Source organism: Cupressus sempervirens, chromosome 6 (genome assembly GCF_028749045.1).
Source record: "Cupressus sempervirens isolate cs-2001-9-10 chromosome 6, ASM2874904v1, whole genome shotgun sequence".
Taxonomy (NCBI): Eukaryota; Viridiplantae; Streptophyta; class Pinopsida; order Cupressales; family Cupressaceae; genus Cupressus; species Cupressus sempervirens.
In genome coordinates this window covers 520,290,915-520,363,003 of record NC_143123.1, presented here as the reverse complement: position 1 = coordinate 520,363,003, position 72,089 = coordinate 520,290,915, and the positions used below count along the sequence as shown (strand labels likewise).

At 34.0% G+C, this 72,089-nt stretch overlaps 2 pseudogenes across 1 annotated transcript; both read right to left on the bottom strand.

Annotated features, from left to right (window-relative positions):
• Positions 1 to 49,390: 49,390 nt before the first annotated feature.
• Positions 49,391 to 53,262, bottom strand: LOC149553310 (UNC93-like protein 1; annotated as a pseudogene).
• Positions 53,263 to 54,222: 960 nt separating this feature from the next.
• Positions 54,223 to 56,240, bottom strand: LOC149553309 (UNC93-like protein 1 pseudogene; annotated as a pseudogene). Its single transcript, XR_016353069.1, has one exon. The product of XR_016353069.1 is annotated as an UNC93-like protein 1 pseudogene (transcript).
• Positions 56,241 to 72,089: the final 15,849 nt, after the last annotated feature.

Below are 72,089 nucleotides of genomic sequence, written 5' to 3'. Positions count from 1 at the left end.
TTACAATTTGTTCAAACCTTTTGTGACATATTTTAACAAAAAAAGGGGAAACAATTACAAAATGTGACAAGTGGCAAGTGATCATTAAGCCTGTCTTCCAGTTCTAACTGTAGCATTACCCACAGCGGATGTACCACAAAGGTAAGGTAATCTATTATGATGAACAGCTTCTCTTTGATATTCTACTACAACACTTGTCCTCCAATTGATTCCCGGGGCCACCATCTTTTGTGCTAATCATCTTCTACTGAAGGGATTGCTTTGATATCTGCTATAATGTTGAAACCTTTTGTGACATATTTTAACAGAAAAAGGGGAAATAATTACAAAATTTGACAAGTGGCAAGTGATCATTAAGCCTATCTTCTAGTTCTAACTATAGCATTACCCACAGTGGATGTACCACAAAGGTAAGGTAATCTGTTATAATGAACAGCTTCTCTTTGATATTATTCTACAACACTTGTCCTCCAATTGATTCCCCGGGGCCACCATCTTTTGTGCTAATCATCTTCTACTGAAGGGATTGCTTTGATATCTGTTATAACCTCCCAGATGGCAATATCTGTATCCACAACAAGCCATGCTGTATTTCTAACTGCCTCTAATTCACTGATGTTTTTAGTCCATTTTGCATCTATGATGGCTTTACCCTCTCCAGTAATTTTGTTCATATCTACTTCAATTTTGTATGTCATATCAATCATATCATATACAACTTGATCACTTGATTCACCTCTTGAAAATGCTATAAATCTTGGATGGTCTAATATTAGATCAAAAGATTCAAACCACTCTTGCTAAGATTTGATATACCCTTCATTGTTCAAAATTGTTGGAATGAAATCTGGGGTACCCAATGCTATGCTTTTCAATTTTCCCCTTACTGCTTCAATCTTACTAATGAAGAATGAATTCAATTCTTTAACTTGATGTATCATTTTCCTTATAGGAACAATGATCTCCTTAGGTAGTTCCTTTTTCTGTGTGAGTAAAGGAACTAACCTATCAAAGAATGGAATGTATGGCCCCCACTGGGCAAACAATGGAGATAACAGTGATAAAGCCTTAGAGCATTGGTATTCATTACTTTGCAGAGTAATGTACATATTATGTACATTTACAGAGGCTCTCTTTAAAGCAGTGATTCTATGAATCAAAAATTGTTTCATTGTCCTGATCTTTGCATCATTGCTAATCTCAAACTCATCCACATCCATATGTGTTACTGGATGTGGTTCTTCTACTATCTAGTCAGTTTGAATATTCTGGTCTTGTACCTCCCTTACTCTTAGTGACCTTTCTTCTCTTTTCAAATATTCATTCTCCTTTTTTGATTCCTCCAAAGTGTGTTGCAGAACATATGTTTTTTCTCATTTCCTCTTCATACTTCTTCCTCGCATCAAGGTACTTTTCATATGTCTGCACCAGTTGTTCTTGAAGAATATCAATCTTGTTCTTGCCTAGCATAGCAGCAGTGTTTTGGAGGTTGTAAATTTGATCTAAAGAAGTTGAATGTGCATTTCAAAAAATTGCATTACTTGTCGGTGTCTCTTTAATTTCCATCAGGGTAGGCTTCTGTGATTCTGGAGCTACACTCCAAATAGCCATTGTCTTAGTATCTATATTAAATCCTGGCCCCTGCAATTCACCAAATGGATTAATCTCCTCATAAGAGATTGATTTTTCTTGTCTCCTCATTTGATCAAGCAGGAATGATGAACTAATATCCCATCCTGGGAAAACTATCATACCACTCCTTTGTACCAATTCCCTAGCCTCCTCTACAGTGAGGCTTTCACTGTTACGATCATAGGCTTGGAGCTTTTGCACCATTTTAGTCACTTTTTCATCTGTGTCTCCAGGTTTTACATGCAAAGAAAGTTCATTATGTTTGAGTTTATACAAAAAAAAATTGAATTCTTCACTCTTGATAAAATCATCATCCTTCATGAATTCTTGAGCCTATATAATTATGTCATCCAGCATCATGGACTGCAATTCTAAACTATTGGGTCTCCTCTCCTCTTCAGTAGCTTGATCAATCAAGAACTTTTTTCTGGCATCATCAAAATACCTAGTTCCTTTTGGAAGCACTTGTAAGGCTTTCTCTCTAGCCTTTTCTAGAACCTCAATCAATTTTTGTTTCTTCTTTCCCCCTTTATCCCAGTTTGAAGGGCCAGGATGATCTTCTTTGTCACTAATTTCTAATACAACATCTGCCTCTGGAGAAGAATTAGGGTTTATCCTATCTCTAGAATTTTGAGGAACTTGAGCCATAATATTATCAAACTCCTCAATACACTTATAAATTTGTTTAAAATAGGGTAAATCAGAATAGAAGCCCTGGAAATTAGGATCTACTTTCTTCATTTCTTCCTCTATTGAGAGGATTTCTCTCCACTTTCGCATCCTATCAGCACATACATCTTCATACAATACATCCCTAATGACATCCTCTTCCCAAATTTTCCTTCCAATGATGACATTATAACCCCTCATTTGATTAAGAGCACTTGTAACAATGTTATATGGGTCATAAACCCTAGTGGGGGTAGTGGGGAAATTTAACTCTCTTAGGGAGGCATCAACTTCCTCAATGGCCTCTTTACCAATTTCAAAATCCCCTACTTTGAAATTTCTACACACAAAAGACACCTTTTTAATGGTTGGCCCTAGATATTCTCTATTCATGGATAACAATTGCCAAAAAATTTCCACTACACCCACCCTCTCTGGTACATATCTTGGCAAGAAATGAGGCGGTTGGGAACAACCAAAAATTCTAATCACTGTACAGTTTGCTAACAAAAAGGCACTGCCCCAATCATGATCAATTGGCCCCTCATCATCAAAATACAAAGTTGGTCTAACAATCTTCCTGATTAACCTAGGTAATCTTTCCAATTTTGAACCTAACATCCTATGAATAGTTGCAACAAAATCATTATAAAAAGAGAGGGAATTAGAAAAAGAGTAGAACCTCTGTCATAATCTTGTCCATCTTTGAACATGCAATGCCTCTCTGAAATTGTCCAAACCTTCAATGAAACTGGAATCCACATGGCCCATGTTGTAGAAGAGGATGAGATGCATAAGCACAGAGTAATGTAGAAATTTGAAATTGTCAAGATCACCTTGCTAAGCTGTCACCATCTGCTAATGAATACTATCAGGAATGAATGTTCCAAAATCATACCCCGCATTAGTAGGTGCATCTTGAATGTCTAGAGCTATCACATACAATGCTAGGGAGGCATCCATGGATCCATCTACTCCCAATAGTTTGTTCAATCTGAAAACTATTTTCTAAAAGTATGCACACAAATATGACAAGGGTATAAAATTAGTAACCATTTTCAGGAATTCTCCTTTCATCTTGTTTTGATTTTTCCTCGAGATATGTCACAACATTACATGTGTTTTATAGAAATCTCTCTGTTTCTCAAATGATGCTTCCAATTTTTCCAGTTTAATAGGAACTGACATGGGACCCTAAAAATCAAATGCTTCAACAAAAGCATCCTTACTTAACGTACAGAGAACACTCATATCCTTTCTATGAAAGGACCAAGTAGTTGGATTATATGCATTTACCAGTGCCTTGATAAGGTCAAAATCCATGTATACCTCTGGCATTATCAACTTTCTCAGGTTCCTCATCCATGGATTTGAGATGGGAACCTTCTGCACCCTATTCTTGTAAAAGTACCAGAACAATTCAGTTCCATTGGTGTAGGGCACTTGAGCATCTCTACAGAAGCTGTAAGCGTCTCTAAACGCATGGACATTAGCACTTTGAGAATTGAAAGATTTAGGGAGAATCTTCAACCATTCTTCTGAAAATTTGGCAGACAATGAAACCTTGCTGCCCTCTCCAGTGCCCTTCTTTACTGATGATTCTGCTTCTGCCATTCTGATCTTACTGTAAATTCTTGAATCTTTTTGCTCTGTTAGCTGTAGATACCTGAGAATTCTAGTTTTTTGCAACTTTGTGATGGGCCACGACATTAAATTGTTAAATTTTAATGGCTTTAAAGTTTAAAAGCTTGCACGTGCATGGATATCTATTATCTATCACTACCAGTAGTAACTACTGCCTTTATTTCATTTTCCTTAGAATGTCAACTCATCAGCTGTTCGAAATCAGATAATAGATTTGAAAACCTATTCTTTTGTACTTTCAAAGTTTCAAGCTTTAAAAATACATTATCATTGTACAATCTTATGAGTTGCGAAACCCTTCGTTCTATGCTCTGTCACAATCGATTCAACTTAACCTTGAAATCTTTTCGTGAAACTGTGAAACCCTTCTTTTTCTTTTCTTGGGCTATTGCAACCATTAAATAAAATATTCACTTTATCCTTATGACCCTACGATAAGCCTTATATCCTCTTCTAATGAGATTCCCCTTTTGTCGTAGCTTTAGAACTTAAACATTTCACATCGCGTTGTCATAGTTGTGAAAACCCATTTCCTTCTAACTGGTGCAAAGTGGTGAACACTGCTTCATCTTAACCTTCCATGACTTCGCAGGATGACATATCTTTCCCCTTTCACCGCTGCGAACATGCGAAAACTACTTGAATTAACATTTTGTGGTCTCACAACCAACAGACTAACTACCTGCATAAAACCTCTGATGATGCGATCTCCCTTTTCGCGACTGCCAAAAGTCATTTCCCTTTAACCACTGCAAACATGCGAAAACTGTCTGAATTAACATTTTGTGGTGTCGCAACCAACAGACTAACTACCTAAATAAAACCTCCGATGATGCGATCTCCTTTTTGCGACTTCGTAACATAAAAGTTCAAACTGATGAAACCCTTTGCGAACCTTCGATGCCATCAACTTCGCATATGTTTTTTTTAACCTTGAATACAATGAAATGATTCACCCAAAAAATTAAAATTTTACTATGATTATTATTATTTTTTCACCAATGTATAAATTTTTTGTGGTTTTAAAATAACACAATTCGCCCAGATTTTACACATTGTTTGAGAGACAATGAATGATTCGCCAATGGAGATTATTATTTTTTCTTTGTAAACTATTTTTTTTGCCACAAAAAATAAATTTTTTTGTCAGGTGTTTTACACCTTTCGCCAATTTTTTACAACTTTTCTAAAGGAGGGGTTTCTTAAAGTATACCCTGAAGTATAGAGAAGGCATGCCTTGCTATAGTATTTGCTTCCCAAAAACTCTAACATTATATGTTGGCACATACAGTTCACTTGATTGCTAAGATAGATCCTTTGAAATATCTATTAAGTAAAGATGCACTCACTAGTCGTCTTGCTAAATGGATGATGATTCTTTCTGAATTTGACATTCAGTATGTCGAACATAAAGCAATCAAAGGGCAGGCCATAGCTAACCAGTTGGCTAACTTTCCACTTGCAGATACAACACCTATGAAAATTGGGTTTCCAGATGCCTCAATCATGTACATCACTGAGAGAACATGGAAAATGTTTTTTGATGGGTCTCATACTCAAAATGGAGCTAGAGTAGGTATCTTGTTTGTTTCCATTCATGGATATACGATTCCCAAATCTTACAAACTCTTGTTCCCTTGTACAAACAACATGGTAGAATATGAAGCTTTAACAAATGGGATCAAAATGGCTCTTGAATGGTGGATAACTAAACTACACATCTATGGTGATTCTCAACTTGTTGTGAACCAAGTGAACAATGAATATTAGACAAAAGATGAAAAGTTGATCCCTTATAAAAAATTTATAGATGTTCTAAGGAATTATTTTACCTTTGTAACATTCCAACAGATTCCTAGAGCAGAAAATAAGGCTACTGATGCTATGGCCACCTTAGCATCTATCCTCCAACTACAAGAACATGAATTGTGATTTGAGTTCCTAGTGGAAGAACTATGTCATCTCGTTTATGATTCCTTGGATACCCAGGTGATCTGCACTATTGTATGTCATGATTCCTCTTGCTACGCGGCTATCTTCTCCTACCTGCATGATCAAGTTATCCCTAAAACCCTCACATGCAACCAAAAATGCCAACTCCTCTGTAATGCTTCACATTACACTCTAGTCTCTGGTGACTTGTATAGAAAGGGTCTAGATGGAACATTGCTTAGGTGTTTAGACCTAGAAGAGTCTGAAAAGGCACTTGCAAAAGTCCATGAAGGCATTTGTGGGGCACATTCTAATGGCCTTCCACTTGCCCAAAAATTTCTTAGGACAGGTTATTACTGGCCCACCATGCAAGCTGATGTTGTTCGCTATGTGAAGTCCTATCAAAAAAGTCAACTCCATGGAAACTTGATACATGCTCCTGGGCAAGAATTAATCCCTTCTGTGACATATTGGCCATTTCAGCAATGGCCCTTTGACTTGGTAGGAAAGATTCATCCAAATTCATCCAGCGGTCATAAATTCATCATCACAGCAACAAAGTATTTCACTAAATGGGTTGAAGTTGTACCATTATTTGCTGCTACAGGAAAACATGTTGCACTGTTTATACTAAATCACATCATTTTTCGATATGGTATCCCATCCTCTATTTTTACGGACAATGGAGGGTAGTTCAAGAATAAGTACCTAAGGTAGTTGTGCAAAAATTTTCAAATCAAATAACACTGGTCCTCTATTTACTATCCCCAAGGGAATGGCCAAGCTGAGGCCTCCAACAAAACATTGCTGAAAATCTTGCATTGTACAGTTCATAAGTCTAGGAGAGATCGGCATCTACAAATAAATCCAGCACTTTGGGCCTATAGAACTACCATCTATACTCCTACAGGGGCCACACCTTTTTCTTTTGTCTATGGCTCTGAGTCTGTTCTCCCATTAGAAGTAGAGATCCCCTCCTTGCGAGTCTCTTTACATGGGTTGATAACTGATAAAGACCATAGAGCTATGCAAATACATGATTAGAAACTCTTCATGAGCATCATAAGGTGGCTTTTGATCACATGAGAGATTATCAGAAGCGCATGTTTTCTTAGTAGAACAAGAAGGTTCATCCACATGAGTTTCAAGTTGGTGACCTCGTGCTTAGAGAAAATCCAAAAAATCAACAACATAGGGAGCAGAAAGGAAAGTTTGAACCTAATTGGTTAGGCCCATACATTATTACAGCAACATTTGGGTCTGGGGCTTATCAGTTGTCTACTCCTGAAGGTGAAGAACTAGCAGAACCTATCAATTTTCTACACTTAAAGAAGTTCTATGCTTAAAGGCTTATTGCTCAACTATCTTGTACATATCTATGATCCTGAAAAAATCCTAAAAATTGCATAAGGTATTAAATTTTTATTTTTTTTTAAATGGTACAAAAGAAGTAAGAACGCCACCTTTGGTTCAAAAAGGGGCAAGAGATAGCACTTTTGGACTTCTCTAAAAAACACAAGGCCTTAAATGCTAAAAAGGGCTATAGTTGAATGGTTGATTTTCCATCTCTGAGACAAATTTTGGTTCTTTGTGGCTTTCCATTGCAATTAATAGAAGATAGGAATAAGTGAAAGGAGTAGCATTTACAGTTGAATTATTCAGAGGTATTTGGTGCAAAAGTATTTGTTTATCTGTGGCTAAGAAGCTTATAACCTAGACTAGAGTAGTCTATAGGCTGGTATTTGATCTAGAATTAATTTCACAGATACCCAATTGACAAACACTTTGGGTTTTAAGTTCTACTCTGCCAATCAGTGGTTTCTCAGCATTAGAAATGGATGGAAGTAGGGGTAGCTAGAGAGAAGGAAGGTTGTGGCTTAGAGGAAACATGGATTCTGATTATGTATTGAGATACCATAGACATGAATTGCAGGAAAATCAATGCACATCTACGCTATCCAATTTGGCCAATGATCTCCAATGTTTATTTTAGCCCTCAATCAACCCACTTGGCGTCATAAATTCCCTCCATTGCCTCTTTAGGTACCTCATGTGGTCCTAATTACCCTGTATTCCACCAAATCTCACTCACATCCTCCATTTAACCCCTAAAAATGCCAAAAAAATTCAAAAATTGCCCAAAAATATCAAAAAAATTCTACAAAAAGCCCAATACATTCAAAAGGGGGTAAAAATTGCCAAACATGGTCGTAAAAGATCGAAACATTTAACACCACCCAAAAATTCGTCTCAATTTTTGATATTAAGAAATTGATATTAAGAAGAAGTATGGTAATGTCCTAAAACATAATTTTGGGTTTAGGAAAATTTAGCACAACTTGGATAGCGGAAGAGATGCCACAAAGCCGACCATCGCCTTCCTTCCATGCAGCCATTATTAATGTGAATCAAGAAGGATTTTTAGTCTTATTTAAGTTGCAATAGCCACGATTAGTCTAACCACCTTCAACAAATATATCAATGCTATCTTGAAAGCCTCAATATCCATCGGATTCTTTCATCTTCATATAGCTGGGGGCATAGAATAAGTAGGCACAAGCGTAAGAGCTTGGCTACCCTTTTAGCGCCTTTTTCAAGGCCCAAGTGTCCTTTTTGGACCCCTCAAGTGCCTTTTTAGGCCCAAGTGCCTTTTCCAAGGCCCATAATTTTCCTTTTTAGGCCCAAGCACCTTTTTCAAGGCCCATCAATTGCCTTTTTAGGCCCAAGCACCTTTTTCAAGGCCCATCAAGTACCTTTTTAGGTCCAAGCGCCTTTTTCAAGGCCCATCAATTGCCTTTTTAGGCCCAAGTGCCTTTTTCAAGGATCATCAAAAGCCTTTTTAGGCTCAAGCACCTTTTTCAAGGCTCATCTGGGTCAAAGTACCTTTTCCAAGGCCCTATTTCATCTTTCTAAAGGCCTTAGGCATCATTTTTGGATCAAAGCACCTTTTTCAAGACCTTACTTTGACTTTTTCAAGGCCCTAGGCATCCCTTTTGGATCCAAGCATCTTCTTCAAGACCTTATTTTTCCTTTTTCAAGGCCCAAGGTGTCCCTTTTAGGCCTCCAAAACATCTTTTTTGTGTCAAAATACCTTTTCAAGGGCCTATTTTGTCTTTCTCGAGGCCCAAGTGTCCTTTTGGGCCCCCAAAATGCCTTTTCATAGACCTTGAGAATGTTTGTCTCAATGCACACTCAGAGAAACATCCCAATTCTGGCCTTGTAATCATTTGTAAGGGCTATTAGTACACACAGAATTATGCTTTACACACTACAACTCTCCAAATGTTATGCAAATCTATAAACATTCAGTTCCTCGCATACAAGTAAAGGTTTTCCCTACTCTATGGATTGTATTATTCACACTTTTACGAAAATTACTTTTACAATAGTCTTCAAAAATTCCAAAAACATTCACATAGTCTTCAAAAATTCCAAAAATATTCACATATTCTTCAAAAATTCCAAAAACATTCACATATTCTTCAAAAATTCCAAAAACATCCATATATTCATAAAAAAGCTTACAAAACATTTAAAACATTTTTCAATTAAATCACAAGAACGTCCACCTACAACATCATATCGCCACAATCCACTTGAACAAATACTTCCTACCACACAATACACAAAGTCACAACATCAGTACAATGCTCGTCAATGTCCTCCTTGTGGAGGTGGGGCATTTGGGTTTCCAGTTGGGGGTACTCCTATTTGTGCAGTCCTAGATGATGAAGCTCTTGGTGTCATTCTTGCACCTTCCCAGATTGTATCCATCGGAATCGGGATATGGCCGCATCTCAAAAAAGTATTCATCTAAGTAATAAACATCCTATCTGAGAAGGATATTCCTCTTCTATGCTTTGGAGGGACTTCCTAATGGTACAATCCCATGTAGTACTTTGCCTCTCATGCTAGCTTCTCCGACTTCTCCCACACTTTATTCATGTCTGCTCGCAATTTTGCTACCCCAACTACTATCATTTCCTATTGAGCAATATCTCGCTCTGTCTTATATGTATTCGTAGTCATCTTCCATGATTCCCTCTCATGCTTTACTTCATGCATTCGGTTCATGAAGTGGGTGATCCTTGCATTAGCAGCATTTAATTGATCTTGTGATTGGTATGCTATGGCATTAGTCTTTGCCATTGTTTCTCTAAATGCTTCCACCTGAGCTTGTAACAACACCATCTCATTGTGAATCTATTCCACCACCACCCACTTTGCTGCCAGACATGTCTTTGCAGTTTCTGCCCACGCTCATTCTGCTAACAGCGCTGCTTCTACTCACTTCGCTTCCTCCTGTGCTCCATCTTCTCAAGCTCTTTCAATCAAACCTTGAAAGAACTCTGCATCTTTCTCTGTGTTATCAGCCCGCTTCATCTTCACCACCAACACTTTCTTTAGCTCCAATTCCATTGCCTTGGCTACATCATTAAATGGATGAAAAGAAGACCTTAGAGCCCCACTTGTGTTCTCCTTGGGGATGTTGATTATACCCCCTAGGATGCTTTTTTCTTGCCTCCATGGTGATGCAATAGGCTTTAGCACTAGTCCTTGCTCCATATCTTAAGAAGGCTCCTCCATCAACATTTTCTCCTCTGCTTGGCTATCTGTGAAACTGATATGCACATCTGCAGTATCACTAAGTCTCTCCAAGCTTGGTGATCTTGTTTCCTCTATTGGTTTCTCTTCCTCCACAAGTCGTGTCACACTCTTTGCTAACAACTAAAGCAAGGTGGGGTCCTCTGTGTTGTCCTCCGTTGGACCCTAGACTCGTAGCTCCACTTGACTTGCTCCAGCCACTTCTGGGTTGGATCTCCCAACCCTTTGATGAGATGAAGCTCGTCTTGGTTCTGACTGCTTGCGCTTTTCTCTTCTCTGTCCCCTCACCCCATTCCATCCACCAAGCTATCACTTCCCTCATCAATCCATCCCCCCTTTCCAATATCTACCATCTTTGGTTCTTGTTGCACTTTATCTTGAGCGTTGGCCATGACTATAATAATTTACAAACTTTTTTTACTTCACTCCAATTTCTCAAGACTACTACTAATCTTGCAGACTTGTGAATTCGTTTAGTCAATGTAGCTGCTCATTTATAGAAAAACTTTCACATACATTGTTGCCTCTCCATGTCATTTCACTTGTCTTGTCATTACAAAGTGTCATGTCAAAGTAATAATGGGAGTAGGTGAAGTTGTCCATTGATTTGTCAATATTAACTTGGCTAGTTGTGGACAGGTGTCACATATCCTTTGTTATTATACTTTTCGCTCAATTTGTCCATTGGATACTAAACTTTTCATGATACGACATGATTTTTTGATTTCCACTATCCTTTAATGGTCCAAACTAACTCCCACTTTTGTTTTATTCAATAGGATAAGAACAAATTGTATGTTATTCAATACTATCACACACTATTTTGCAATAAACAAAGACTATGTGAAGTTTTGTTTTCTTCAGTCCCATGTCTCTTGCCACTCAATGATGTTCAAAACTAGAGGAGGAAAGACTATGGGATATGATCTTTTATTTGTTTTTTGATGGTTTAGTTCCAATGATCTGACGAATCCATGTAAAAGGGGTGTCTACTATAAGAGCCTCTATCTCGTGTTGGATTGTCGTGTATACCTCGACTCATTTTGTATGGATGCTTTAGTGAGGTTGGTTCTTCTCCTTGCTTGTTGGAGTGAACTCTTCATGCTATAGTACATATTGATACTCATCCTATTAAGTGAACATATGGGTCACTATGAGTATCTTTCACAAACTTTTGTCTCTAGTTACAAATGCAATGGTTGTTGTGGATAGAAAACTTCCTGATTACTTAGCATAAGAAGGATCTCTCACGTGTCTAGTGTGCTTGTCTGCAAGAAACATTTTGGTCATCCTAGCTTTTATTCTTTGATGCTTATGTTCCCTTGCTAAATTAAAAGAGATAGGTGTTCTAGTCATTTCAACTTCTTGTGCCTTAATGCTTACCCCTCATCCCAACATCTGGATAAGGTCATATTCATATCTTCATAGCTCATGCTAGTGCTGATTGTATGATCTTATAAAAGCTCGATGATGAAATTAGAGTCTAAATGTTTTGTACTCCTTGCTAGTAAACCAATTTGCATATTCATTTGCATAGTCTTACATTCCTTCATATGGGGAGAGCTCTCTCTTTATCTTTTTTTCAGACATCTCAACTAACTGCTTTCATCTCATCTTTTACTTTCTTCTTGATCATGTATTTTCACTCTCTTGATCTTTCACTTCACCTCTTTGATATTCTGTCATCAAAAGGGTTAACGCTATCATCACATCTATCTACCCTTTTGTATCTCTTATTATTTTTGACCCTAGCTACTTTTTCCATTTTGGATACGTTGTTGGGATCAAAATTGAAATTTGAGTTTATCTTTCAGGTCAAAATCACATTTTCACATTCTACCTTCTTCTCTGCAGTTAGCTGGCTGTTGGAGGTCTAGTCCTTGAATCTCCACTGGGACATCTTCATCCCTCCATGAATTCACCATTACCATGCTTCATGTCTACTTCAATTTACAACTTTCACCTCTACATCATTCTTTTCAATTTGGATATGTTGTCGGGATCAAAATTGAAATTTGAGTTTATCTTTCAGGTCAAAATCACATTTTCACATTCTACCTTCTTCTCTGCAGTTAGCTGACTATTGGAGGTCTAGTCCTTGAATCTCCACTGGGGAATCTTCATTCCTCCATGAATTCACCATTACCATGCTTCATGTCTACTTCAATTTACAACTTTCACCTCTACATCATTCTTTTCAATTGATTTGACCTCATTTTCATATTTCATCATTCATGGTCAACTCTTGTTAACTTGGGGCATTCCATCACTTCTTTATGGTCAACCTTTGGTTCTAATCACCTATCTGTCATTATGGACTTTTCTATATCTCAATTTGCTCATATATTGCTAGTTCCTGCACTTCCTCTCTACCATTTCCATTTCGATCTTGAGGGGGCAGACATAATCTATCATTATTATGGTTGACAACATTTTCTTTTTCAGGGGCATATGCTTGACCATCTCCATTTTCTCTTGATCTATCTACTAGTGTTCTAGACTATCACTATCAGTCTGGTCACTCAATGCTTGCTACATCCATCGCTATTATAGTCTCTTTATTGTTTGAGTACATGTGTTCCCATATTGATCACACATTAGTTAGAGAATGGCTTCATTCTTTGAAGTTAGAGCTATCATGGTGTCTTCATTTGATGTGTTCCCATATTGATCACATATTAGATGAATAATTTTAAGCTTTTTTCTATTCTTTGACCACATGTGTTCCCACATCGATCACACATTAGCCAAAGAGGGACAAATGTAATCACATAAAAATGGTTACCTAGACCATAAACCCCCTTCTAGCATTTATTGCTAATGTTGTCAAGTGTTTGATCAAAAAAATAAAGTAAAATTAATTTATTTGATTTTAACCTATAATTTGACCATCATATTCTAAAAAAATATTTGATTAAAAGAATTTGCTCCCTTTTATTTCAAATATAATTCTCAAAAATCCATCCACACATTTCTTATTTCATAAATAAAAGAAATGCATTTTTGTCTACAAATTAGCCTCCTATTTTGACAGAATATTTTGTCTACACATGAAGGTGTAATTTTCCATGTGTAGAGCCTTCTATTTTGACAAAATATTTTGTCTACACATGAAAGTGTAATTTTCCATGTGTAGAGCCTTCTATTTTGACAAAATATTTTGTCTACGCATGAAAGTGTAATTTTCCATGTGTTAAGAAGCCTCCCATTTTGACAAAACAAAATCATATTCTACAAAAATGCATAATTTTCTATGAGTGGAGTCTTTTATTTTGACTAAGGAAATTTTAATGTCAAAAATTAGTCAAGGATTATTCTCTAGCCTTGATTAACCATTTCTTGTCTTTTGATCTCAACCATCCAATTTTATTTAAAAAGAGGGCTTTCTCCTAATATGAGGACACACTCTTGAATATTTTTATGCTGCAAGTTTTCTAATAGGTTTTCTTGGAGCTTTTGGAGAACTTCTCATTTCTTGTCTCATTCTTTTATCCACTTCATATTAGTTTTAAGATCATATTGCATGTTAGTGTAGTTTCTTTACAAATAGTTAGATCACATAGCTTAATAGTTGGATTTGTAACATTCCCATCTCATTTTAGCATAGCTTGCATTGTGCATCTCATCCTAATGTAGTTTAATTTTTGCATTGCATGATCCAAGAGTTCTTTGACACTAGCACTCTTGCTCTTGTCTAAAGAATCTCCCATTTTGTGGTTTACTAGCAAGGGCTACATTTCTAAGGCTCATCTAAGAGCTCTTATATGCTCATTTGTATGCCCCTTGCACTCCATGACTAGGGAGCTCTAAGTCGGCATTCGAGTTTTCCAATCTATGGAGAACCTCGAATAGAATGGTTCAGAGAAGTGCACCTTTTCTAGTGTACACTCCTTACTTAACAATGGTTAACCCATAAATGAGTTTCCATATTTGAGTTGATTCCTTGACAACATCTTCAATATTATTTTGGAGAATGTTGAAGGATTTTTATTTAGGTGTAAACCTAACTGCATATTTCTTGACAACCTTAGCAATTTGTCCCTTTGTCAACTCTAGCATTACTTTTGCTAATGTTGTTTCCCTAATTTGTCTTTCCACATTCAGGCAATGGTGCCAGTTTTGCTCAACAATATCATATAGGCTTTTAGGTATTGAGTTGGAAAATTCTAGTGGAGTGTTTTTAAACTTTAACATCATGACATATAATGCCTCTTTCGCTTGGTTTTTCTCTTCTTTTCCTAGTTTATCAAAATCAATGTCTAAAACTAGATAAAGCAACATTACTCTTGACATTTTCTCATAAGTTTTCAAGATCTAAGAGAGGATTGTGATTTACCACCTTGAATTGGTTGTTATCATTGTATTATGTCCTTTCTTCATCAGAATCTAGTTGTGCCACATATTTTCTTCTTGGTTTCTTTTGTTCTTGGCCTCCTTGTTCTATTTTCTTTGTCCTTTCCTTGGCCTTTTGGATAGTTTCTTGTGTACTAGCTCTGGTGGTAGGTATAGTAGGCTTTGGCTGACTAGGTTTTACAATTTTCTTTTCTTTTCCCACTAGCTATGCCTTTGCATTTCTCTTCTTTGACTCAATAGTAGTAGGTGCTTCCTTGGCTTCTATTCCCTTAGCACCTATAGTCTCCTCCTCTTCTTTATCTTCTCACATGCCTTGAGTTAAACTTGGAGGTTCTTGAGCTTGTGCTTGTTCTTCCTCTTCATCTTCTTCATCCTCTTCCTCCTTTACACCTTCTCCAAACTTTTCTTTTAGCTTCTTAACTAGCTTATCCTTCTTCTTTATTGTGGAGGAAAATTTCAATTCCATAGAAATCTTTGATTTCACCATCTCATAATTTCCGAAGGCTTTAGCAATCTTATCTACTTCCTCTGCAAGTAGGGTTTTTATGGCTATTGAGGCTTCATCTACATTTACCTCATAACCTAAGGGTCTTAACCATCTTACCCTTGGTGTGTCAACTTGCACGAATGTGTAGTTAGCATCAACAAGAAAACATACATCATTGTAATGTTTCTCAACTAAGGAAACTGGAATCTTGAGTCTCTACTTCATTGACTTCCTAAAGTCTTCAAAGTAGCTGGTCATTATAGTTTTGAAATTTTCTCCTAGTTGCTCAATATACTCCCCAATTTGTATTGCAACTAACCTATTGGTCTTCTATCCTACTATTCCAAATGAGGGAAATGTGTTCTATACATAAAAGAATATACAAACTAGTATAGAATAGAACTTGCATTGTGCACTCTTGGTTTTCCTTATTGCTCCAAGGTTTTCCTCAAGTTGTTGTTGCTAAAGTTCTGCTAGATCATGTGTATGATCTTTATCAACAATCTTATAACCAACATCCATAGCTATGTAGGGTACACTATATAATCTATTGGATTGATAAAATTTATGTGAAATTTATCTATAGTCATACCTCTTTTATTCCAAACTGCTCTAGTATTCTTCTCAATTACTTCCTTAGAATCACTCATGATTGTCTTTGGTTGATCTAGGGTTGGGTAGCCAATAATCCTATGAATTTTTCTCTTGGTTATTTTGATTGGTCCTCCTTCCAGTCACAATGAACCATCATGAATTCAACTTAGCATAATTCATATCCAATCAATTTTAAATACATTAGGAAAATCTAGGGCTCGTTTTAAACCATTTTTCTCAACAATTTTTTATTTCTCTTTCAAAACACCATTTTTACACAATTAGTTATACACACCTCTTATCTTCATGTCTCCTATACTTCCTATCTTGCAATTGTAGCATTTCCTCACATCTTGCACCATTATCACATTTGTTGGGATCATAGACAATGCGTCAGAAGGGTCTTGTTTATAGTCGATGTCAAGAATGACTTTAAATATAGGCTACTTAACTTCATTACTGACTAGCTAAACATTTAGAACTTCTTTCCCTTCAACATTTTTTGAATTTGATGACATTGTGCAAGCTAGGGTTTAAGAAAATTTAAATTGCATAGCTTGGCTTCCAATAAATACCTTGGAAATCTATCAAATTGGTGATGAATCTCTGTACAAGTCTTCTATATCACTTTTGACAAATTTTAGGTTGCTTCTAGCTCTTCTCACTCTTTCTGGATTTTGAAATGGGGAAAAATGAGCTCAAATCAATCATATACCCTTTGAAAACCTTGCATCTAATGCGAAGTGCTTACACAGTTGTAAGCTTGGCAATAACCAATTTTGAGTTCATTCGGCATCCATTAATATTTCCACCACTCGGTAGCTACTATGAGCTTGACATCCACTAACTAGTCTAACAACTCGGCATCAACTAACATTCCACTCGGCATAGATAGAAAAATTTTCATACTCAACAACAACATGAAAAATTTAAAGATTTGTCTTGAATTTCTAATAACATCTTGCATCTTTATTTATGCTAATTTAGTCTTTTTAGTACTATATCCTTTTGGAATTGATGCATGGTATAACCTTTAAATATCAGTCCCACATACTTCTTATTTGCCTAATTTGATGAGTTGTGATCACCTTACCCATTGGGTGAAGTGATCCCTTCTCCATTTGATGTGTTGCAAACACCTTTCTTTTTCATGTCTTCTTCATCTCATCTTTGACGTGTTCAACATCTGCCTTACCTTTACCTTTATCAAATTCACAACTTGGTTCCTTTGACCTAGTTGGACAATATTTACTAATATGACCAGTCTTCAAATAGCTAAAACATGTAGTTTGACTCAACCATCTTTTGTAATTGCCATTGAAGTGTATCTTAATGCAATTCTCAGGAACATATCCATATTCTTGACAATAATGACAGCTATATCTTGTGTTATAATCCCAATTGTAAGATTTCCCATTGTTTCTTACCTTTGTTGGCTTATTCGATGACCACATGGATTTGGATCTGCATTCAAAAGCTCTATGTCCATAATTCTGACAATTGTAGCAATATCCCTCAAATCTTTGTGTATTCATAGTCTTGGTTTTGCATTCATGTGTCTAATGGCCTTGCTTGTTACACTAATGACAATGAGTCATGTTCTTAGTCTTGGCATTCTGATTGGTATTCTTGCTCCTGCACATATTAGCAGTATGTCCTTTCTTACCACAATTATGACAAAGTAGGTTTGGAGTTCTTACCTTTGATGTTCCTTCCTTCTACAACTTTGGATGATTCTCTTTCTTCAGTGCTTGTGTGGCTTGATCCTTATGTATCATTGTTGGATCTAGGGGATCTCAATAATTACTCAATGTATTTGATGGCTTCATTTGGCTTGTTGAAACTTTCAAAAAATTCCATTTCTCTTTTTAGGTCACTCTACAATTGTTCATTCTGCAACTTCAATGTAGTTATCTCAATTTCCTTGACATTCAATTCATAGTTGGCATTCATCATTTGACTTAGAGTATCCAATTGCATGTTGGAAATCTTGGTTAGCTTTGTTGACTTCTCTTCCAATTTGTTGGCTAGAATTCTTTTGTCTTCTTCAATCATGGCCTTGTCTTCTATGGCTTTCTTCTTTTGTTCAATCACCTCACATAGCAGTATAGCTTGTGATTCTTTCTCTAGCTTGAAATTTTTGATTTTCTCAGCTTGGACTCTATTCTTTTCCATTAGATCTACAACTGATGTATCAAACTCATTGGAGTCACCATCTGCAAATAGCTTGGTAGTGTCTATCTCTTTGAATAGTGTGTCATTTTCTGCAATAGCAACCTCTTTCCTTGTCTTCAAGGATTTCTTTAGTTCCTCTTTTGCCTCATTCAGTTGATGTAGTATGAGATGTATTTCAATCTCCTAGTTTTCAATAGTCTTTCCCAACTTGTAGACTTCCATTTCAAGATCTTTCCCTAAAGCTGCAAAGCTTCTCTTTTAGAGAAAAAAGCTATGATACCAATTGTTGGAATTACGAGTGGAAAGAGTAAACCTCTGAGGGGGGGGTACCCAAAAATCCTACAAGTGAGAAGGAAAAATTGCGGTGGGGATGACACCCACAAATCTTCACTATTGTAGTAATAAAGTGTATCCAATGAAGGTTACAATGTTTTGATCATGAAACATGATCTACCCTATGAAAGGTCTACTTTGTTAAAGGCTTACAAATATTGTTGGGTCTCACCTTGTTAAAGGATTTCAACACCCTATTAGAAGTGTGCCTTGTTAGAGGATTTTAACTTACAACTAAGTAAGCACCATGTTAAAGGATTGCATACAACCTGTTAGGACTACTCTGTTAAGAGATTTAACTGAAATCACCTGTTAAAATGTCTCAATATAGATCCTACAATTGGCACTTGCTTGCCTAATAACATATCACCTCTACACAGTATCTTATTGATCCTTCGCAATCAGATGTCTCAATGTTGTATCCTTTGCTCTATCCTCTATTCTTATCTAACTGATTCTTCAATTCACTCTTTCATCATAACTTCTAAGTCACCTTGAATTCTCTTCATGCAAACTATCTTGTTCACTCCAATTCCTTCCACATTCACTCTCCTCTATCATAAATATTTTAGGGCTTCATCCTCCTTAAGAAGACTTTGGTGGCTTAGGATTAGGTATGAATCTACGGTTGAGATTCATTCATTTTGCCGCTTCATTCTTCCCATTTTCTGATTGGTTACATGTAATTGCATAGGGAATCCAAATAGAGATTCGTCCTTATCTCCAAAATATTGAAATCTATCTTTAAGTTGGCTCAAAAATGGTTTACATAGTTGTTTGTACCATTACAAACAAATATGTCAAAATTGTGTCACTCCGCATGTGAAGTCTCTAATGCTTGGCATGCATTGTTCTATATACTATGACTCGACACCTAAATTACTTGACATCCACTGTTTACTCGACTCCTGAATCGCTTGACATGGTCTATCTGCTTGGCACCTACATGACTTGGTACATGAGTGACTCGACACTCATTGCAACTCGGCATGATCTAATATTTACATGTGATGCTCGACATGTATTACTAGTTTGGCATGAACTAAGAAAATGGCTTAAGTGTGTTGACACTCACTTGTCTTGAAACCAATCTGAGATCAACATTGAGAGCATCAAACCTTGCAATACCATGAAAAGTAAAATTTTCATTGTTAAACAAAGCAAAGCCAACATCTGGTTGAACTTTTTTAATGTAGTCAAGTGGGGTTTTTCTGCACTTGACTGAGAATCCATGGGAAGCATGAGTTGATACTTTGATGACAATATTATATTCCTTGATATAGAACTACCATTTAATTAGATTGTGTGGGTTTAAATTTAAGTGCGAAAGCATTTTATTTGTGTTGTTACCAAATGCAGTACAAAGACTTGATTGTGCCAAAGCAACTATAATATTGTGAGCTATACCTATTTGTACAATCTTGGATACTTCATTTGTATTAAGCTCTTTCCATAGCTAAAAATTGTTGAAAATAATGTAAGAACGAACATTTCTCAATATAAACCTATTACCAATCTCATGGCTCTGAAGTTTGTAGGAAATGTTGTAAATCTATGAAAAACTCTTCCCTTTCTCTGCTACTCTCATATAAAATATGATGGTAATTCTAGAATCAATATTGCTTCTAATCCAAGCTTCTACACAAAAACTTCATCATATGTACTATCATGTTGCAATGAATGTTAGAATTCTATTTGACATAGAATTTATGGTCAAATGAATATAATTGATACATACTATATATTTAATTATTTTTTGTTACACATATTTAATAAAAAATCAAAACATTAAAAATAAATGAACTACAAGCCCACATTTAACATTGTAAATAATAATAGTTTATTAAATTCAACAAAGTAACTTTTGAATTAAGCTTATTGAACAATATTTAAATACTACTGATTATCTTTTTATAAATGAATTCCTCTAGACTACTTATTATTAGTGAAAAAGAATTTTAAAGAAAAATGAAGATTGAATCTGGCCTACAACATATACATCATGTTGGTGCACAAAACACATCCAACAATAATGGTGGATTCAACTACTCTCAAATTCCTCTTAGACAACAATATAAGATTTCACCAAGAACAAAAGAACACAATAATTTTTTTCTACACGGTAGTTATATCTTTACAAATAATGAAAACAGGCTGATCAATTCCACAACTAGTGGATATAATATGAATCTTGTTTCTCTTGTGTGTTGTTCATTTCAATTGTCCACACATTTGAATTCTGGTTACTTTCTATATTGCCTCATTTGGTATATATAATAGGGACATTTCATATTGTTGGCAATAGTGTCTTTAATGATATAACAAGTGCTATATATATTATAGTGGCTTAGTGCTTCCTTTTACTTTATAGTGTAAATTTAGTTTTAATTTAAAATATTTATCGCAGTAAAATAAAATATTTTAATTAATAAAAAAATTAAATTAAATGTTTTTATAATGATAATTGTACTTATAATTTTATTATAATTATATAAATAATTTTTAATTATTAAATATATTAGATTTTAATTTTAATTTAATATGATTATAATATTTTCTATTACATATATATCATATGGTACTAAGTTATTATAACTGTAGTATATAATAATATTTGTTAAAAGTTTATATTAATCATTTTTTACAAATATTACATTCTAAAAAATAAAAAAATTATAAAAATGTTAAACATTAATAAATCATTTTTTGATTAATCAAAAAATAGTTAAATTGATTCTAAAAATATTTTGTAAAAGTTATAAAGTCAAAATCTTACATCTATAATATACTATATGATGTAGGAATTTTATTATAAAAAATAAAAATGATTAATTATATTTGATAAAATAAACAATTTTAATAAATAATTTTTTTTTTAATGATAAACATAATACTTAGCTTGTACACAAGTCAATAGTAAATAGGGAAACAAGTTGAACTAATACTAATAATATTAATGTATTAAATTTAAAAAATCATGAATCATTTTTTTTTTCATTTATAATAAATATTTAAAGGATTGCACTTCATGATAAATAGAGGAAACAAGTTGGAGGAATAGTCACGATATTAATGTATTAAATAAAAAAGCATAAATCATTTTTAACATCTTTTTTGAGTTTATAATAAATCTTTTAAGAATTGCACTTCATGACATGTTATTATATCAAAAATAATCAAAGTATCTAATTAGGTAGGTATGCAACTTTTCAAATATGTTTAAGATACAAAATGTTAAAAATATAAAGACAAACTTTATCAAATTCAGTTCCACCTGATTTGAACATTGCTAAAATTCACAGACAACTCCTCCTCAGAACTATAAAGCTCATATTGGAAGACATGCTTGATATTTTGGAAAAAATCAACATCATTTTAATGTAACTAGAAAGTTTCACTTGTATGGTTTCTTGAGAAGCTTTCTTGTATTAATGGCCACAGTCTAAATATTCTTTTAAGACTTGTAACTTAAAGACATCTTTGAAAAAAATATTAAAAAGATTTTGACTCTTACATATAACTTTTAAAGACTTTTAGTTTATGTTATATTTACATATTACGAATAAGAACAATAGACCTACCTAAATAGGTAGGTATGCAACTTGAAATAGGATGATGAATACAAATCTATTGATAGAATGTAGGTTTTGCAACACTAGATGGGATTTTAGTTAAGGTCTTGAATATGCATGAGTTTGAGATATCAAACACATACAATTGACTCCTATCATATATTTGATAACATGATACACTAAACATGATCTCAATGAGCATGCATTATGAAATAGTTTGGAAAAGATATAGAAAATGATTAGTGAAATGTAATCTATGTCTTATTTTTTAGTTTTGGATAATTGACATTTTGTTAAACAGTTATCATGTAAATCTTTGAATTATAATTTTGTTGATCTAACAAGAATTTATGAATGCTTTTGTTTGTAATTGCATGTACCAAATAAGAAAGAATGTAACGAACAATTTAACAATACCAAAAGAAATTAATGAAATATAGGGTATGATATAAATAGATCAAGTTTGATATAGTATTTATTAGATTGTACCAATGAGCGCAAGCCCTAAGTATCTGAGTGTTTGACAATTACACCATATTGAAATGATGCATAACTCCACTTGCAATGAGATGAGTAATGTAGAAGACCATATGATGATGAAGCAAACCCAAATCGAGACTCCAACAAGTCTATAATTTTCATAGATAAATGGAAGGTCAAAAATATAGTCACTTTAATATGCTTATAACTCCATAAGTTGACACCTATTTGACATAGTAATTAAATACCTTTTAACATTTATATATTAAGCTTACACTTTACTCGAGCTTGTGTCCCCTTTAATCATAAAGATATGTAATTTAATTAATTATATTATAGTCAATGCTAGATTAGACTTAATTAATTAGATTGAGTTATTTAACTCCATTAAAATTCAAATGTCAAACCAACGATTAATCCTATCAACTTTTTTTATTTGTCCTCTAACCATTCAGATGACTTGCCATAAATAGTAAGTATGGAACCAAATGTTGAAGTGACTTACTAAAATAGTTTGTATGAAAGCATCTGAAAAAAATTCCACAAATGCACTAAGATGTAGAGTTTTGAAATAGGTGTCTAAATGATGAGATGAACAACTTGGAATCATCCTCAAAGGGATCCTAATCACCACATTAGTCTATTTGGCCTATTGATAATAGCGTAATATATTAAAATAACTAATAATTAGGAAGATGAGAAAATAGAAACATTACACCAAATAAAATTGTTGCACCAAATATTTCAAAGAGATTTCGTAGCAAAAATGATCTCATTTGATATAACATCTAGACAACAAAGTTGCCGAGTTATTTTATTTCCATCTCTTGACTTATAAGGGGGAAGTAGGTCTTCCCCATTGTTAGCAAGTGGTGGTGTACTTCTCAAGCTTGTTGTCTATAATAGAGAAACAAAAATAAGGTATATTTAAGTAAAGTATAGTTAGGTACTTTATCATTGATTGATGATGCATCTAAAGTTATATGTATACATAATCACTAATATAATGATAGTTATTGTCTATGGTAGAGGAACAAAAATAAGGTAGATTTAAATAAGGTGTATTTAGATACTTGATCATTTATTGATGATGCATCTAAAATTTGTAAGTGCAAAGAATTACTAATATAATGATCATTGTAGTCTAGGATAGATAAATCTTGATCATACTAAATGTAGTATAAATGATAAAAAGTACTATAATCGATAGATTTTTAAAATTGTTTGTGTTAAGTAATGTCAACAATGGATCTTTAGATTGTATGCTACAAAGATGTCGAACACTAAAGAAGTGTGTGATTGATAGAAGTTGATTGCGTAGATTAGTATAAGATGATGACATTGTTTGATCATTAGTGATGAAGGTGTCTACATTGCTTGATCAATATCAAAAAATAGAAGAAAAAAAATTACAAAGTGATATGATGAATTAAATTAATTAGATTATAAGCTATCATATTATATAATTAGATTTTTTTATAAAAATAAAAAATTATCATTTGTTTAAGGAAAAATGATTGTTGATTTTTTTTTTTAGTTTTTTTACACACATTTAATAGATATCTAAATGGTTGAAAATAAATAGCTTCATGGACTCATTTTTTACATTGCAAATCATTATATTCTTTAGAATTAACTAAATAATTTTTTTAATTTATTGTGATCCATATTTCATGAATACAAATGATCTAATAAAATATTAAAAACTAAATAAATGAATTATCTTTTTCGAATAAATTCCTAGACTTATTTATTTCAATAACATTTTTGTAACAATGTGGATCATCTTAAAATGTTTAGCAATAATGATGGTTTCACCTACTATCAAGGTCTCCATGGCCAAGAATGTTTGTTGTAATGAATATAGTTAAAGTCAAAAGTTAAAGCTTGACAACCACACAATCAAGTCAACAATAAATTTATTCCATAATTAATAAAATTTACATAGGATTTCAATCTACATGTCAAAATAAGAAGATACAATAACAATTTTCTTCTTATAAGCCAAGTGTCGACCAAGTTGTTGAACACAACATGTCATCACATGACTATGCCATTGATCAAATACATCCATGAGGCCAACCTCCATGTCACCTTCATTACAACAAGAGAATTCATAATAAACATATATCAAGTTTGTCAAACATCAAGAATCATCATAGAAGGATGTCGACCTACACGTCAAGTATCTATTGATCTCTAAGCCTATGTTGTTGATTAGTGTCCAAACACTTAGTCATCTACTAGGAAAGATTACAAGGTCATCAGTGTGACTAAGTTATCTAGTAAAGGCTGAGCATACAAAGCTTATACCAAGTAGGATAGTGATTGTCAAGTATTGAATAGCGACCGAGTAGATGTACACATCGAGTGGCATAGTTGAGACTGAACACATTGACAAGTTATTGATTATCATGAAAGTAGGTATCTAGAAGCGAAGTCACAACATAACTAAGTATACATGACCGAGAATCAGAGGATTCAAGTGTTGAGTAGTTTAGTTTTGACATATAAGTTTGTAATGACACAAACACATATGTAAACTATTTTGGTCATTTTTTATATGACATTTAATATTTGTAGAGCTAGCTAAGAAGATGATTATGCATCATTTTAGAAGGTAATGATCCCAAGGCATGCAACTCATCCAATCACAAAATGGGATAGAAATGGAAAAAGATGATGAAGTATAAATCGTCGATCAAGATCTAGAACCTTCATAGGATATCTATTTAAGGAGGATTCTAACCCTAGAATCATGTAGAGTATCCTTATGCAAGTATGAAGGATGGAATGGCTAGATGTATGTGCATGTGAAGGAAAGAAGACTGAGTTCAAAAATAGATCAGACAGTGAGCAATCAGAGTAGTAAAGGACTTGATAGAGTTATCAAATTAGGAGATCAGATCAAAGATATAGCAAAGAGGAGACCCAAGATTAGCTTACAGAGAAAACTAAGGGTTATGTACTAAATCAATTATTGTTAATTGAGATAGGTTAAATTTCTAAATAGAGTGGTCTTAATAGACCTATGTAAACCTCCTAATAGAGTCCTTACTTCATTGTGAGTGTAAAATCCTTTAATTAGGTGAGACCTAACAGTCTCTTAAGATTTTAACTAGGCAGACCCCTCATAAAGTAGATCATATCTTATGATTAAACATTTTAACCCTAACAAGTTAACTTTATTGTTGCAATAGTGAAGATTTGTGGGTTTCATCCCCACCCCAGTTTTACATTCACCTTGAAGTGTTTTGGGTTACCAAATCATTGTGTTATGTTTTGAAATCTTTTTGGATGTGATGTATTTTATTTGTGTTTCAGCATTACAGTTTTAATGGTAGATCTATTATATAAGATGAATTAGGTGTGGATTTATGAAATTGATTTTGAAGTAAAAAATTTAAGATCCTAATTCACCCCCACCCCCCCCCCCCCCCCCCAGTATCTTATTTCCCATATACTCATTCCAATAATTGGTATTAGAGTTTAGTTCTCTTATTAGGAAGCCTAACAGGTTGAGAGGATCATATCATGGGGATGGAAGTGTATAAGATGGGGAAACTCATTGAGAATCATATGATTGAATTCCAAATTGTATCCAACAATTAGAAGCAGCAAAAGAGGAGTTAAGGAAAACCCTAAAAAGAAGAAAAGATATAGTTATTTAGCAAAATTATACTCAATACAAAGAAGTTGAGACAGAAGGATTGCTTGACAATGGAAAGACTGGTAACAATGACGAAGCATTGATGGAATTGCTAGAGAATAATAGTACCCTAGCAAAAGAAGCAAAAGATCTCAAGATATAACAAGAAATTCAATCAGTTACACTATGTGAAGTAGTCAAACAAAATAAGAAAGAAATGGAAGACAAGATCATGGCTGAAGAAGAAAAAAGATAGATGGCTAGCAAACTTGAAGGGAGATCATTTGCAGTACAAAAGCTTACAAATAACTAGTTGGATATGATAAATCAACTAGTAATTACAAATTGGGAAGCAAATAGAAAGGATTTGGGGATCACAAATCTAAGGTTAAAAATGAGTAATTAAAAGGTGAGTTAAGGCATGAAAAGGAACTCATGGAAAGATTGAATAAGCCAAATGAAGCAATCAAACACTTTGAAGAAATGTTGATATCATTTAAAACAAAAGATACCTCTAGACACTTGGATACAACAAGCACTCTTCATCTACTGAAGAAGGAGAATCATCCAAAAGTGGAGAACAAAGGAATGCAAAACCCAAAGGCAAACCTACATGTCATCACTATGAGAAAATTAGTCACAAAACACAAAAATGGTATGCAAACTCTTAAACCTAAACTAAGTGGTAATTGTTTTAATTGCAAGGAAGCATCACATCAAACACATGAATGTAGATCAAAGAACAATAACTCAACTAGAAATGTATCTAGATTCCAAGGTAATTTTTAAAACTGTCAAAAGTATGGACATAGAGCTCATGAATGTAGATTCAAGAAAAAGTTAAACCGGATACCTGAAAAACAAACTCATACATCAAGGAAAGGCAATTCCTACAAATAGGATTACAATACATGGTACAGTTGTCACTATTGTGGAGAATATGGACACATTATAGATAATTGCATCAAGACACATTTCAAAGAAAATTACAAGAAATAGCTAAATGGAAAAATAATATGTTCAGTTGTCTCAAAGCTAGACATATTAGTAGAAACTACAAAACTAGAACACTAGCACTAGTACCAAGTAATGAGAATGAAAAACCAGAAAGAAAATAAAAACATGGATAGAGATAGTAAGAGCTAGAAGTAGTAGACCAGGTGAACCTGTGATTGCCCAATCTCATGGATCGGGTGATCACGCCACATCTCACTAAAGAAAGAAGGTATGTAGGAACTATATATTCAATGTTATATTTTACACCAGTTCCTAGCATAAAAGTCATAAAGGTTCATATTTGCATAAGTAAAAGATGCATTAAGAACTGTAAGAAAAAGAAAATCATAGAGTATCAAGCATCAATGGTACAATCTATATTGAAAGAGCTTTGCAACATAGACCGAGTAATCAAGGAAGGTAATATATTGACCGAATGAATCGATCGTGGCTGAGTAAGTAATCTTGACCGAGTTGAAATTGAGACCGATCTAGCTATCATACACCAAGTACGAAGACATTAATTACAGACATAAAATTAAAATTGAAAGGCATTTATCGAATTTGAACATTCATTTTCATTCACCAAGCAATCATAGAGTTTACGAGAAGATTTCAAGGCAATCGAAGTTATTTTAGTGACTAGTGTAAAATAATCACAACACTTTATCAAAAAAATTTGTGAAATAAAGTAAGTGTTATTCTTAGTGTCGAGTTAAATATTCAATGGAGATATTTGCAAAAGGTTTTGTTTTAAGCCCTAGTTTAAAATGACATCTTCAAATGAAATATTGAAGGACACTAGTGTACAAATCATAATAAATGATCAAAGTCCTCCCAACTTCAAAAATTTAGTAAACCTCAAAAATATTGTTGATGATATTGGAGCTTTATCATCAATTCCATGACCCAGAGTCTTGACTATTCAAGATATAAGATCATGTTATCTATGAAAAATAGGAGAAATCAAAGGTTTTGAGATTAGAGCAACTTATGATAAGCTATGTGTTGATGGAATCCTGAAGGATGAATACAAGATCATTGTCGAGAAAGGGCTTCCTCATGACCTAGGATTTCCAAAGTTTTTTAAAGTTGAATGGATAAAGATTGTGCTAAGTCATGTTCATGACATGAAAATATGGTTAGAAGGTGGGCAGATCAAGATAAACAAAGCTATCATTTGCAAGGTAGTTGGGTACCCTACTTTGGATCAATTGAAAATTATAAGAAGTAGAACAAAGAGTGAACTTAAAAATTTGACCAAGAAAAAATGGAATGGCCATGGTATTTCAATTGATGGAATTGAGGACCCATTAGTTGCATTTCATGTTCATGTGATTGCACACAAATTTTATCAATCTAGTAGGTTGAACAACCTACCCTGTGTAGTAGTGGATTTGGGCTACAATATTGTGAAGAAGGATCATTCCTATGATCTTGCCAAGCTACAACTTCACCAACTTATAGAGAACTTAGAAGTAGTGAGGAAAACAAAGAATACCTCTTGTAAGTCTAGATATTTATTAGTTTGTATATTTTTCTATGCACAAAACTCTTTTCCTACCATTGGCACAATTTCTTGGGATAGAAATAGAAAAGCTATGGAGTAGATTAGTGATTTAATTAGTAGACTAGGAGAAAATTTTGAAGCAATCATGGACAACTACTCTAAAGAATTGAAAGTAAAGATGAGGAATAGATTAAGGATTCCTAAGTCACTTGTGGACAAGTACTATGATGAAGTATGTTTTATTGAAGATATAGATTTTGCGTATGCTGAAGCAATTTTTCCAAGGATGGCATGGCTAAAGCCAATGCCCTATGAAGTAAATGTAGATGAGTTCACTACAACAATTACTACACTTTTGGCAGAGGACATAGATGTTAGTGCTAAACAATTTGGCACATATGGAGTTGTAACTGCTAAGTTGACTACTAAAATTGGCACACCCAAAGCAGGAAAGAAAATAAAAACAAATATTGTTGAGGGTGGAAATAAGGATGAAGGAGAAGGGTCTAGATATCCTATAGAGGTCGAGGAAGACAAAGGGAAAGAACTTGTTGTTATAAAGCCTAAGGCCACCAAGTAGAAAAAGGTTGTTGTCATTGAACCTAAGGTAAAGGCCGACCTAAGGAAGCCAAAGGAAATGGTGATCATCACCAGGAGAAAAGAATCTCAGCCCCATGTCAAGCAAGTCACAGAAAGTTCATCAAATAAGAGAAAACCAACTGAAAAACAAAATCATCCAACATGAGAAAAGTCGAGGAGAAAACTAATCATAGCACATGAGGAGGAGGACGATGATGAAAAGACCAAGTCTAATGAACCCAAAAAACTTAAAATAATGAAGAGACTCCCTCTAATGACTGTGGATCAGTGAAATGTCCCTTTTCTGATTTTATATGATATTTCAAGCCTCTAATTAGATCTTTAAGATCAAACAACCAATATTTCAAAGATCCACCAATTTCTCAATAAACCCCAAACCGGGTATGCCAGAAATAGTGCCAAAAACTTCACAGCTTCACATATTATTAATAAATATGAAAGTGGAAATTTTTATAGAAATTTCAGCAGCATAACAGCCTACAAAATGACATTTTCAGATCTGTATAACATTTACAAAAAAACTCCCAAATGGAGGACAAAAACAATGCTCATCGAGCTCCCGAAAACAACACAAAATAGCCAAAAATACCACAAAAGCACTGATAATCTATCACAGAAGTATAATCATGACCAAATACATATATTTAGCTCTATTTTAACATCTAAATGTCTGAAATACAACAGCAACCCAAACTGATATGAAATACTCAACTGGAAACACCAAATTCTTACAAAAAACACACCCGAAAACCCTCAAATCTGCACTGTTCAGCACAAAGGAAAACTCTGAATGAGCATGCACATGGAATGGTTTCAAACTCCCATCCTTAGCCTTCTTGGAGACCTGCAAACTCCCATTCTTGGGTCTCATTCTTCACAGGTTTGGCAGCCTCTGAAGAACAACAAAGCAATGCGCAAAAATCAAGTTCTGGAATCCGCCCAAAATGCCTCCAAACCCCTTAAAAGAGGGCATAACCCTAACTCACATCCAAGAGGGGTTAATAAAACATATTTTAATAATAATCTTCATTTATTAGTCCATTAGCTTCCAAAGATTATCCCCTTTTTTTCTAAAACTTCACCTTTTTGGGCCTGCCTACCTTAGCAAAGATTATTATTTTTAATTATTTGAAAAGGGGACATGACAAGTCCTCCCCTTCCATATATTTCTTGTCCTCAAGAAATGGCTAAACAATAAACCAATCAATCCACCTGGATCCCAAATGTAGTCATGAACTATACTATTGTCAATTAATACAGGCTCCTGCAATATCCTCTGCAATATAACCAAGAAGAATCTATAATCAAACTAACAATTACAGCTCAACCAAACTCCAAAGTCACAACTTCCACAGTCAGAAACCCATGAGACACAAACTCTTAGAACATCAAAACTCAAGTAAAGTGCACAAATCAAATTGCCAACATAGTAAATACCATCAATGCATCCCACTAGCCTATACGGAATGTACAATACAACTCTGCAACAATGGTGAACGCTCCCGAATGAAACTGTACCAAGTATGGAGAATCCACACACTGTAAAACTCCTACAATTAACACAACTTTGCAGATCACCGGCCACTATCTCATAACCATAACTCCCATGCACCCCTGATGGTGAAAAGCCATCACAAGATAAATAGCAAGAAATGGAACCCAAACCAAGTTTGTCTGCCATCAACTCCTCAACACAAGGATCGAATGCTAACTGATGTACATACCCTGCAATATAATGTTGATAAAAAAACCAACCTCAGTCAACAGCTCACCATGAACAAGTGATACAACCCACTATGACTGATCACTAGCTAAGTCAGGAGATGTCATAGCCAAAGGAGTAGAATCAATAACAACACCCACTGAAGCATCACTCCAAAACTCCTGCTCTAAGTCATGTATTATCAAGCTATCAACTGCAGGACCTATCGCCATGTCGTGCCCATCACAACTCTCATCCCGAGGCATCAAACTATCCCATAACTGATGATAAGCACTAGGAACCAAAGTACATCTTTGTATCATCATCTCATCAACATGGTCATCAAAGGTGAATTGATGAGCATACCTCACAATGTAATGTCGATAGAATGCACCAATCTCAGTCAGTGGCTTAGACTGCAATCCAGATGTAACTAACCAAATTGGAACTGACTACTACCTCTGAAGACATCGCCAAGGGAGTAGTATTACTAGCAGGAACCATGCCAACTGTCAGCTCACCAACATCACACATGGTCTTTGATACATCATCTCTAGTCTTCGTGCCATTACTACTAGAGGTCACCACCATGTCAGGCATACCACAACAATATGTTGCAGCACCCAACTCAACTGAACCTAACTCTAGTGGGGACAAACCCAATATGCCAATGTTAGTATCAAGGATGGATGCATCCCCATCTCCACTTTCTTTGACAATCTCGACCATGGACATCCTCGGATCACCAGACACCATAGCTTGTGACTGTATAGAATCTGGTAAAGACTATAGTTGCTCTAACTCCATGGTCACCTTAGCCAAATGAAACTGTGACTCCTTGAAAGCCAACTGTGTACTCTCAAGAATCTCAGAAGTCACCTCAAGCTGCTGAGTAAGCTCACTCACCTCATCTTCCTTGGCCAACAATGCATTGTATGTTGTACTGCCCCACTCCATAAGATAATCTCTATCAGCTACCAACTGCATATAATCATGTCTCAAAATCTAGATAGCCTCCCATAAAGAGTGGAACTCTGACAAGGAAAGATAACTGCCTCCCAGCTCATCACTAGTAGGAGAACCCCGTCCATAAACTACTAACAACTGACGAGCAGCATCAAAATGCTGGCAAGCAATAGAAATGTCTCACTCACTAACTCTCAACTAATTAGACACATGATGACACTGGCTATACTGTCTCCTACAAACCTCCTCTGATGCCTGTCTAAAGGAGTATCCTCAAAGTTACTAGTCTCTAGAGTATTACCATCCATATCCTGTGAATCAACTCCAAAGCTCATATCAACATATGGAGTATCAAAAACTGTAGCACTGATGTCTAACTCCTTTGTACCAAAAGAAACTACCAAGGAAACTAAGTCTTATAAACTACCCACTACATCCTCCTGGATGTCATCAATGGCAATATGATCCTGGGACTCATCTGTACACACTGCCAAATATGAAAGATCATCAACACATTCCAGCAAGTATGGTCGACTGGATATATGAACAAAGCCCAACACCGGTGTATAAAAACTAATACCAGCATCAGACAAGCTTCTGGCACAAGAAAAGATAACACCATGCAATCTGCTAATCAAATCCATGATAGCACCCAAACAAACACTGCTACCAAAAAGTGTTAAAGATCTCCAGTCAACTGAATCCCAAACACCAATATAACAATCTCGAGTCCATATCTGTAAACTAGAATCAACTGGTAACTCAAGAAAACTCCTCACCTGAGTAATATGACCAATACCAACTAACTCCACATACCTGTCATGATGAGATAATGAAGTCACAATACTATCTTTGTTCACTTTCAGCCAGCTGGATAAATCATGTGAAGTACTACCAGCCTCAACCTCATGTGTCGAAGCATCTAACTGTGCCTGATACTCTTTCTTAGCAAAGTCATGAATGCTCAATGTCTGCTCATCTCTACCAGGTATCTCACCATCATGCACAATAACATCCTCATAATCATCATCTGAACCCACTACGCTGTAGTCACTACCTGTTGTAACTATACCATCCTGAATACCGGTGACATCACCCTTTGATGACCTGTATAGAATTGTCTCAATTTGAGTATCAAGTTGACCATTACTATCAATCTGCGTAATATCCTTTCTCACTACCTCTTGTGGCAGAGTAGAATTTGAGACCTCAGCCTGGCTATAAGCTAGTTTCTCAAACTCCTCATGCAAGTTCTTGGTAATTGTGTCATCTGCCCTGTGAGAAAATATGCCAAATAGAAATCTAGTCAACTTATCCACCTTAGCTGGGTCGGAAACATGTCATTCATTATACAGTGGTGCTCAACCAACTGTTCAGACATGTCATGGCTTATTTTCCTAAGTTTATCTCAAATGTATAAATAACCATCCTTTCTACGATTCTGACTCTGGATATCAATTGTCCAAGATCGTGTCCTCTGAGACTCTATACTATACCTATCCATTCTGGATAAAGTAGAGTGTAACCCCAATAGGTTATAACTTCTTCAAACACCAAGAACTAACATGCAATTGATTAGAAGTAGCATGCAACCATAGATTTTGACATGCAGCTGATTAGAAGCAACATGCAACCACCAAATTCACCAAAAACTAACATGCAAATGATTAGAAGTAGCATACAACCATAGATTTTGACATGCAGCTGATTAGAAGCAACATGCAACCACCAAATTCACCAAGAACTAACATGCAAATGATTAGAAGTAGCATGCAACCATAAATTTTGACATGCAGCTGATTAGAAGCAACATGCAACCATAAATTATGTCATGCAAGATTTGGGTAGTTGTCAAAACTGACATGCAAACTTCTACAAACCCTCAGGCTGGCAAGATCATAACTCTGATACCACTGAAATGTCCCTTTTCTAATTTTATATGATATCAAACAACCAATATTTCAAAGATCCACCAATTTCTCAATAAACCCCAAATCGAGTATGCCAGAAATAGTGCCAAAAACTTCACAGCTTCACATATTATTAATAAATCTAAAAGTGGAAATTTTTATAGAAATTTCAGCAGCATAAAAGCCTACAAAATGACATTTTCAGATCTATATAACATTTACACAACAACTCCCAAATGTAGGACAAAAACAATGCTCATCGAGCTCCCAAAAATAACACAAAATAGCCGAAAACACCACAAAAGCATTGATAATCTATCATAGAAGTATAATCTCAAAAAAATACATATATTCAGCTCTATTTTAACATCTAAAAGTCTGAAATACAACAGCAACCCAAACTGATATGAAATACTCAACTGGAAACACCAAACTCTTACAAAAAATACACCCGAAAACTCACAAATCTGCACTGTTCAGCACAAAGGAAAACTCTGCATGAGTATGCACATGGAATGGCTTCAAAATCCCATCCTTAGCCTTCTTGAAAACCTGCAAACTCCCGTTCTTGGGTCTCCTTCTCCACAGGTTTGGCAGCCTCTGAAGAACATCAAAGCAATGCGCAAAAATCAAGTTCTGGAATTCGCCCAAAATGCCTCCAAACCCCTTAAAAGAGGGCATAACCCTAACTCACATCCAAGAGGGGTTAATAAAACATATTTTAATAATAATCTTCATTTATTAGTCCATTAGCTTCCAAAGATTATCCCCTTTTTTTCTAAAACTTCACCTTTTTGGGCCTGCCTGCCTTAGCAAAGATTATTATTTTTAATTATTTGAAAAGGGGACATGACAATCAGGTATGTGCAAAATTAAGAGAATATGAAAGTGTTATGGGATTCAAAGATATTCATTATGATTCTTTGAATAATGTTGATCAAGATAAGCTTGAAGGAACTTTGGTTGTCATGATGATCAAGTTTAGACACACACCCTTGGAATTGGGGATTGGATTTCCAGTGGAATTTTATAATTGAGTAGATGCAAAGTGGAAGTGGGCATTGTCCATTGAGAAACAAATAAGAGAGACAACACTGGCACAAGCTATGCCAGATTTGGGGAAGACTCATATGTCTATAGCCCTTAAATATTGTGTAAAGAAGTTTATGCCGAGAGACAGGGCATATAATATTTTGAAAAAATAAAGCTAATGAAGTTGAGCAAGATAGTATTCAGATATGGAAATAAGCATTTGGGTTGCTTACTCCATCTATGGAAGTAGGGGAAATTAAGACACAATAAAATTTGAAGATGAATATAAGAAAGAAGTGGCCAAGCTAACTGAGGTGATTCAACAACTTGTCAGTCAGTGTGAACAAAAGAGACTATCACAATAGAAGATGACACTGACACCACTCCACCAAATCTAAATATATTGACAGAAGATGAAATTCAAGGCTAATGAAAGGTTCAAGAAAACTCTATAATAAACCAATTTGTTACAGATATAGATTATCCAAAGCTTGAAAATAAGAAGATTGATGATATTGATGTGACATCAGTTATAGAGGATACAAGTGCTAAGAAACTTAGTAAGGATTTAATTGTATATACACCATTAACTTATATACACCATTAACTTGTATGCCTATTTTGCAAAAAGAGGCAAATTTTGAAAAAAGCCTCACACACTAAATCAGTAGAAGAAGAATTAAAACAAAAAGAGAAAGAGGCTCCTTAGGCTCTTATTCAATTGCCAAGTGAAAAGGTTGTAGAAAAAAAAACTGTAACACCTATGCAATAGGTGATTTCTACACAGGTGCAACAACCAATTCGATTGAAATAAAGTGAAAATGGAAAACAACTACAATTATCACTACCAAGTGATGCACCCTCACGATCTTAAGATGTGACTCATTTAGTTGAGGATGATGATTCAATGAGCCTTGATGAGGTAATCACATTACCTATGTATGATTTGAAAAATCTTGCACTAGAGCAAATGCAAGAGCTACAAACCTTGTTGAGTCATAAGGAAAAGAAAGAACAACTGAGAAGAGAGTAGAAGAGAAGGAAGGTATTACATGTTGTCAAAGATATTTTTGTAGATGCATTTGAAATCAAAGATTTGAATAATTAGCATACAATTTTGGATCAGCTAGTATATTCAGTTGATAAGATTCAGACGGAAGACATAAACACCCATGAAAAATTATTACATTGGTCTGAAATAGAATGGAGCATAAAGTGTTAGAGAAAGTCTCATAGGAACTTGTACATAGAAAATTCGAGATTTCTACATTAGTCACACACCTGGAAGTAATTTTGCAAACTATTAATTCATTGTAAATGAAATTGTGTGATATTGATTTCTTTACAGTAGATACTACATGTCCACTAGAACTGTTACATGTAGACATATAGCAAATGTAGTTATATTATGCAAGAACGCAAGTTCAAGCTCATCTTCATATAATGAATTGGCATTTGGTCAAAAGAGGTTAGTTAAGCTTGCAACTAAAAGATATAGAGATAAGGCATAAGTTGACATTGATTCAACTAGAGATTATTCAGAAGGTGGTATTTGTTGCCAAAGATATTTTGAAGAAAGATACACAATTATCACATATTACAAGATTCATTAATCTAGTTGTCAAGCTAGAGATTTAGTTCAAATTTTGGATCAAATTAAGGAGAGGTGGAATAAAGGCTATGCCAATATTGTGGCAAGTCATCAACAATTCTTTGATAAATATCAATTAGCCCTAGCAGCCCCAAGTTCCATTAGTGACAAAAATAAGGCGGATAGAATATGAAAAGAATAAGAAAGGGGATATAAGGGAATAAGACAAGGAAGACCATTGAGCAGATCAAAGATCATATATTAAATTTTATAGTTTCAAACTATGGTCTCAAGGGGAGTCCTCATTTTTGAAAGAAATGATTATTTTGTTCATGACAAAGTATTTTTTCCACTAATGTCAAAGGGGGAGATTGTTGATCTCTAAGCCTATGTTATTGATTAGAGTCCAAACACTTAGTCATTCACTAGGCAAGACTACAAGGTCATTACTGTGACCGAGTTATCTAGTAAAGGCCGAGCATACAAAACTTATACCAAGTAGGATAGTGATTGTCGTGTATTCAGTAGTGTTCGTGCAGATGTACATGTCAAGCAACATAGTTGAGACCGAGCACATTGACAAGTTATTGATTGTTGAGCAGGTGGGTATATAGAAGTCGAGTCACAACTAATCAAATAAAATGATTGATAATGATACCCTTTCAAATCACTATATTACTATTACATAACATATTGACTAGGGAAAGAATAGGTTCATCAAGTTACTTTATGTTGGAATTGAACCAGAATTGGTTAGAACAAATTCTTTTAAAAAAAAATCTCCAGTTTGGATGCATCAAATTTGAATTAGAATATGAGTTTCAAATTCTCATTAAAGTTCAAAATGAGAGGATTTGTTAGTTCCACCTCAAGAGGTGGAAATGGAATTGCTAATTGAAATTGAAATTAAATCAAATTTTCATTTTCATTTTCCCACACAACAAACTTAAATTCTGAATTAACAAATCCAGCATTTGATAATTTTCAGATATAAGATAAATACAATATTTAGTAATACTTATAGCCAAACAGACCCTTAGGCTATCAGATTTTTTTTGAGGGGTTGTAGGATCATTTAGAATCTTTTCCTTGAAAACAGGAGCCCCTCATTTTAGGCCTCTAAAATTGAGCAGGTGAAAATAGGGTGGGGCTAAGTTTAGCCCCACTAGCTTATTCCCACCAAAACTAAAAATTTAGATAGAATATTTTTAAAAATATTTCATTAGTTAGAGAGTCCTTGAATTTAGTAGGTGAAACTTTTAAGAGGAAATACAGAGTAAAATTCATGAGACCACTACCATTAAAATATTCCTTAAAAAATTTAGTGACCACAACTCTATTTTTATGAAAACCCCCCTCCATAAGACACCAACCTTATTGACTAAAAAAAAGTTTACATCTCTTAGTAATTAGAAACATACTTCTCAGTGATCTTGAAAGTTGAGGATAGTCATAGGAGAAGTTATTCGATGAGATACAAAGCCACTTCTATAGTTGTAATTTGGTAAAACACAGACAATTGCAATTCCTTTCCATACTAGATAATTGCAATAAACAAGTCCATTAAACTCTAATTGCTTGCAAAAATCAGTGCAACATTGAAAACATAGACAATAGAATAGTGCTAATATTACACCACTAACTTGGTCTTGGGCAAGGACACTTGTAACAAAAATAGTCTAGGGAAAGTAACAAATAGTTTAGAGATAGTCCGAATTCAAAGATCTTCCAATTTTATGAAATTGAAAATTCCATTTCCTTTGATTAAATGTAAATGTTGAAGACAAACAAAAGAAGAAAATGCCTATGCACTGAACTATACATACAGAGATAACATATGACAACCTTCTAATTTACTGATTAATAACTGCACTAGCAGCAACCATAACTTTTTTAGTGCTAACTTTCAAAAGAAGGAAACAAAAGAAAATCAAGTAATTGTTTAACAAGAGAGGAGCATATCTAATGTCATATATTAGCCCGTTTAAATATTGCAGATTGAGACTTGATTGATAGGTTAAGTGTTAAATAGTCAAAGTTGACTTATCTTTTCAGCTTAATTTCTTCCTTAGTATGTGATGTTTAAAGATGGAGTTGACATCACATATTAGCTAATGAAATTTCAATATTACAATCTGTTATGTACATTCAATTATTGGAATGGTGTTATCCCATTTCCAGATTTGTAAATTTAAAAGTTTTATTGTGTTTTAAAAGATGCAAGGACAAAGAGACAATGTCAAGAAGAAATTGATAGAGTTGTTTGTGTGACAATCCAATAAGGGAACATTTGTTTAGCTATTGAGGGAATAAACTAGCATCACACTTTTCCAGTATATGCCTCCAAATGCGAATGAAGAATTTAGCCTCCAAACAGGACAACTACCAAGAATTCTAAGATGCAACTAACATGAAGTTTTTTAATATGTCGGTCCATAAGCTTTTTGAGGAATATTTAATGGCATTTTTTTTCAAACATTTAATGGCTAGTTTGATTATATGTGGGTTGTGTGCCCCAAATGCCAATAAAGAATTTAGCCTATGGATTGGACAACAACAAATAATTCTAAGATGCAATTAACATTAAGTTTGTTTATATATCGCTCGTGGAACCTTTTTAGGAATATTTAATGGTGAGTTTGTTTATATGTCAGTTGTGGAGTTGTTTTAGGAATATTTAACTGTGAGTAGTTGTATGAATTTTTAAATTTGTTCCAACTTAAGAAATTTAGTTTTTAAGTAAAGCTGGTGATCTCAGTGAAGATAGTCTAATATTTTAAATTTTTAATTAATTTTGGTGGGGTTATTTCGGGCTCCAACCATTTCTACCAGCTCAAAGCTCCTAATTTGTAAATAAAGACTCTAAATAAACCTTTAGAACCCCCTCCCCCAAAAAATTATCACAGACCTCCCACTACAAAAAAATAGAGTCCAAGCCTCTTCTAGCAACCTTCCTAGTGCACATAAGGTTGCGACTTCTATTAGCTATCATGCGAGAAATTCTAGAGACCAACTAAAATATGTCTCACAACAAAAGAGAAACATAAATGTATATATATTCCATCGTGCCTACAAGAAAACGGTGTACAGTTCTCAACTAGGTAACTCTAAGAATTAAAATTTATATATCTCCCAAAAAGTTTGGATGGATTTATCTAGCGAATTGTAGTTTTTAATATAGGCAAGGAAAAGCAACTATCATTTCTGTGTTACTACAACACACAGTTAGAGTTTATTATTTTATTTTATTTTTAATATTTAGGCTTTCATAATAGCAGGGACAAGTTTTTTAAGTGCATTCTAAGATTTAAATGGTTATTGTAACCTAGAAGATTTAAACTCTATTTCTAAAAGGTGGGTGGTCCCATTAAAATTTCATTTTGCTATGGGATTATTTGGAATCTTCTCCTTAAAACGGGTGAAAAAGTGGTGGGCCAGAAATTGCAACATGGGCTCAAGTATGCTTTTTGCCACTTGTCAAATCTAGATTTTTATTTTTAGACTTAAATTTTAAAGACAAGCATAAAGTATGTGTGACTTCCCAGTTCTCTTGACTCAAAGGTAATTCTCCCTTTCTAACTAAAAACGTTATAGTCCCCTCCTCTTTACAATCTATTTTCCTTTTAGCAAAGTAGCCCAAAATGCACCTTTTTTCTCTCCTTGTCCTTACTTTTATTCCTCACTCTCCTCCTTGAAGGATGCATGTCCTTGGTTTGGGGGTTGGTTTTCCTACTTTTGTAGGCATTCAATCCTCGTGCTCAACCGTTTTCCACTGGTTGGGAATAATACATTATTTATTAATAGTCATATTTTAATATAATATTGTAAGTTCATTATACACGAATGTTTTGAGTACTTCCATTGATTGCTAGTCTTTTTGTTTTGACTGTTTAATATTTCAAAAACAAATAATTCATTTCTTCAAAGATGTATTCATCAATTAATATCATTTGGCGTTTAGAAAATTGTATGTAACATATAATGTACTATCCATACATTGAGATGGATGAGACCAACATTCCATTGCATCATAGTATGATAATTATTTCTTCAAGGGTTTTAGTTCTTGAAATTTAGGTTATAAATGAAAATCTCTATTCTAGCATGAAAATGAAATTGCATTTATTCTATGTAATGTGTGTTAGTCACACTTAACATTATAGAAATAAAGTAGTATTTATTTGTAATCATAAGCAATTGAATCATATTATATATTATATTTTAAGAAATGCCCATAGATATCTAAAAAAAATTATTAAAATTTAATTTACTACATCCAAAATTATTTATATTTCCTTTCTCTATTTATTTCTATTTAGAATTAAATTTAAAAAATTGACATATAGATATTTGTGAATGAAAGCTAATATAAGAGAAGCATAAAGTGAGAGGTGAAATAGATCAATCTTGGTGTCCAAAAACATTTTAATAACGATGGTTTCAACTACTACAAGATTGTCCTTGAACAAGAATACCATCACAGAATATATGAGATTTATTGATCTGTGGCGGAATTGTTTTCAAGAGATTCCACTGTAAAATTCATGCTAGCAGGCTCATGAATGCTATATAGCTTACATCATTTACAGATGTTTTTTTTTTTTTTTTTTGCGAAACATTATATTTATATTAATAATAATAAACATCATTTGCAGATGAATTATTGCTTGAGTAGTTTAGAGTGAAAATTAGCGTCCTCCCTTAGTACCATCCATTGTCACTTTCAAAGCAACAATAGTCACCTCCATTAACTTTATAACCAAGCCCGGGATCACCAAGAACAGAGGAAAATAGTAACTAGATAGTCTAGTGTTTTCAAGATTTGTAATTCCCTTGTCTGCTGTTACTGTCAATGCAAATTGGATTTTGGATTATCTTTCTAGATTGTATAGTTTGGTGTATGTGCCAGATGTTGTATTCAGTCAAGCAAAAACTAGTACAGGACATAGATAGGGATTGTTTTTGTTTCACTTGCTGTGGAAAATATTTTTTTATATATTTATCAAGCATTATTTTTGTTTAATGATACAGTAATTCTAGAAACACATTATCTGATGTAAGTTGTCAATTTGAAACATTAAGGAAGTTTAAAAAGAAAAATGTATTATTATTAATCACACATTACCTTATAAAAGTGGGGTCTTGGCTAATCTTTAGATAAATGCACTAAAAAAGAAGTTCTTAATTTTTTAGACTTATCAAAATATAGTGATTTTGGAAATAAAATAAAATTGTTGTTTTCTACTACAAAATATGTGGATTAGGTAGAAATTTTTTGGAAAATCTATTGTGTTTTTAGTTTTTTGAAATTTGGTCAAACTAATGGAGCTATGTCAGGAAGCATCTTCCCCGCGGACCAATTAGCATTTTTAATGATTTAATAATTAATTTAAAAATTGATTTGCAATGCTTTTGCATTATTTTATTTTATTTGAAAAATCCAATAGAAGAAATTCACTCTGCTAGTTAGCCACTGGCCCTATGTCTCATGAGTCACGAAACCCATCTCTCACACTCTCATGAGAATGAATACTCCACTTATTTAAACTAGCTATATATACCTCTATATATATTACGCCGAGAGTAATCGTTCTCGAGGCGCCTATTTTTATTTAATCCCAAAGTTATTTTAATCGAAGTTGGGATTAATGAAAATAAAAATAGGCGCCTCGAGAACGATTACTCTCGGCGTAATATATATAGAGGTATATATAGCTAGTGGCAGTCGTGGCGCAATAGGAAAAATATTTACTTTTTATTTTTTATTTTGATAAGGTTACTATAAAATTGTTAATTAATTTTTAATTAGAGTTGTATGAAGTTAGTATAAAATTATGCTTCAAAATATTTTTAAAAATTTAATATAAGGAGTTTAATATAGATTAAAAATATAATTTTTATTTTTGGGATATTGTAATGTAAAATGTTATAGTCATACATAGATATATGGTTAGGGACAAAGTTACCATTATAGTTAATGTTAACCTTAGGGATAGAATTAGGGTTAGGGTTAGCATTAGAGTTAGGGTTGGAGTTAGGGTTAGGGTTTGAGCTATGGTTAAGGCTAGGGATGGAGTTATGGTTATGGTTATTGTTAGAGTTATGGTTATGGTTTAGATTAGAGTTATGTTTATGGTTAAGGTTAGGGTTAATGTTATGGTCATGGTTAAGGTTAGGGTTAGAGTTATGGTTATGGTTATGATTAGGGTTAGTGTTAGGGTTATAGTAAGGCTAACGTTAGAGTTATGCTCATGGTTAAGGCTAGGGTTAGAGTTATGCTTATAGTTAGGGTTAGGGATAGGATTAGAGTCCAATTATGGTAGAGTTAGAATTAGGGTTAGAGTTAGGTGTAGAGTTATGTTTATGGTTAAGGTTAGGGTTAGAGTAATGCTCATGGTTAAGGTTAGGGTTACGGTTAAGGTTTGAGTCAAATATTATTTTAAATTTAATATAAGGAGTTTAATTTAGATAAAAATATATATTTTATTTTTGGGATATTGTAATGTAAAATGTTATAGTCATACGTAGATATATGGTTAGGGACAAAGTTAGGGTAAGGGTTTGAGCTAGGGTTAAGGTTAGGGTTAGGGTTAGATTCTAATTATGGTAGAGTTAGATTTATGGTTAGAGTTAGGGGTAGGGTTAAGGTTAGTGTTAGGATTAGAATTAGGGTTAAGAATAGGATTAGAGTTAGGGTTAGGATTAGGGTTATAGATAGGGTTAGGGTTAGGGTTAGGGTAAGGTTCTAGGTTAGGGTTAGGGCTAGGGTCAGGTTTAGGGTTAGATATGAGTTAGGGTTAGAGTTTGAGTTAGGGTTAGGGTTATAGTTTGAGTTAGGGGTAGACAGAGCATTATAATTTGGGTTAGGATTAGGGTTAGGTTTAGGGTTTGAGTTTGAGTTATGGTTAGAGTTAGGGTTAGAGCTAGAGCTAGAGTTAGAGTTAGGGTTAGAATTAGGGTTAGTTTTAGGGTTTGAGTTACCAATAGAGTTAATTTTACAGTTGGGTTAATGTTAGAGTTAGGGTTAGGGTTAAAATTAAAATCCAATTATGGTAGAGTTAGATTTACAGTTAGATTTATGGGTAGGGGTAGGGTTACACTTACAGTTAGGGTTAGAGGTAGATTTAGGGTTAGGGTTAGGGTTAGGGTTAGGTTTATATTTAGAGTTAGGGTTATATATAGAGAGAGTTATATCAATGTAAGGTTAGGGTAAGGGGATTGAGTCAGGGTTAAGGTTAGAGTTAGGGTTAGGGTTAGGGTTTCAGTCAGGATTAAAGTTAGGGTTAGGGTTAGAGTCTAATTATGGTAGAGTTAGATTTACAAAAGGAGTTAGATTTAGGGTTAGAGTTAGGGGTAGGGTTAGGGTTAGGGTTAGGGTTAGAGATAGGGGTAGACAAAGGGTTAGGCTTAGGCTTAGGGTTAGGGTTAGGGTCAAGGTTAGGGTTAGGTTTAGGGTTAGAATATGAGTTATGGTTAGAGTTTGAGGTATAGTTAGGGCTATAGTTTGAGTTAGGGGTAGACAGAGTATTAGAATCCTAGCTACGATTAGGGTTAGGTTTTGGGTTACGGTTATGGTTATGGTTAAGGTTAGAGTTAGGTTTAGGGTTATAGTTATAGTTAGGGTTAAAGTCCAATTATGGTAGAGTTAGATTCAGTGTTACAGTTAGTGGTAGGGATAGGGTTACAATTATAGTTAGGGTTAGGGTTAGGGTTAGAGTTAGAGGAAGGGTTATATTTAGAAGTTTTCTTATGGTCACAGTTATAGTTAGGAGGGGAGTAAGGGTTGGGATTTTAGATTATATTTATTATTATATAAGGTGCCCTATATAATAATATGTATATTCCCACGCTCATGGATAAGGTTAGGGAAAGAAGTAGGACTGTGGTTATTAGTGTTACATTTAGAATTTCATTTAGGAGGGCATTGTGTGTTATTTTTTCCCCCTATTCAACCCATCACTGATGTCTGATCTGAGAGACCTTAAATGGGATAGGTTCTTTGCAGAGGGTTAACATCACTAAAGTTGGCGGCTAACATTTTGTGTTGGCTCGGTTTCTTCATTGACCACGCTGGATCATTTTTTCTTGGTCGGGTTGATTCATGCTGCAAGATTCGATAACTCTTATTTCTTCGCGAGCTATCTTCCCATCTTCCCAAAAGTGCAAGATGTTTCCATGCATTCCCATTCTAACGTTTCTTTATATGCTAGTGTCTTCGAAACACTCTAAAGCCTAGAATTGCACAAGATGCTGCCATGCATCTCCATTCTGATGCATCGTCATGCTACATTGTTTCTTCAATTCTCTAAAGCCCAAAATTGCATCATGCTACCACGCATTGCCTTTCCAACATTTCCTCACTCCACAATGCTTTCATGAGTCTTTAAGACCCAAAATTGTGCCACATGGAGGGGGTTCACACCTTTTGTGCTACCTGCTTCATTTGTTGGGAGGAATCTCTTCACTACATCTTAGTCATCCATTGGAAATAAAGCCAATCTTGATCGACGAATGTGACTTAATCCTTCATTGGGAGGAGTTTCCTCGTTGCATCTCAGTCATCCTTTTTGAGGGGAGAATCTACATCGACGGTTGCGACTTAATCCTTCATTGGTGAGGATTCACAATGCATCTATGCCGTCTATTTCAAGAGGAAGACCTTCATTGATGACCATCATTCATTTTTGGGGAAACCAAATTCCCCCTTGGGATCAACCTTGCATTTTTTGTGGGAGGTTAAGACATCATGTTATCTCTTTTCATAGTTTTTTGCCAGCGACATGAATGTCTTTCCTCTTCTTTCCATGAGTTTCCTTTCTAGCGCCTCCTTAAGCTGCATTGTTTCTGCAATGCTCTAAAGCCCAAAATTGCATCATGCTACTACATGTCACCTTTATGACATTTCCTCACTCTGTAGTGCTTTCGCAAGGCTCCAAGACCCAGAATTGTGCCATGTAGCGCGGGTCCCCACCTTTCGTGCTATGGTTAGAATTTAGATTTTAGGGTTATGGTTAGAATCAAGGTCAATTCTAGAGTTTATAGAATATTTAGAGTTAAGATTAGGGATTAAATATACATGAGGGTTAGCATTGGGTTGTATGATAATTACAGTTAGGATTATAGTTAGATATATCATTTAGATTAGGTTTTAGTCAGGGTTTAATTAGACTTAAGATTAGGGTGAGGATCAAGGTGAAGTCTATATTAGGGTTCATATCATGGTAGGATTGAAACTAATGTTAGGGTTAACATTGAAATTATGATTAGGGGTAAGGTGAAGATTTATATTTGGTCATGATTGTGGTTTGTGCTACGATTAGGGTCTAAGCTATGATTAATTTTATGATTGTACCTTTAGGGTTAGGGTTTTGTTTAAGTTTATGATTATGGTTACAACTATGGTTTATGGTTCAAGTTTAAAGTTGGGAATGTGATTAGGATCAAGGATTAGTAAATTTTTTAAGAGTTCGGTTATAGGTTTACACCATGGTTAGGACCTTGGGACTGGATTTAGAGTTTAATATCATGGTTATCCATATAGGTAGGTTTAGGATTTTGATCAATATTTTGGAGTTTTTTTTTACATTATGGTTAAGGGTTAGATTTTAGGGTTAGGACTATAACCAATATTAGTGTGTAGGTTTTTGGTTTAGATTATGGTTTGGATTGAGATTTTCGTTATATCAATAGGGATATGTTTTAGTGCTATAATTATAGTTTAATGTTGGATTATAGTTATATTGTACATCATTGTTGGGGCTAGGGCTAAGGTAGGGGTTGTTGTTAGGGTTAACTAAGGATGACAATTAGGATGGTTTATCTTTTCAAGTACAAAAAAAAACTCATATTGATTCAAAAACAAAAAAATTATACTTCGAAAATATTTTTCTATGTCATAATAGATTCATTTATTTTAATTATTGTATTAGTTAATTAGTTGTTTGATGTTTCAAAGTAAACATGGCTTATTTTATTTAAATTTAAATAATATTATTGTTTTGAATTGAATTTAGCTTAATTGTTAATGATCATATTTATATTTCTAATATTAACTCCAATTTGATCAAAGACCAAATATATTTTTGGTATTTTTGTAAACGAAATTGCTTAACACTTCCCTATTTCAAAGTTAATAAAATATCATTTCTATTGTCTTAGATTTGAGAGTAAGTATATTAAATAAGTAATAATAAATGAACATTATGAATAATATATTTCTAAAATAAAAATATATTACTTAAAAACTTGTTTACTTTAAATGAATAAAGGACTCATTTACTTGTAAATTTTAAAAATAGAAATTAATCTACATATATATAAAATATTTATTCTTTTTCCTATTTGCATACAAATTAATTAAAATCTAAACTTTAAACTACATAAATATTTTTAAAATATATATCCATCAATAAATAGTTTAGAATAAAGTAAAATCTAAAAATTAGACATATATAGAATCTTTTTAGTTTCTATATACATGTTTTTCTAATTTATTTCTACAAACATGCAACTGATATTTCTATTATCCATTTTTTTCCATTCTAAAAAAATCTAGATGTAAATAGAATTTTTTTAGATGCATGCAATCTTTCTAATTTTTTCTACATACATATATTAACATTTCTATTTTATATTTTGTTTTTACATTATAGTTATTTCAATCAAAATATGTAGATGTAAATAGAATTATTTTCAAAAAAATTTATTTAAATTTAAATAACATTATTGTTTTGAACTGAATTTAGCTTAATTGTTAATGATCATATTTATATTTTTAATATTAACTCCAATTTGATCAAAGACCAAATATATTTTTGGTATTTTTGTAAACGAACTTGCTTAACACTTCCCTATTTCAAAGTTAATAAAATATCATTTCTATTGTCTTAGATTTGAGAGTAAGTATATTAAATAAGTAATAATAAATGAACATTATGATTAATATATTTCTAAAATAAAAATATATTACTTAAAAACTTGTTTACTTTAAATGAATAAAGTACTCATTTACTTGTAAATTTTAAAAATAGAAATTAATCTACATATATATAAAATATTTATTCTTTTTCCTATTTGCATACAAATTAATTAAAATCTAAACTTTAAACTACATAAATATTTTTAAAATATATATCCATCAATAATTAGTTTAGAATAAAGTAAAATCTAAAAATTAGACACATATAGAATCTTTTTAATTTCTAGATACATGTTTTTCTAATTTATTTCTACAAACATGCAACTGATATTTCTATTATCCATTTTTTTCCATTCTAAAAAAATCTAGATGTAAATAGAATTTTTTTAGATGCATGCAATCTTTCTAATTTTTTCTGCATACATATATTAACATTTCTATTTTATATTTTGTTTTTACATTATGGTTATTTCAATCAAAATATCTAGATGTAAATAGAGTTCTTTTCAATAAATCTAGATCTATATAGAATTCTTTTAATTTTTTACATACATAAAATCTTTCTAATTTTTTTCTACATACATAAAAGAATAATTTCTATTTTCTATTTAAAAAAAAAAGCTATCATAAAGATTGATAAAAAAAATTGATTGCATATGCATTCTTTAGTTTGTGCACTAAATGCACAAAATAAGTTGTATAGATTAAAACTTCCCGTGCTGGGCACGAGAATATACAATAGAAATATCAGTTACCAAGAATAGTCGGCCATAAGCAATCAAATCTTAAACTCTGCAAAATTTCTTGCAAGCAATCTTTGTTCTGTCTTCGGCTGAAAAGGAAAAAAAGAATTTCAGATCTGAGATTGTTTAGATTGCCCTATTCGATTCAAAAAGCCATGGAAGTCACCGCAATTATATCTCCAAGAGGCCTAATGTGCCTTGATTCAGTACCCACATGCTTATCTCCATGAAAAACTCTGCACAGGTCCTCCAGTGGCCTCAATTTCGGTCATATGAACAGAATTCTAAATCTAAATGAAATTAATTAAAATTGAAATATAAATCAAAGTAGAATATTATAACTAATTTTGAATTTCAATTTACTTCTACATCTAAATCTAAATGAAAATGTAAATAAAAAATAGAAATCTCACCTGCAAAAATGTTACTCCAAAACTTCAATTTACTCCTATTCAAAAACTCCAATCTAATCCTCCAATAACCTCCACCTCTTCCTTCCTGCAAAAACATAAAATGAAAATGAAATGAGGAGCCTTGGTTTTATAACTTCTGAGAGGCTCCTCATATCCCCCAATAGACGTCTCTTCACATTCCACGAATTTGTTTCAAATTCCCCCACTCCCCGCAAAAAAAAAGCATGAATGTGCATGCAAAATTATATTTAACAAAAAAAAAATCATATTGAAATTATTTCGCCCCTATTTTTTCGGGCCCTACTTTTTCGGGCCCTACTTTTTCGAGCCTATTATTTCGGCCTCCATTTGGCTTCCTATTATTTTGGCCAGCTATTATTTCGAGAATTCTTTTTTAATATTTAATTTGAAAGTTTGTAACTGCTCCTAATTCTTTTTTATTGACAAAGAATCTTGGCATATTCCCGTGTTGGGCATTTGTGCTGCCATTGTATAGAACGCCTCTCGGCGTAATTAGACAAGCAATAGATTTTTCATATGTGTGCTTCTCTTCAATGTCATTATATTAATTATAACTGTTAGAATTTTAAAAAATGATAAAAACATTTTAGTACAAATGAATATATATAAAAAATAAAACCAAGATATAAAATGTTAAAAAAGTAGGAGCAAACATAACTCAGTAAAAGAACCCATCACTGTAACTTAAAAGCCACGTGTAACTCTATATAAAAGATGTCCACGCTTTATACCTATTCACACCGTACAACTTAGCTACAAAATTACAAGTGTAAAAAGCATATAAATAAGAAAAAAAAAATAACGAACTAGAAATTTAAAACTTACAGTACTAGTTCCCATCATTATTTTGTGTAGATTCAGGCTTATCTAAAACACTTATATCATATTTGTGCGAAGAACACAAATTTTCTACCAACAGTGATGGATTCAGCTGCTATCAAATTCTCCTTTGCCGAAAATACTTATAATAAACCATACGAGATCTATTCACCTATGGCAGAATTATTTTCAAGAGGTTCAATTGTAAAATTATTGCTGACAGGTTGTTCCAACCCGTCTTCATTGATTTCTTGCTTGGGCGTTCCATCTGTCACAGAAAAAAGAATCACCAAAAAAACCGAGTGATAGGTGAGGGTAGTAAGCCCCCAGTTGATGAGGAGCTGCGTCAGTAATGGAGTCTTCTGAGAATCAATCTGCCATGCTACAGCTGCTCCCGCACTCTGTACTCCTTTGAAGAACCCGCTGTATCTACTCAGAGTCTGTGAATCATCAGCCAGAGCTCCAAATGTCCAATAACAGAGCGTCTGAAACATGGCATCTACAAACCCATAGCAGAAATACAGTACAAATGGCCCTGCATAAGCAAAACCAGAATCTTTGAAGTCCAAATCAGTCAGCACAGACTTATTTGAATCATATCTCAGCTGGTTTGCAAGGCCTCCACCCCAAACTGCTGTACTCAACAATGACACAATGCCCAACCCAACAAATCCCCTTTACCTTCTGCTCTTAAAGCTGAAGTCCAACACATACCCAATCCCTATCGATCCCAAAATCTGACCCACCCAATAAAAAGCATTGTTAAAGCCTCTGGTCCTCACATTGAATATCAGCCCATTGACATCATTGTACTGGTAAGTTAGAAAAAAACTGCTAGCCCAATAAGCAGGGGTTAGCAGCAGCATATTCTTATCTTTGAACAGCTTCATAATCTCCCATGCCTCAGTCCACACATCAGAATACTTTACAAGGGTGACCTTGCTGCCATCATCCCTGATGACATTATCAGGATGTAATAGACCCAATGTTAGGATTGTTCCAAGGGCCATGAAGCTCATGAATGCTATGTAGCTTCCATCATTCACAGATGGCTTATTGCTTGAGTAGTTTAGGATGAAGGGGATGAAGCCTCCTACAACCCCACCAAGGCTGAGAAGACTCCAAAACAAGGAGATATAAATCCCCTTTCTATCTTCAGTAGGGTAGGAAGTAGTAATGGCGCCCTGCCCAGCCCACAGGAGCCCTGCTCCCACCCCCAGCAGGGCCCCTGCAATAATTACAAAGGTACTGTTGTGCTTATGATTGTAGTAGAGGAATGAGGCTGCATAGAGGACATAAGTATTACACCCTGTGAAGAGAGTCATATGGGGGCCAAGTATGTTGTATATTCCACCACCCAATATGCTAAAAACTGCAAATGCTGTGTACAGGGCTGTGTTTGCATTGTTAGCCACGGTGTGATCCACCTGCCCTCCATCTCCTAGTCCTGAGAGAGCACTGAACATTCCTGGGCAGCAGAAGAACACAACTCCTATCAAGCCTACTTGCACCAGAGGTGAATTGTAGCGAGGCCAAATACATCCTCTCTAATGACCATCCATTGTTACTTCCACAACAACAATACAGACTCTTCACCCCCATTGACTTTATAGCCAACCCATATCTCCAAGAACAGAGGAAAACACCACACAATTCCCAAACAGGGCGGTTTTGACTTTGCCAAAGATGAAAATAGGCCTCCAATCTCACAACTAGTGTATTGGAGATGAGTTTTGATTCCCTTGTCCGTCGTTAATGTCAACGCAAATTGCAATTTGGATTATTTTTCTACGTTGTATTGTTTTCTGTATGTGACATATAATGTACCTAGTCAGGCAAAAACTAACACACAGGATATTGATAGGCATAGTTTTTGTTTAATGATATAATAGATATAGAGAAATATGATAGCTGTCCCAGAGAGTGACTCTTATATATGTAATCATTATTTTTTCTAATAAATAAGAAAAATATTTGGAATCACATTTGTTATGTCAAAATTTAAGTCAAAAAAAAAGACTAATCAACCACTAAACTACAAAACTAGTAGGTTGTCGATCATCATAGTTAATAATGTAAATTTAAAGAGAGCAGAGAAACTAACTTAAAAACAGAAAATGAACAAAATAAGAGATTCAATATTTATGGTATTTCACCACAACTTGTGGCTATGTCCGCATTCCAGCAGGGAATCACTTTATTATTTAATATCTGATACAATACAATACATGATTGCACACATCCATTCATACACATGCATATGGGTGTCAAACCAAGAGCCAAAAAAGCCAAGCAGTTTGTGACCGTTGGGCTTCACTTTTCCATTAATCTCCCACTTGAAGCCCGACTGGCACAGCCATGCTGCAATACTCCCTGCATTTCCAATTCTTTACGTCATAATCAGGTCCATTGAAGATTTCAATTTCACCAAACTTTGTTCACAAACACTTTGAATCAGTCTTCTCTAAGCCAAATCAGATTTAACATAACTCGTTCAAACGAGATCACAAATAGATTCATTAAGAGCTTCCCTGTAAACTTTGAGGGCCAAAAACTTCACCTCCTACTCTATTTGCATCCCCCACGCATCATTCAGATCTACAACATGCAACTCCTGACAAGCATATTTGAGCTGCATTTCCTTCAAAACCTGCTGTAATGAGAAAATTTGTATCTATTATCATCACCATTATTAGCCTCATCGTTGGCCTTGGTTTAAGCTACTTCTAAGATGGAAACCACACCAAAGTCCACCTTGCCTATTTTATTCAAAACACAAGCTATATACAAAACATGCCCATTCTTAGGCAACAGTCTAAGACACAACGGTAAATTGTGAGTCTCTTTATCTCAAATGTCTTGAATTCAAATCTACTCGAATTTAATAAATAAACAATAATAATTAATCAAAAAACACATAATAATTAATCTTTAATTAATCTTTACTTCGACCTGTTACCGATAAAAAAAAAACATTCCCATTCAGATCTCAGATCTTTGAAGGTTTTCACACACGTTCTTGATCAAAATTCCAATAAATGCTTTCCCCTTCACAACATGGGCTCCAATAATTTTTTTTTAAAGTCAAAAAAACAAGCTACGCCATAAAACCTGCAGACATAAACGTGGAAGTTCCAAATTAAATGCAGAGTCCCAAGAAACGACATCACACACGAATTTCCTTTGCACAATTTTGTATGTCTGTCCCACGAGTCTCTGCAGGCTTTACACGCTGTAACCCACCAAGACCATTCTGTGCTGGTTGTAAACCATCATCCACTATTTTCTTGAGGAATACCTCTCGTAACTTTGCACCTATCCCAGAAATTTTATCATAGCAATTTTTGTCTTTAATAATAGCAGAAGAAAATCCATCTTCAATTGCTTTTCCGTCCAGAGGGTACTACTCCAATGCTGATGGATTGGCTGGAGGTTGTTTAGACAAATAAATTACAACACACTGCACAAAATCATCCTTCACCATGTCCATGCTGTATTCTACAATGGCCTTTGTGAATTTGTTCACTGTGGTCACCTGATTCTTCTCCACTGGGTTTAAATTATTCTCCTCACACCATTGAGAAATAACAACAATCACATTCGCAGCCTTATTGCTGCCATTTTTCTTGGGGCCAGTATGCTCCTGCACAACTGATTTGGACCATTCATTTTCAAGTGACTCTTTGATGGAAGTCCTATTCTTTGCATCAGAATCAAGTCCATTGAAGAATTCAACTTCCTTGGATGCTGCAATATTGGCATTCCTATTGACAACGTGGTTTTCCATCACAGTAATTATTCTTGGCAATCTCAAGCAACATAGGCTCATCCCTTGGACCAATTCTTTCAAAAGTTTTGCTTTCAATGCCAGCCGTTCCATCTGGTATGGACTCTTTCGTTTCAAACATTTTCCCATCAATTCCTAACTCACTGAGAATTATATGAAGCTCAACTAACTCCATCTTCAGCTCCTCATTTCGTTTCTTTTGAGAAAACTACCACTTTTTTCAGAACTTTCTTTTTTTCTATAAAGAAAATTGCCTCTTTCAGTATCAAAACCTCCTCTTTTAGAATAACAATCTCCTTTTTAAAGAAATCCTCTCCATTCTTGGCCTCTTTGTTCTCTTCCATCTCTTTACAGTTACAGTGATAACTACATCAAGAGCTGAGAAGGAAACAAACCCAGCTTCCTCTTCCGAATCCTTCTCTTCACCAATGGGTTCGACGTCTTGGCACCATTGCCGCTCAATACTTCACGATGACTCTGATATCAATTGTAAATCTAAACAAAACAAAGAAACTAAATAAAAAACAGAAAATGAACAAACTAAGAGAAAATGTTTATCATGGCTCTCCACAACTTGTGGCTAGATCCACACACCAGCAGGAATCACTTTATGATTTAATATCTGATACAGTACAATACATGATTACACACATCCATCCATATACTCAAAACAGGCTTCAAGCCAAGAGCCAGAGAAGCCGAACAGTATGTGACTGTTGGACTTCACATTCCCAACAAATAATAGATAATGAATTCTTTTGAACATATTTATGTCAAAGCTACTAATTTTTAGAATTCATAATAGCATTTTTCAATGGTTTTAAATTCAATTGTTTTGAATCTTGCATCAATGTTTGGGAATTCTATGAGCCATCATCAGAATGATAAGAGAGTTAAGAGTAGAAAATGATAGATCACATCAACATTTGAGATCACAGTCTGTAATTCATCACCATATTGAAGGAGAGCTCAGGAGTAGAAAATGATGGATCATCCTTCTAAGCTCTCTATATCATTCTGATGATGGATCACAAGTATAAACGGAAACCTTGATACAAGAAAAAAACACACTATTAAATCTATAACCACTTCAACAATAAACAGACATCAGTTAAATTAATAGATTTCTGTGAACTTATCTACAAGAGTTAAATTAATAGATTCCTCTGAGCTAAATTTTATCACTTCAACAGAACACAATTCCAATCATTTAATATTCAATCCTATCTGCAGCACATAGATCATCTTGGCGCCCAATAAACATTTAGTAGCAATGGTTGATTCAGTTGTAATCAGATTCTCCTTGGCCAAGAACACTTATTGTAAAGAAGAAAAGATTCATTTGCTTAAGGCGGAGTCATTTTCAAGAGATTCCGTTGTAATATTGATGCTGGTAGATTTCTCCAGCCCGTCTTCCTTGATTTCTTGCTTGGGCGTGCCATCGGTCACAGATAGAAGAATCACAAAGAAAACCAAAGGATAGCTGAGAGTAGTAAGCCCCCAGTTGATGAGGAGCTGTGCCAGATATGGAGTCTTCTGAGTATCAGTCTGCCATGCTAAAGCAGCTCCTGCACTCTGTACTCCTTTGTAGAACCCACTGTATCTACTCAGAGTTGGTGAATCGTCAGCAAGAGCTCCAATTGTCCAATAACACAAGGTTTGAAACATGGCATCGAGTAACCCATAACAGAAATACAATACAAATGGCCCTGCATAGGCAGATCCAGAATTCTTGAAATCCAAATTACTCAATGCAGATTTGTTTGAATCATATTTCAGCTGGCTCGCAAGGCCTCCAGCCCAAATTACTGTACCCAACAATGCCACAATACCCAAACCAATAAATCCTCTTTTCCTTCTACTCTTAAAGCTGTAATCCAACACATATCCAATCCCTATAGATCCCAATATCTGAGCCAACCAATAAAAAACATTGTTGAAGCCCCGGGTCCTCACATTGAACATCAGCCCATTGACATTGTTAAACTGGTAAGTTATAAAAAAATTGCTAGCCCAACAAGCAGGGGCCAGCAGCAGCATATTCCTGTTCTTGAACAGTTTCATAATCTCCCAGGCCTCAATCCACACATCAGAATACTTTACAAGTGTGACGTTGCTGCCATCATCTCTAATAACCTTATCAGGATGCAGCAAACCCAATGTAAGGATTGTTCCAAGGGCCATGAAGCTCATGAATGCTATGTATGTTCCATCATTCACAGATGGATTATTGCTGGAGTAGTTCAAAATAAAGGGAATGAAACCTCCTACTACCCCACCAAAGCTGAAAATACTCCAAAACAAGGATATATACCCTCCCTTTCTGTCCTCTGTGGGGTAAGAGGTCATAATGGCACCTTGTCCAGCCCACAACAGCCCAGCTCCCACACCCAGCAGGGCCCCTGCAATAATTACAAAGGTACTGTTGTGCTTATGATTGTAGTACAAAAATGAGGCTGCATAGAGGACATAAGTAGCACACCCAGTGAAGAGAGTCATATGGGGTCCTAGTATGTTGTATATTCCACCACCCAATATCCCAAAAACTGCAAATGCTGTGTAGAGGGCTGTGTTTGCATTGTTAGCTACAGTGTGATCCACCTGCCCACCACCTCCAAGGCCTGAGAGGGCACTGAACATCCCTGGGCAACAGAAGCAAACAAGCCCTATCAACCCTATTTGCACCAGAGGTGAATTGTAACGAGGCCGAGACCATCCTCTCTTGGTACTATCCATTGCCACTTTCACAACTACAATAACCCCTCTTTCTGCATCCCCATTAACTTTATAACTAACCCCAAAACCATCGTGAACAAAGGAAAATGCATTAGAATTTCCAAAAAGGATAGTTTTGATTTTACTAAAGGTGAAAGCAGGATACCCAGTTACTGTATTGATTGAAGAAGAGTTTTAAATCCCTTGTTCGTTGTTGCTGATGCAAATTGGATTTTGGATTATCTTCCCAGATTGTATTGTGTGGAATCTGAGACAGATGTACTCAGCCAAGCAGAAGCTGCCACGGAGGATATCGATAAGCATTGTGAATGTTTAATGATATAATTATAAATACAGGGACCAAAGCTCTTCTTATATTTATGAAAGCTGCCCTCAGACAGTTATATATATACCCATCATATTCATATAAAGCAAAGCAAATGTTATCACCCTGAAAACCCTAAATTTATCAGTCCCTCATTTCTGAATCATTCCAAACAAAGAATTAAATTTCCGATAAAATAAAACTTATATTAGAAAATTATGTCCCATTTGAATAATTTTAAGAAAAAGAATATAAAATCTACAGCAGTAGCATTTGTTGTTATACAATATTCTTCGTTTTAACTTACGCTTGTTTGATGGTAGTAGATTAAATTTATATTTATTTACTGTTGGTGTTAAGCTGAATACAGCAGTGGCAGAGTGACAATAAGGTCATGTGCAGGATTAGATAGGCTAATTAAAATTTGTTGATTAAATTCTTAAAATATTGAAAAACAGGCGGAAAATTTTGACCAAACAAGAAACCTTCTTGTAAGCATAGAGTTAGGTTGAAACACTTGAAAATAAATAAAATTATTACTATTTTAAAAAACTTAATAAAAAAAGAACAGGAAAGTTTGTCATAGATTAGAGTTGTGATGGAATCCGCCAATAGCCGGCATCCTCTTTGTGCGAAATTTCCAAACATAATCTGCGTGCATTTAGTATCATATCATCATGTCATAGATTTTTTCTAACCTAAGAAGCTTTTTCTGACAAACATTTAATCTTACAATTTAAAATTAAAAGCTATCGACTCTGTGTTGAATTCAAAGTTTTTGTTTTGTTCGATTGTAAGAACATTCTGTGTTGCTTGTTTGATTATTAGTCAACATATTTTGTTTATTCAAGTTAATTAGTGAAAGAGAATTTAATATATGTTATAAATAATTTGATGATGAATAATAAGAGTGTAGTCTTAAATGTATATAAGGTCATTAAATTGAGAAGTACTAAAAGAAATAGATAATGATATTCAAGTATATAAATACTATAGATGTTTCAGTTTAATGTTATGGTATGCTTCATTTTTACTGCAGCTAGTATAGAAAATAATAATATTAATTAGATGATCAAGTGAAAGTATATAAATGAATTGGTGTGAAGGCATGTCATGAGGTATAATTTTAGGGTATTGATCTTAGTGTTATGCGTCAACATTGGTTCAAATCTCGTTAGGGTCAACACAAACCCACCCTTTAAAATTGGAAAAAAATGTTATTTTAAAAAAGTTTTCAATGGTGGTTCAAGAAACAACCCTTCAATAGGTGATTCTTGGACAAGGCTAAGGAAAGCGTATTCAACAACAAAGTCCCTATGTTTTGAGCATGGAAGGCTCTAGCAAACCTAAATGCCAATGGGGGGAATAGACAGTGGTATGCAAACATGAGGGTGGAAAAACCAATAACTTTCAAAAACCTGGAGAAAAGATTCTGGAGAATAAAATGTGCCAAGCCCAATCAAAAAAACTCATGAGGTGAGTTTGAGTGTCATTCACTTTACTATATAGTTAAGATTAAAATTGATAATAATGAATAGAATGAAGTAGCAAACGAGTTAAAAGATAGGGTTTTTTTTGTTTTTTTTTTTCCTGAAATGAAGTGGACTATACAAAAAAAAACTGGTGTTGGTGTGACTCACAATGGGGAACAACTTGTGTGATCACTATACTACCAAATGGTTTCTATCTGGTCATATGTGATAGTTGGTGCAGGAGCACTTAAGCACAAAGGTACATCGAGAGGCTACTAAAAAATAAAGGTTATGAAATAAGTCATTTGAGTCATATTTGATTTATATTATGGTTTTGAATATATTTGAATCATATGTAAGGCTATGTGAAGCTATTTGTACAACATTGTCAATGTTGTCCTATAAAGGCCATAGTTTGGTCAAGAAGGTCAAATTATGAAAGAATGTCTAATAAAGGCTAAAAATGATGTAAAATGTCTATTAAAGTCCATTTTGGTGTGGTTCAATTTTCTATGCAAAGATTTGCTAAGTTTGGAGTTAAATTTGCAAAGTTGTCACATTGACGTAAAAAGTTGTAATGAAAACATGCATAAAATATTGTCAAAAATATGTAAGCATGTGGTAAAGGAGGGGATTACTAATTTTAAAGTTTTCAACTATCAAAAAGTCTATAAAAGTATTTGAATGGTCGTTCCAAATCAATAAAGAGAAGACAGAAACATTTTTGAGCTTTTCTAATATTGTTGTTAAGATTAATTTTTCAATTTTGTGTTGTTTCTAGGCCATGTACAGCCTGAAAACCATGTATAATCCATGTATTTTAATATTTTGATGAAATATAGTCATTTTCTCTTTGGTTTGGAGTAGTTTCATTTAGTTTTGAGAAAGTTGTGAGCATTTTGGTGAAAGTTGTTGTTTATAGATTTGAGAATCTTTGGCAACAATCAAATTGTTGTGTTTGGTACTAACACATATGGAATATCTATGACCTTTAAATGCATTCATTTGAAATATATGTGAATAATATTTCATTCCTTTTTTTTTGAGTCATTTTTATGGAGATTTGTGAAAGTTACAGATCTTTTAGCAAAAACTAGTTTTTAAATATCTTCAATGGAATTGCAGGAAAAGATTTGTTCTTATATAATGATTTAAGCATTGGAAAATTAATGGCTTACATATTATGAAACTATATTCATAGAGATATACTGTGAATTTTTTTTGGTATCATTTGGTTTTATTTTGGGAAATATATTAGATGCTCGAGGCAGGATTACATGTATCCTTTCTTGTTTATGATAGTGAAAATGGGTCTTAGTGAAGAGACCGTAACTTGTAGATGAATACTTGGATTTTCCTCCATTTTGGATATGTTTTAATAGGCCTAGTTTGGAACAATTTCACCAAAGGGTTTTTCAAGAAGATGTCAGAAATAATAGTTATGAATAATATAATAAGGCATAGAAATTAGACTATGTGAATGGTGAAGTATTGACGAATATGTGTTGAAACATGTTTTTTTTACCTCACGAGATGCCTCTAAATAATGAAATTGTTGAATGGATATCTAAGGATCAACATCAATCCTATTAATTGGTTGGTTTTGTTGGATGCTTTGCATCAAAGCAGTATTAGAGCTTGAAGATCTTAAGTGTGTGGGTAGACTGTCGAATGAGATAATTCACACGAGGACCTTGAAGATTTGGTTTTGATATCATTGATGCATTTTTGGTTGTAGGTTCTTATCCATCTTATTGAAAAGGGAAGGTTTTTTATTTTTTTGTAGACAAATAAGGAAGTTCTATCAAGACCATGGGAAGGTCCAATGAATGCCAAAAGACTAGGGAAAAGAGGAAGGATGGGACTCTTAGGTAAGGCACATGAGAAAGTTGTTTGTGGTGAGTTGAAGAAGCAATCTAGTAAAGATGGATCTTTGACTGATATGACACCATGGAGTTGCAGCCACTAATGCTCCTCTAATAGGAGTATTTGAGAAGATAATTTTGAGGGTAGTCCCATGTCCTTAAAGGAAAAAATGATGGTGATAAAGGCTTGAAGAGAAAAAGGAAAATAAAGGTAAAGGTGAAGATTTTTGGTCTAATTTTTTCTTGCAAGTTATTGGTTCCATGTTTCCAAGAGGCTTGGAAACTCTTCAAGGTTAGGAATTGTTGGAAATGTAAGAGTGTAATTGAGAGGGGAGGGGTGAATCAGTTACAACAAAAACAATTCCTTGTCCCTTAGATGTTAATACAAACTTTCATTGATCATGCAATACTGACTAGCTTGATTAACATTAGAATATTACTGATACTCGGTTAACAAAGAAATCTTAAGATTGTTTATCTATTTTATCCTTTGGTAACTTATTTGCAAAAACTTAAAGCATAAATCAAATAACATGAACACAGATGACACCAAGATTTAACATGGAAACCCAATTTGGGAAAACCACCATGTAACTAGTCACAATAATTTTCACTCTTCTGAAGTAAGCCCTATTAGGAGCCAAGCCTGTTAAAGGTTAGAAAACATATTGTTAAGTATGATCTTGTTAGAGGATTTAGATCACTTTGTTAGGAGTGGCCTAGTTAGAGGTCTTCAAACACGTCAATCTTGAAATTTCACCTTGTTAAAAGATTTACAAAATGATTTTTAAGTCAACTCTGTTAAGAGATTTCTTTTTGCTATATTGGTTAGAAAGTAACAACAATTTGACCTAATTGATGAAGCAACTTCCTTTACAGATTTAGATCTTTGTTTTGGCTTAACCTTTGGGTGCTTCTTGATTAGATGTTCTTTGCAACTTATCTTCCACACTTTCCTGCTCTGCCTCTTACATATCCATCTTATTTCATATTCAACTTCTTCATTCTGTCCTTATAACTTGACCTTTCTTATATATCATAAGTTAGGAAAAGTTGGCTTGACTACCCTTTGAAAACAATAATAAACACCCAAATAGTTGGCCTCAAACAATTAATTATTAGACAATTACATTCTATTGTCACTTGGTCAATACTAGGATTGAACACTCAGTCAATACTATAAGTCCTTCGATGCCCAACCACTCGGTCTATATTGCAAGTCCTTCGATGCCTAACCACTCAGTCAATACTGCAAGCAAGAATCCCTTCATTAACCAACTGCTTAGTTAATACTAGAAAAATCTTCTTTACCTGACTTCTCGATTAATACTAAAGTATACAAGGTTAATACTACAAAATCTACATTGCTCAGTTAATAATGACATTTTGTGTGAACATCAACGACAATATACAATTGAAGAATTGTTTACAACATAATCCCTCTTTGGCATTGATGGAAACACAACATGTCAACATAGACAAATAAAATTATGAGCAATTAGATAATATCCTTAGTTTCATTCTTATTCTCATCCATACCAACTCCCTCTAAGATCCACTTGGATTTGTCTTTGATGCTTCTTGTCAACACTTTGTTGTGAACTTGTGTCATTTACTCCATGTTTGTTGTACATTCCATCATCTAAATATCTTCCCTCTGAAATACAAAACTCTCCCTCTTTCAGTATGTTACTAAACTCCCCCTTACTCTTTATTTTAGCTCTCCCTAGTTGACATAACTAAGCTCTCCCTCTTTGACATCAAATTCCAAAGGATATAGACTTTAAAATTAATATGTACCTTTTGTATTGATTCATATGCAATATTCTTTGCATTTCACACTTGAAGTGTGATAACCTGCATCAACTTGATTTATTTTTAATAAAGCTTGGTTGATGCCTCACTATCTTATGCTTTAGTGAGAATCAGATAGGGGAATAACCCCTAGTTTACCTCTTAGATACATAAATGCATCCTTAGATAAAGCTTTAGTAAATATATCTACATTATCTACTCCTTAGTGTTCACATATTCTAATTTCACCTCTTTGTCTTGAACCAATTCTCTTAAGAAATGATATTTGATTGCAATGTGTTTTTTCTTTGTGTGCATCATAGGATTTTTGGATATATTGATTGCACCTATGTTATTACAATAGAAAACCACTGGTTCCTTGATTTCTTCCTTCATTCCTAACAATGATTTCTTGATCCATACTAAGCTAGAACAATTGACTGTTGTAGCAACATACTCTGCCTCTGTTGTAGATTGAGATATACAATTCTACTTCTTGCTTGTCCAAGATACTAGCCTCTTTCCAAGAAAGAATTCTCCTCCACTTGTTCTTTTTCTGTCATTAATGCTTCCTATCCAATCTACATAAATAAAGGATCTCAACTCAAGATTTCCTTCTTTCTTATACCATGATCCATATTCTTCAATTCCTTTTAGATATCTCAAAATTATTTTAACTGTCATCATATGATTTTCTATAGGATTAGCAAAAAATCTTGCAACTATGCCAACTGTTAATGCAATATCAGGTCTAGTGGTACCACATATTGAAGTTTCCCAATCATTGATCTATAAGTAGTCTAGTTTACCTCCTTTGAATCATCATTCTTTGAGAGCTTATGTCTAGTAGACATCTAGGTGTTCCAACTGGTTTAGAATCTTCCATTCCAAATACTTTCAATGTGTCCTTGATGTGTTTTGATTGAGTGATGCATATGTCATCCTTCATTTAATGAACTTGTAGACCCACACAGAATTTAATCTATCCAAACATAGAAATTTCAAATTATTTCCTCATTTTTTCAGCAACTGATTTGCATAACATCTCATGTCCTCCAAATATAATATCATCTACAAATATTTTTGTAAGCAATATCTTGGGTTGTGGTCCTTCTTTGTGTTAAGAAGGAGATTGTTGAAAACAAATTGATACAAGTATGATAAATGTGTTTCAATCTTTGTTTTGTCACTGATGTCAAACCTACTATTTTGTTGGTAATACAACTGCTTATATGATTTAAGTAGTATCACTTATTTGATTGATTAAGAGGACTTAATCGAAAGATGTAACAATAGCACCTAAGGGAAAGGTTGAATTATGATATAAACGAGGAGTACAAGAATCAACTAAGATAGTGATGTCATAGTGCATTGATAATCTACTTAAGGTTGAAAAGGTTGGTTACACTAAGCAAGTTTAGAAGATCAAGTTAGACAAAGTTTGTCTACCAAGCTTGACCAAATGGATAGTATGTGTTAAGAAAAGTTAGTGCAAGCCAAGCAGAAAATTAGTTGAAGCCAAGTAAAAGTATATTTTAGTGTATGTTGAGAGAAATAGTAGATGTCGAGTAAAGTTTAGTTGATGTCAAGCACTAGTAAACTTTAGTTCATGCCTAGTGATTTTACAAAGGATGTCGAGCAACAAAGTATGTGCTGAGCATCAAAAGAAAGTTCATGCTGAGGGCCAATATTATTAGAAAGATCATGAATTCGATGGATTTGAGCCAACAATTATTTTTTCTTGGATTGTGTGAACTAGGTGGAAGATAAGATTGATGAGCTGGTCAGATTCATGGTAAACCATTTTGAGAAAAATTCAAAGAGAATTGAAGTAGAAGTTTCTATAAATGATATGGAGTGAGGGGTAGATTCATTGAATCCTACCTAATCTTTCCTAACCCTAAATTGGACGATGGAGAATGAATGAAAAAATATCTTAATTCTTTATTTATAGGGATGGTTGGTCAAAAGAAAGGGTTTTCATGTGCGAGAACCTAAGGAAGACAAGGATTCAAGAGTATTCCTTCATTTAGTGACCTAATTGAGAGTCTACATTGGCATGTTAAGCAAGAAGGCTTAAGGATATGGATGCTTGAAGGGTGAACAAGCTATCAGAGCTTAAATGTGTGAAAACCAAGCAAAATGGAGGACTAAAACATAGATCTATAATCTGCAAATGGAGTTGTAAGTTGTTATCAGATCAAGCCTTATTGTATCAATCTAGGGTAAATCCTTTGGATTAAGGTTGACCTAATAGTCATTTGTAAATCCTTTAACTGGGTGACATTCCAAGTGAATGGTCTAAAGTCCTCTAACAAGACTCACTCCTAACAAGGTGATTGAAATCCTTTAACAAGGTCACATCTAACAATGTGCATTGTAACCTTTAACAGGGTTGGCCTTTCACAGGGCATCACTTTAGAAGAGTGAAAAAGAGTAGCATGTTAATGGTGGATTTTCCCAAATTGGATTTCCACGTAAATCATTGTGTCAAGTGTGTTGCTGAATCTATTATGTTTCATGTTTACATTTTTCCAAATCGATTTGATAGTAACTTACAAGTTTTAAGTGATTACATAATCTTATGGATGCATGCATGATGATAAATTTTTTATGGGTTCACTAAGCTATGAAATTTTTTATTTATACACATGGACCTTGGATAACTGATTCACTCCCCCTCTCTTAGTTATTCTAAAGAATTCCAACACTTTGATATACAAATTTTTATTATGATTTGTCTTCTAAAATCAATTTTTACCAAATATCCATGTAGTCTTTCGTACCATGCTTTAGGAGCTTGTTTTAATCCATATAAAGTTTTATGAATTTTACATACCATATTTCTTTAGCTTGGATCAATGAAACCTTCAAGTTATTCAATTTAGTCTTCTTCTTCCAAGACTCCATTCAAGAAAGTTAAATCTTTAACATCTATTCTATATGCTTTGAACCCCTTTTATGCTGCTTATGCTAAAATTATTATGACTCATTCAAGTCTTGCAACAGGGGAAAATGTTTCCCCATAATTAATATCTTATTTTTGAGCATAACCTTTGCATACGAGTCTTGCCTCGTTTCATGTCACTTCTCCTTTCTTATTCAACTTATTTTTGAATATCAATTTTGTACCAATCACATTTTTATCCTTGGGTCTAGGAACAAGAGATTAGGTTTTATTCTTTTCTATTTGTTCAATCTCTTCATTCATTTCTTCTATCTAAATTTCATTTTCTAAAGCATCTTTTACAAATCTAGGCTCAAATTCATGAAGAAAACATGTACCTTTTAATTTTTTCATTGTTAGTATGCCTTCTGCCTCTTCTCTAATTATTTGTTCAGGTGCATGATACCTTATGAAAAACTTTACAAGTCTTGGATCTTTCTTAATTGATTCTAAACTTGGTTCACCTGGATCTTCAAGATCTTCATCCTTTTTCTTGGGCTCTTCTAGCTGATCTGTCTGCAACTCAGGTTGTACTACCTGTGACTCAGGTTGTATTGCCTGAGGTTGTAACTTAGGTTGAACTATCTATGACTTAGGTTACTTTGTTTGTGACTCAGGTTGAACTACCAAAGAATTGCTAGGTACACTTGGTTGCTAATTAGTTTCAAGTTTATGAGGTAAAGTCTCAGGTTCCTCCTCATAATAAATAAATTTTCTGTAATCTTTAGGCTCCTTGCTACTTTTTTCTTCACTTCTTTCTGCAAACTCACCAATCTTCGCATGTGCACTTTAAATGACTTTGTGAGTAGTAAGATTCAAACATTTATATGCCTTTCTTTTATTGGAGTATCCTAGGAATATCCCTTCATCACTTTTTGCATCAAGCTTTCCTTTCCTTAAATCTTTCAAGATATAACATTTTCTTCCAAATACTTTGAGATAATCAACATTGGGCTTGTAACCTTACCACAATTCAGAAAGTGTTTTGTTTATACCTTTCTTAAGTTAAACTCAGTTTAGTGTACGAAATGCTATGTTGATTGCTTCTCTCCATTATTTTGGTGCAACATTATTCGTTGTCATTAGTTTCCTTGCACATCCCATGATGAATCTATTTCTTCTTTCTACTATTCCATTTTGTTATGGAGTTCTAGGTGTTGATACATGTCTTTTGATTCATCTTTCATTGTAGAACTCATTGAATTCATTTGAGATAATTCTCCTCCTCTATCCAGTCTCAAACATTTTAGATTCTTCCCTATTTCTTTCTCAACTCTATCCAAATACCATTTGAACATTTGAAAATCATCAAACTTATCTTTTAAAATATTACAGTCATCATTCTAGAATAATCATCAACAAATAGAATTAAATATATGTCTCCATAGTAGCTTTTGACACCTATTGGCCCACAAAGATTTGTATGAACTTGTTCCAAAACTTATTCAAAATTGTAGGACTTACTTTTTAAATTTCTTTTGCTCATCTTTCCAATTTAACATTGTTTGCACATGCTCATCTTAGGTTTCTTCAAATAAGGTATGCCTCTTACTCTTTTGTTCTTTTTTATGGTAGCTAGGTTATCAAAGTTAACATGACACATCCTCTTACGCCATAACCAACTTTCCTCTATCTGAGCTAGCAAATATGTATTTTTAGTGAGATCTAGGTAAAACATATTACCTTTTGTTTAATTTCTAGTTCTAACTAGGTTTCCTTTTCCATCCAATGGTTTTTCTTTTCCATTCATGAATTCTACTTTGTATCATATACTGTTCAGTTGCACGCTCCACTGAGTAGATTGTGTCTTAAACCTTCAACCCAATAGGAATTCTCACATTTTATTTCACTATTTTAAGTTATGATTCATTTTCCTTTTACATAACATGGTTCATTGTTTCCAAATATAACACTTCAACCATCATAGTGTTCTAAATGTTCAAACTTTGATTTTTCACCAATCATGTGATGGGAACAATCACTATTTATGATCCATGTATCATTTTTGCTAACATGAGAGATAAGTGTCATCTTTTCATTTTCCTCATTATCAAATTCATCTTTAACAAAAATGTAAACTACTTCTTCATTATCATCACTATCAGAATCTTTAGCAATGTAACAAGATTTCTTACCTTTGTCTTTGTAGTCCTTGTAGTTTTTGAAGTCTTTCTTTCCTTTGAACTTGATATTCCTTTTCTCATCTTTATCTTCTTTTTTTGGACATCTTGCAACAATATGACCAACCTCTTCACATGAGAAACAGATCAATGGGATTTTGTCTCTAAATTTTCCTTTCCCTTTTGATACTCTTTTTGCAAGTAGGGCTTCAATAACTTTAAGGTCTTCATCATAATCATCTTCTTCATCACTGCCAACCTATTTTCCTTTTGATTTTCCTCCTTTTCTATTAAGGGTTAGTTTGGCTTTGAATGCAGATTCAAGATTGATAGAAGTAGGAGAAAAGTTATCAAAGTTATCCAACTCAAAAGTAGTTAATCTTCCCACAAGTGCATCCAAGGTTATATCATTTTTAGGTTTGCATATCATCTCTTGAATAATTGAAACTCTAATTGCATAAGCAGGAAGAAGTGTTCTTAGTACCTTGTTGACTATTGTTTCATTATCAATTTTCCCTCCCGCAACTCTGATTCCACTCACTTTTTTTTTTTAATTCTTTCACTGTATTAAATAATGTTCTCACCTTCTTTCATTTTCATTTTATGAAACTTTCCTCTCAATCTTTCTATCTTGGCTCTTTGCACATTTTTATAACCTCCATAGACACTACAACTTTTCCCACATATCAAATGCAGTAGGACAATCGTTGACCTCATCAAATTCATGATAGTTCAGAGAGGAATATATTGTTAGGATTTAACCATGGATAGAAATAACAAATACATGAAAATATAAACAATATAAAAAAATAATAGATCACACAAAAGAGAACACAAGACACCAAGATTTAATGCGGTTCACCCAAAACCTAGGCTATGTTTACCAAACAACAAGTCCAATATTATTGTGATTGGTTTGTAATCCCTTACAACTTAATATCACTGCAAGAAGAAATTTTTGCATCACACCTTATGAAAAAACCCCTAACCCTAAGCCCTTTTATACAAGTATTTTTACCACTTTAGGGTCATAATTATGAAGTATGTATAGTACTTCCCTGATTAGTCACCACAAACTAACAATCTCTTTTGTTCTTTTATTCTAGTTCAGTCTAGAAGACCAACTAAAGCTGAAGAGGAGTTCAAATTCTCCCTTATCACCACCTTTACAAACATATCCGCTAGATTGTCATTTGTATGTATCTTGTCCAACTTTAACTGTTCATCATCCCAAATTGATTGAATGAAATGGTACTACAATTGTATGTGTTTTGTCTTTGAATGTAGAGCTAAATTATTTTCAAGATGAATGACACTCTGACAATCTATAAATAAATGATTATCCCTCTAAGGGTGTCCTAATTCTTCCAAGAAGAATTGAAGCCATATCATCTCCTTAGTTGCCTTTGTAGTAGCAACATACTCTATCTCTATAGTGGATAAAGCATTAGCCTTCTGTAACCTAGAAATCCAACTCACTACTACCCCACCAACACTAAATACATAACATGTAGTACTCTGCCTAGTATCAATATCCCTTGCCAAATCTAAGTCAACATAGTCCTGTAAGTCAGTAATAGAGCCCCCAAAGTGTAAACACTTATTGGATCTTCGTCTCAAATATCTGAGAATCCATTTGATTGCATTCCAATGCTCAATTCCTAGATGACTCATATATTTACTAATGACTCCCACTTTATGTGCAATATCTAGCCTTGTACATACCATAACATACATCAAGCTTCCTATAGCTAAAGCATAAGGTACCTTATACATCTTATCCTTCTCTTCTTGTGTCTTGGGACACATCTCCTTAGTCAACTTCAAATGACTAGGTAAAGGTGTGCTAACAACTTTAGCATTCTCTATAGATAAACATTGCAACACCTTTGCAATATAATCAGCCTGAGATAATGTCAATTTCATGTTCTTCCTATCTCTACAAATCTTCATACCAAAGATTTGTTTTGCTACCCCTAAATTCTTCATAGCAAATGCATGTACTAACTGGCATTTCATCCCCTTAATATGATCCATGTTAGACTCAACTACAAGCATATCATCAACATATAAACATAAAATAATGTAGCTTTCATCATCCAACCTCTTAAAGTAAACAAAATGATCTGAATGACACCTACTATATCCATGCTTATGCATAAAGCTATCAAATTTTAGATACCATTGCTGAGGTGCTTGCTTCAAGCCATATAGACTTTTCTTCAATCTGCAGACCGAGTTCTTCTTACCTTTGACCTCAAATCCCTATGGCTAAGCCATATATATCTCTTCATCCAAATCACCATGAAGGAAGGTTGTTTTAACATCAAGCTGCTCCAAATACAAATCTTCAATAGCCACAATTCTTAAAATAGTGTAAATAGAAATCATCTTAACAACAAGAGAGAATATCTCATCAAAATCAATCCCTTTTTTCTGTGCAAATCCTTTTACAACTATTCTGGATTTAAATCATTTCTTACCTCCATCCTCTTCTTTCAACCTGTAAATCCACTTATTTTGTAAAGATCTTTTACCTGCAAGCAACTTGCATAAATCCCATGTCATATATTTTAGCAAAGAGTCAATTTCATCTTTCATTGCAGATGCCCACTAAATCTTAGTATCCACCTACATAACTTCATCATAACATTCACGTTTACCAACATGTGTTAGTAAAATCAAGTATAAAGAAGGAGAAAATCTTTTTGGAGGTCTACTTAGCGTTGTTGATCGTCTAACATTCATTGTTGTGTGTGGTATTTGTTGTTACGATTTTTGCACATCATGTGGAATTGCTAGAACATCATCTTTTGGAGTATCATCCAACACTACATAATCATCTTCTTTCTTCTCATGTCTTTGCAATAGATCTTTGTACAACACTTTCTCATTAAATATGGCATCCCTGCTTCTTACAATTTTACAATTTTCAAAATCCCAAAGCCTATAAACAAATTCATCAATGCCATATCCAACAAATACACATTTCTTTGACTTAGCTTCTAGCTTGATTCTATTTTCAGAATCTATATGAGCAAATGCCTCACAACTGAAGGTTTTGAAAAAAGAATAACTCACCTTCTTACAATCCATGCTTCTTTTGAAACACCATAACCCAAAGGAGTAGAGGGACCTTTATTAATCAAATATACAATAGCATTGACAGCCTCTGCTTGCATGTTCAAGGGCAACCCAACATGTAACCTCATGCTCCTTGCATGCTCCATTATAGTCCTATTCATACATTCAACCACTCTATTTTCTTGTGGAGTCCTTAGAACAATTTTCTATCTACGAATACCATTAGTGGATCAATAATCTTCAAATTCATGACTACAATACTCATGACCATTATCAGATCTAAAACATCTTAATTTCTTACCAGTCTCATTCCCAACCCAACGTTTGTATTTCTTAGAAGTTTGAAATACATCAAATTTATGTCTAAGGAAATAAACCCATAATTTTCTACTTGCATCATCAATAAATGTAACATAATAATGAGAGCCACCAAGGGAAGACACCTGAACTGGTCCCCATACATCTGTATGCACTAACTCTAATTTCTCACTTTTCTTTTCCTTCCTAGTCTTCACAAAACTCACTCTCTTTTATTTTTCATACACACAACTTTCATAGAAATCCATATTAACAAATTTTAGACCTAGTAAAACTCTCTTTGAATGAAGTACTTTCATACCTTTCTCACTCATGTGCCCAAGTCTATTGTGCCACAACGATGTATCAGAATCTACAACTATTTGTTCTCCCTACTCAATTGCAACAACTATTCTTGAACATTCATTTTTCTCTGAAACAATCAAAGTAGAAGGAATAGTATGACCTATACAAAGATATAAGATTCCCACTTTTACATCTTTTGCTACTACAAGGGAACCTTTTGAAACCTTTCAATTTTTATCATTAAAAGTAACTACACAACCCTCATCATCGAATTGCCCTACTAAAATTAAATTCGTACCCAACCTTGGAACATGTCTTACCTCATGTAGTAGCCAATGATTCCCATTCTACAACTTAATCTTAACTTTTCCCTTTCTAAAAATTTTATAGGGTTCATTATCCCCCAAATAAACATTCCCAAAATCTCCTTGGACATAATCAATGAAATAACCTCTATGAAGTGCAACATGAAATGAAGCACCAGAATCTAAAACCCATGAATCATCAACATTTTCTAAAGATAGAAGAAAAGCATCATATTCGAATTTGTTATTTACCACATTTTCCCCATTGTTCCCTTCTATTTTATCTCCTTCATTGTTATTTCAAGTCCAACAATCTCTTAGTCCTCTGGATTGAATTTCCTCTTGATTTCCCACGGTTTCTAGAATTACTTCCTCTCTCATTCATTCTACCTCAAATTTGTGCATTCAAATCACTTCTAGATGTAGATCCACCTAAAGTTTTCCTACGAGTTTCCTCACTCAAAATAATATCAATCACATCATCATATTTTACGATATTAGATCCAGAAACAAAATTACTCACAACCATTACCAAGCCATTCCAGCTTTCAAGCAAAGAACACAAAATCAAGAGAGCCCTAATTTCTTCATCAAAATTAAGACCCATATAAGATAATTGACTAGTAACAGTATTAAACTCATTTAAATGATTTACAATAGATCCACCTTCTGCCATCTTCATATTAAATAAACGCTTCATGAGAAATACCTTATTTAAAGTGGATGGCTTTTCATACAATTTCGCTAGGGTTTCCATAAACTCTTTTGTCATCTTCTCTTTTGTAATATTAAATGCCACTGATGGTGCCAAGCATAAATGAATTCTTCCAAGTTCCTTTTTTTCTAAAAGATCCCAGTCATCATTTGTCATAGATCCCTGATTCTTGGTTTTTCCTTTCAACAACTTCCATAAATCCTTTTAATAAAGATAGTCTTCCATTTGCATCTTCCATAATTGAAAGTTCTTCCTATTAAAATTTTGAACCCTTATCTTACCCTCATCTACTATCACTCCCACTCAACCCTGAGACTTTCTTGTAGAGGATAACTGAAAAATAACCTCACTTTGATACCACTTGTTAGGATTTAACCACAAACAAAAATAAAAATTACATGAAAATATAACCAATATTAGAAAATAATAGATCAAATAGAAGAGAACACAAGACACCAAGATTTAACGTGGTTCACCCAAACCCTAGGCTACGCCCACCAAATAGAAAGTCTAATGTTATTACGATCCAATGATTACAACCTTATTACAATCTATAATCCCTTACAACTCAATACCACTGCAAGAAGCAATTCTCATGTCAAACCTTATGAACAAAACCCATAAACCTAAGTCCTTTTATATAAGTATTTTGAATGCTTTAGGATTATAATTAATAATTACATGTTGGCCCAAAATCCCAATAAAATAGGGCCCATTTGTTTTTATGAAGTATGTACAGTACTTCCCTAATCAGTCACCACATACTAATAACTATATCAATAATCATTATCTTGTGATCCTTTACCTCTTTCATCTGCTCCATAGTCATAGGTTTAGGTGGTGGAACATATCAGTTTTCCAAGTAGAATAGACCAATATCACTAATGCTTGATAGATGCAATTTCATCAATACTTTCCATGCTGAAAAGTTATCTCTATTGAGCTTAGTAATCCCCCTTCTGTAAGACGTCTTGATATTTAGCTTAGGTCCTTAAAACCTTTCCCTGCAAG